The sequence below is a fragment of the Oncorhynchus kisutch genome, linkage group LG16, assembly GCF_002021735.2.
Source record: "Oncorhynchus kisutch isolate 150728-3 linkage group LG16, Okis_V2, whole genome shotgun sequence".
Classification (NCBI taxonomy): domain Eukaryota; kingdom Metazoa; phylum Chordata; class Actinopteri; order Salmoniformes; family Salmonidae; genus Oncorhynchus; species Oncorhynchus kisutch.
This window is the reverse complement of record NC_034189.2, coordinates 47988600-48060688: the sequence shown is the minus strand read 5'-3', so window position 1 is coordinate 48060688 and position 72089 is coordinate 47988600. Positions and strand designations below refer to the sequence as shown.

Sequence of the window (72089 nt, the reverse complement as noted above, 5' to 3'; positions counted from 1 at the left end):
TTCAGAATCATTTACAGAGTGAACCCAAAAGCCTTTCAGAGGACGGAAGAACCATCACAGGTTGAGATGAATCTAACACACACACACACATTGCCCCCTGTCGTGATCTTGGAAAGACAGCTGACACTATGGTGTGTGATATGTTGTCTTACCAGATCCTGCCAATCAAAGCCATATTCATCCTGTTTCCTGATTTGAAGAAAACACACAAGGAAGCCTAATTTGCCAATACCCGATTTTAACACAAATTTGTCTTCCTCTACATCTGCACGTGCGACAACTTGCACACACACAAAAACAAATACTCACATACTGCACACTTCCATGCGCGCACACACACTCACAATACACCAGCAAGGAGACTGAGTGGTGACAAGTAGTGATTCCTATGAAGTAAAACACATGGCTACTTCCATATACTGTGTAGGATAGTACAGCAATGAATAAATACGAATTATAGCCCAGTAGGAAACGTTTGACGTATTATTGAGGGCACAACTGAAGCACTACCTATAAGCATTCAGATGAACTGTTTCATTATAAAGCTTCTCCCAGGCCACACACACACACACAATCTCTTCCTCATCCAACGTGAATCCAAATTCATCCACATTAAAAGAAAACCTTCCATGGGTGAAATACTATTAAAACAGGTCTTTTCAGATGTTTAATCCCTCCGTCAAACGCTGTGATCTTCTTCTGTCTGACAACTCTTCTCACAATCATCACCAAATCACCTCAACCACACACACACACACACACACACAGTTTTCAGCTAGCTGTTTCTAAAAGGAAAGGTGTATTTTCTCGACTCCCTGAGCTGGATGTATTAACGTATCTTGAAGCATGAGATTCTGGGGGAGACCAACTCCCTGCCCTGGTTAGACTGTATCACTTCTGGAACCCCAGACATACATTTGTCCATTGAGGACAGGTATATCGAGTTCATCAGTTAAATACAGAGTGAGTTTTCACATCCCAAACCCAATGTAGTAAAGTACTTTAGTAAAAATACTTTAAAGTACTACTTAAGTAGTTACTTTCTATTTCTATTTTGGACAACTTTTACTTCACTACATTCCTAAAGAAAATAATGTACTTTTTACTCCATACATCTTCCCTGACATTCAAAAGTACTCATTACATTTGGAATGCTTAGCAGGATGGGGAAATGGTCCAATTCACACACGTATCAAGAGATCATCCCTGGTCATCCATACTGCCTCTGATCTGGTGGACTCACTAAACACAAGTGCTTCATTTGTAAATTATTTCTGAATGTTGGATTGTGACCATGGCTATCTGTAAATACATTTTAAAAACAGGAAAATGGTGCCGTCTGGCTTGCTTAATATAAGCAATTTTAAAATATTTATACTTATAATACTTATGTTTATTTTTGCAATTACATTTACTTGTAATACTTTTACTAAAGTAGTATTTTACTGAGTGAATTTCACTTGAGTCATTTTCTATCAAGGTATCTCTACTTTTACACAAGTATGAATATTGGGCACTTTTTCCACCACTGCCCAAACCACAACTCTCTCCCCCAAAGCCCCAGGCGTGGTCCATTCACTAATGACTAGCCACAAGGTGATAGGAGTCACTCGATGGAGAGGTAGACTAGCACTTGTGTCTAACAGCTGCAATTATCAAACCCACACTAACTACTATTGATCCCCTCTCAGGTCAGGTGATAACAGGGCATTTCCCACTTACTAGAGAGCTGTTCACAGTGAGTGCTTATCCATCTGTGGAGGGGACCAGAAGGACTTGCTCAAATACCTGATGAGCGCTACGCAAATATTGGTACAGAGTTAGAGTTAGAGTGAGAGTGTATGAGGTTGCTGTGGATGACTTTTTCTGCCTGGCATGGCGATCGAGTGGGAGTGTGTGTGTGTGTGTGTGTGTGTGTGTGTGTGTGTGTGTGTGTGTGTGTAGGTCTACACTCTTAGAGAAAAAAGATACTATCTAGAACCAAAAAGGGTTATTTGGCGGTCCCCATAGGAGAACCCTTTGAATAAACCTTTTTTGGTTCCAGGTAGAACCATTAAGAGTACTTTGACTGTCCCCATAGAATAACCCTTTGAATAAACCCTTGAACCAAAAAGGCTTCTACCTGGAACCAAAAATGGTTCTGCTATGGGGACCGCCAAAGAACCCTTTTGGAACCCTTTTTTCTAAGAGTGTACAGTTTAAGTCAGAGGTTTACATACACCTTAGCCAAATACATTTAAACTCAGTGTTTCAGAATTCCTGACATTTAATCCTTGTAAAAATCCCCTGTCTTAGGTCAGTTAGGATCACCACTTTATTTTAAGAATGTGAAATGTCAGAATAATAGTAGAGAGAATGATTTATTTCAGCTTTGATTTCTTTCATCACATTCCCAGTGGGTCAGAAGTTTACATACACTCAACTAGTATTTGGTAGCATTGCCTTTAAATTGTTTAACTTGGGTCAAACGTGTCGGGTAGCCTTCCACAAGCTTCCCACAATAAATTGGGTGAATTTTGGCCCATTCCTCCTGACAGAGCTGGTGTAACTGAATCAGGTTTGTTGGCCTCCTTGCTCACACACGGTTTTTCTGTTCTGCCCACAAATGTTCTATAGGATTGAGGTCAGGGCTTTGTGATGGCCACTCCAATACCTTGACTTTGTTGTTCTTAAGCCATTTTGCCACAACGTTGGAAGTATGCTTGGGGTCATTGTCCATTTGGAAGACCCATTTGCGACCAAGCTTTAACTTCCTGATTGATGTCTTGAGATGTTGCTCCAATATATCCACATAATTTTCCTCCCTCATGATGTCATCTATTTCGTGAAGTGCACCAGTCCCTCCTGCAGCAAAGCACCCCCACAACGTGATGCTGCCACCCCCGTGCTTCACGGTTGGGATGGTGCTCTTTGGCTTGCAAGCCTCCCCCTTTTTCCTCCAAACATAACGATGGTCATTATGGCCAAACAGTTCTATTTTTGTTTCATCAGACCAGAGGACATTTCTCCAAAAAGTATGTTTGCAGTTGCAAACCGTAGTCTGGCTTTTGTATGGAGGTTTTGGAGCAGTAGCTTCTTCCTTGCTGAGCGGCCTTTCAGGTTATGTCGATATAGGACTCGTTTTACTGTGGACTTTCCCTAAATTCCCAGGATTCCAAGAGATCCCGTTTGGAACATTCCCAGAATCAGAAGGGAATAATCAGGATGTCCGGAATCCTCCAACCAGATTTCTGGAAAAACTGGGAACGTTATCAGAATTGTGTAACCCTAGAAAAGACAGTCCAATTCAACGCAATATGCTACTATTAAAGGGTCTGGCCATCTGCTAACATTGTTCATAGCAATAAGACTGGCGGAAGACAAGCAAAACAAAAGAGAGCCATTCTCAATTATTTTTTTCCCCAATTGGCATTTTGCAGAATGAGACTCCAGTGACAAATTCAATCGTTCCTCCACATTGAGTTACATTGTGAAAAATCACATGGATATTCTATCTATTGTCCTCTCTAGCCGTTATATTTCTATGGGCCCCACCCCATCAATGGATATTTTAGGGCTTTGAGCTAATCACCAGAGTGCAGATAACAAAGGCAAGGTTAATGGTTGCTGACAGCATAACCTACATGAAGGATCTTGATAAGACCAGAGCCTTATGTTATCGCCACGGCGATTGCTTTGCCTATTTCCTGGTTAAGAGCCAGGGCAGCGAGGAAGGCGACGATCAATGCCCAGGGGCCAATGACCATGCATCTCACATTGTAACAAATATATGGCCCATTCAGATAGCCCCTATTCAAAGGCAACAGGATATACGAGGAGAGCAGTGGCTGAGACACACAGACAAAGACAGGCTTTTGTTTTGTCCCTTCACCTTCTCAGGATTTATGACGTCCAATTACAAAGGTGTACAGCGAACACTATTCCCCATTAGCCTATCAAATGCCTTAGTGGTTGTTGTGAACTGGTTATCAGGCCTTTCTGTGGACACAAAGAATTTATAGCGCCCTGAATTCCACAAAGAAGTGTTGGCTTTCTTTCTTGTTGTGCGGCACCAAGTTAAAAGACAGGTCATTTAGAGCGGAGGACTTTGTGTTTAATTTGTTAGATGATTATGTTCATTAAACCTGCATCTCAATGCTGCACTTTCCCCATCTCCAACATCTCAAATTTGGAGGAAGAAGTCATTGGAGAATTGTACTGCTTCAAAACCAAGCACACAATGGCTGGTTTTATTTTGGTTTCTTTCTGCTAGGAGTCATTTAAGATATTACATTAGGTGGGAAACCTAAAGGACTCAATTTAACACCAGAAGGGACAGATTCACTAACCATGCCATCCATACAAGTGTTCATTTGATTCAAAGACAAAAGATTAAACACAGGCCTACTCATAATAATCATTTCTCTTAATAATAATTCATTTAGTTGTCTCATCCTATATGTGACTCCCGTACCATGTTTCATTGGCTCTGGACAATATAAGCTAAACGTTGCATGGGTATAAACACTTTCAATCTGTCCCCAAGTCACTGCCAAACATACATAATACATCATATATAAAACGAAATATGAATACCTAAAAAGACAAACACATGATAAAATACTGTGGTATTATACAGTAACATTTCAGATGGTTTTTGGTTGTGTCTCCGTGAGTGGATGTCGATAGAATATCACTTGATTGTGGATTGTAGAACCCAGGCTTCTCCCGGCTCCCTCTCAGACAACCCAGTGCTGGAGGACAATCTTACTCTGTCACATTTGTTGGCAAGTTGCCATCAGGGCATGACAGGGAAATAACACTCTTCAAGGATAATGATAGAGCCGTACGCCATCGGCTGCTCCAGACAGGCTTTAGCGGGTGTATAGTGAAAGCCCTACCATCAATGGCAAACAAAAGGGTTTACTTTATACCATTTACATGCATCTTTTAGAATATATATGGCGCAGAACTTAGATGTTGAAAATGCTTTTACATCCCAATTAATGGATTAACAAATTCCCTGTCACAATGTCTAATCATAGTGAGGAGAGAAATGGTAAGAAAGAGCTCTGTTGACATGTTGATAATAATAACTACAGTAGGGCCAGTAAACAGTCAATTCCTTTTTCATTTCCGGTTTTTTTTCTCCAGCCTTTGCTGTGTGTGTGTGTGTGTGTGTGTGTGTGTGTGTGTGTGTGTGAGAGAGAGAGACCACAGCGTGGGGTAGATTGTCAAAATTGAACTTGGTGAATAGCAAAATTGTTAGTTGTGTATATGACATTTAGGCAACAAAGTTAATAATAAATTGTTTTTAAAAAACATTCAAATGTTCATATTGCTAGGTCCAGAAGTAATCATGTAAAAGTTAAAAATAGCAGCATATTAAGTCAAGTGGTTTCCCATAAACAACCCCAACAGCTAAACTTTGCTCCAAACCAGCCCCAATCTGACTTTATTCATATTAAGTGCAAGACAGACAAGCATATGGATTCATGTCAGTGGTAATCGGTGCTACTATTCCCATACGTCATTTACATTCTGCCCATTACCTACACGGCTCAATTCTCAACGTCAAATAGATTGTGGCGACTAGGAAATGGCACTCAATTTTCCTTCGCTAATGCAAACAATATACGTTTCCTCCAAATCAATATAATAGGGCTGACCATTACCCTGATTAAATATCTACTGTAATGCACTTACATCCCAAGACCTAACTACTTAAGCTCCTCTGTATGAGGAAACTAAGACTAAATATCTACTGTAATGCACTTACATCCCAAGACCTAACTACTTAAGCTCCTCTGTATGAGGAAACGAAGTAAGACTAAATATCTACTGTAATGCACTTACATCCCAAGACCTAACTACTTAAGCTCCTCTGTATGAGGAAACTAAGACTAAATATCTACTGTAATGCACTTACATCCCAAGACCTAACTACTTAAGCTCCTCTGTATGAGGAAACTAAGACTAAATATCTACTGTAATGCACTTACATCCCAAGACCTAACTACTTAAGCTCCTCTGTATGAGGAAACTAAGACTAAATATCTACTGTAATGCACTTACATCCCAAGACCTAACTACTTAAGCTCCTCTGTATGAGGAAACTAAGACTAAATATCTACTGTAATGCACTTACATCCCAAGACCTAACTACTTAAGCTCCTCTGTATGAGGAAACTAAGTAAGACTAAATATCTACTGTAATGCACTTACATCCCAAGACCTAACTACTTAAGCTCCTCTGTATGAGGAAACTAAGTAAGACTAAATATCTACTGTAATGCACTTACATCCCAAGACCTAACTACTTAAGCTCCTCTGTATGAGGAAACTAAGACTAAATATCTACTGTAATGCACTTACATCCCAAGACCTAACTACTTAAGCTCCTCTGTATGAGGAAACTAAGTAAGACTAAATATCTACTGTAATGCACTTACATCCCAAGACCTAACTACTTAAGCTCCTCTGTATGAGGAAACTAAGTAAGACTAAATATCCAAATTAATGTTGATGGTTTGGAAATACAGTCAATCTTCGTGATGGATATTCTCACTATACTCCACCTGTATAAAAGTAGAAGGATTATCAGATTTTTTTTAAGAGCATAGAATGACAGAAATTTAAATCTGTAGTTTAAAATCACTTTAAAAAGTGTACACAAGACTGTGTACAAGATTACGCAATGTCTTCCCAAAATACAAACAATCCAATACTCCCTGTTTTGCCAGTCTTCTAGAGTGAGTAAGTAAGTCATTGACATTGGGCACCTGCCTGCCCCTCAGTTCATTAATGACCATGGCTGCCATGGCAACAGGCGTTGGGCTCTAACCCTGCTGAGTCGCCGTCAGTCTCCCTGAGTGACAGGAAGTCAGAGCTGCCCAACGGTTGGACACAACTTTTTGACTTCCACATCTTTCTCTGTTTCTCCCCTTCTCTTTGTAGCTGCCAGGTTTAGCCAGGGCACTCAACAACCAGGCCAAGACAGAAAGCCTAGGGGGGGGGGGGGCATCGGGTCAGAAAACTCCCAAGTGGCAGAGGAACCGCACTCCAGCTTCAAGACAGTACATCATTGTTTTGGTGACTTTTTGACAGACCTAGAGGAAGTAGGGGTCAACATTAGGGACTGTACATAACAATCCCAGGCTGCCTGCAGGCCCCAGGACCAGCTGATTGTGTGAGGAGGAGTGGAGGAGAGGAGTGGAGGAGAGGAGTGGCGAACACACCTGCGTGGCCCCGGAGGAGAGGAGAGGAGTAGGAGGTAAATCCACAGGGAAAATTGCACTAAAAGAAATGCACTATTTATTCCCGCTGGGGTCCACCATTAGAGAGCCAGTGGTTTGGTGAATGCGTCACAGAATGGCTGTTCAAAAATACAACGGTGGACTCTGGGCACCCCGCGTTTCTTGGGGTCCGGGTTAAATGGAAGTGGAGAAAAATGCTGGATCTTTGTGTACAGCTTGTGGCTGCAAAAAGCACCCAAAACCTGCTGTGAACCTTGTTGCCTGTAATCACCCAGCCCGGTCATACAATTATGCACAATGAATGAATGTCGAACTCGATGGCCACAAACATCGCTAACCTGCATTGACAGCACGCAATTCTGGGTGAATTCTGAGAAGAGATTTTTGTTCACACTGTTAGCATGAGAAGCACTTTGATACTAAAGGCACCATATTGCTTGTGTTTTTTAAGCTGCTGCTGATATTGAAGGACTTGTCACATTGGAAAATCAGTGTATTTAATTCTGAAGAAAAACCCAAACCTACTCTGAGCTTAATACTCAGGCCATTGAAGTGAATTTAATGATAGAATGTAAAACATTGTAGGATGCTGTATGGCTGAGACGTTGACCCTGCCATATCTGACAAGGAAACATTGTTTCTCTGTATTTAGAACAAGCGCTGAAGCTCTTTAATGGTCCAATCAGTTAAATCATTAGAGACAGAGAGGGAAGGGTAATCATTTAATAGCCATCTTATTCATTCCAGAGAGAGAAGTAAAAGTATTTCTGAAGATATTGGCAAGGCTAAAAAGGAAGTAGCCCTAAGAATTTAAAACACATAGTTCCTTTTTTACAAAGGTATTTTTTCCTATTTTGCTAATATACCGACACCCCTTGTATATACCTTCGTAATTGTTATTTGTGTTACTTTTTTACTTTAGTTTATTTAGTAAATATTTTCTTAACCAACAATGCAGTTCAACAAAGAGTTAAGGGTTTCTAAGTACGCATTTCACAGTAAGGTCTACCTACACCTGTTGAATTCAGTGCATGTGACAAATAGAATTTGATTTAAGGCTTGTTTCATAGTTGGGGTCAATTCCATTTAAATTCCAGTCAATTCAGAAAGTCCAATTCCAATTCTCTTCAATGCTATTCAATGATGAACATTTGGAATTGGAATTTGGTTTACTTTCTGAATTGGCTGGAATTGAATTGGAATTGAACCTAACTCTGGCCTGTTTGCTACATTTCAAATAGATCATTTGTGTACAAATCCTTTGTTATAACAGATATTCAAATAGTTCATTATGGGGTAGCCAGAATTTTACGATTTTCCATCAAATTATACCTCTTTTAAAAAACACTGAACTACTGTCTAGGCTACTAACAGTGTATTATCGTCAACATTGGGTCTTCATCTGTGAACAACGGTGAAGCCCATGCTGCCCACCAATGGAAGGATGATGTGTGCTGTTTTCTCATAGAGCTCAGGTGACATCTAGAGGCCACTAGTCACAGGTGCACCTTTTCATTCGACAATCCTGGAATCTTTGGATTTAAAACTGCTGGATGTGTAGCATTCAGCAGGATGCAAAGGAAGCTGCAATTCGTTAGGCAACACTGCCATCTACTGACGAGAAGCTGTGTGACATCATTATCAACTCAGATTTCAACTCGAAAAAATACCAAGTGGGACAAATCAAAGAGCCTAGATGATTAGGGAGATGTAGGCTGATGGATCAGGATGTTAAAACAATATGGTGGACATCAACTGGGAATTTCTGAAGCCATTGCATGAGTTGACAGTAGGCTTCCCAGTACTGACAGGCAGGCAGTACTCTGTCTCGCCAGCTGATGGCAACCAAGAGCTTATGGTCGCCTAGTGGTTAGAGTGTTGGACTAGTAACCGGAAGGTTGCAAGTTCAAACCGCTGAGCTGACAAGGTACAAATCTGTCGTTCTGCCCCTGAACAGGCAGTTATCCTAGGCCGTCATTGAAAATAAGAATTTGTTCTTAACTGACTTGCCTGGTTAAATAAAGGTAAAATAAAAAAATAAAAATGGTCGCAAGAACTCCATGATTCACTTTGAGACAAAGTCCTGCAGGATATCAGAAACGCTTTAGTAAAGGGAAAACAACTGGGCACAGGTTAGTAGACTTTTATGGAAGGGAACACACAAACTGTCAATTCACGTGCAAGTCTGTTAGCGTATATCTGTGAAAATATAGTTGTGTTTCTAATTAGCTACTAACTGTAGCTTCTGCAGTACTGATGTGTCTGTTTTTATTTATTGTGCTGTTTGACAACTTAGCAGCAGCAGCAAGAGATTTCCGAACTGCTCAACTTAGTTTAGTCACACACGGACACCCTAGAGTGATTTAAAGACACCTCGTAGAGTTACACAGCCAAGACAAGGTATAATTTGCCATTAACAACACACTGAGGTTTAGGAAAATGTCATTGATGTTGATGTAAAACACTTCCTGGTTGCCAGTCCTTTATGATATTGTAAACAATAGTATAATATACTGAACTAAAGTACTGTATGATCACCTGTTCATATCAATAGTATAATATACAGGACTAAAGTACTGTATGATCACCTGTTCATATCAATAGTATAATATACAGGACTAAAGTACTGTATCATAGTGCTTCACATCAACTTCCTGAAAGGCTGTTTGGTTGTCAAGACAACAATCATTAAAAGTGTCTGATTTGATCAGAAGCAATCTCCAAATGAACAGATTGTCCCTGTCCTCCTCTGCTATTTGATCCTATACTGTCATCACTATTCATCACCACTACCGTCTATATGTCCTCTAGATCGGTGGTTCTCAACTGGTTTTGCCTCTGGACCCAAGTTGGACCAGGTTGTCTCATTCGCGAGCCAATATTGAAACTGCGAAAAAACTATCTTCAAAATACCATCCGGAAAGCTATTTTTAATGCTATGTTAATGAAGAATGTTAGTAAGCACACTGGTTTGAGACCACAGAATCAACCCAATCTGCTAAATAGTGCTGCTAATAGCTCTATATTCAAAATACTAATTTAATATTTCTTTTTTTCCGACACTAAATTATAAAAAAACATAGGTTCATTATTATTTCTACACACTTTCTACCGGTCTGAAACTAGTAGTTTAGGTTCAGACTGGAGTATGTTTTCAATGGAATCGTTCCGCGACCCAAATTTGACCCCCCAGTTGAGAATCACTGCTCTAGATCATAAGACTCAAGTCCACGTAGAAAGCGTAAGCCATTTAGAAACACAAGCTTTCAAATCATTGTGTAGCTTCATCCATCCTGAAGTGATTATATTCAATGCATCACAAATTATAAATCCAAAAAGGTGCGGAATTTTGAACACACCTGAACTCAACAGCATCCCTCAACACTCCACACACACATTCATCTTGGAATCTGGAAAATTAGGTTACAAATCGCCCTAACCCTCGTAGGACCACCACAAGAAAACTTTCGGATAACAAATATGTCAAACCAGCAACACGATGAAGCAAAGGTTAAAATGACCACTCACATCCTGTCAGTCCTATCTCCTTTCTCCCGGGAAGGTGTGTTTAAATCCACTAGTCCCTCCACCACGTCTTCTAGACTCCTCCTGGTCCTGATGCTGTGACAGCATGTCCCTTCCAACCCAGACCATCTTGTCTTTACTCTGGTAGCCACAGACCTGTCAGCAGTGAATGTGTGTGTCCACACGTGTGTACGCAGCAAATGTCCACAATTCCAAGAATTGTCAGCAGGTGCTTCTCAGTCTTCCAGTAACATATACCTGCAGCTTCCAGGAACACACACACTCTGGTGGGGCCCCTCCCACCATCCACACAAGTGTTCCACGTCTGTTCGGTCGCTCCACAGGTAATTCAGACACACCTGTTGTTATCTATACCTACCCCCCCCCCCCACACCTCTCTCTGAACAGGTCCAAGTTCTGTTGGAGTAAATATCTTCTTCTGCTGCAGCTGGTGAAGAAGGAACAAGATAGACAAGTGCCAGGGGAGAGAAAAGGACACAGAAAGAGACAGACAGGAGAGTGAATAAGAGATACAAACAGGAGAGTGAATAAGAGATACAAACAGGAGAGTGGACAAAGAAAGAGAAAGACAGGAGAGTGGAGAGAGAGACACATGAGAGTGAATAAGAGAGACAGACAGGAAAGTGGAGAGAGAGACAGACAAGAGATTGGAGAGAGAGAGACAGACAGGAGAATGGAGAGAGAGACAGGAGAGTGGAGAGAGAGACAGACAGGAAAGTGGAGAGAGAGACAGACAAGCGAGTGGAGAGAGAGACAGGAGAGTTTTGAGAGAGACAGACAGGAGAGTGGAGAGAGACAGATAGAGTGGAGAGAGAGAGAGAGACAGATAGAGTGGAGAGAGAGAGAGAGAGACAGATAAGAGAGTGGAGAGAGAGAGAGAGACAGATAAGAGAGTGGAGAGAGAGAGAGAGACAGACAAGAGAGTGGAGAGAGAGAGAGAGACAGATAAGAGATTGGAGAGAGTGAGACAGACAGGAGAGTGGAGAGAGAGATACAGACAAGAGATTGGAGAGAGTGAGACAGACAGGAGAGTGGAGAGAGAGACAGACAAGAGAGTGGAGAGAGAGACAGACAAGAGAGTGGAGAGAGAGACAGACAAGAGAGTGGAGAGGGAGAGACAGACAGGAGAGTGGAGAGGGAGAGACAGGGTGGAGAGAGAGACAGACAAGAGAGTGGAGAGAGAGACAAACAAGAGAGTGGAGAGAGAGGCAGACAAGAGTGGAGAGAGAGACAGACGAGAGTGGAGAGAGAGACAGACAAGAGAGTGAAGAGAGAGGCAGACAAGAGTGGAGAGAGAGGCAGACAAGAGTGGAGAGAGACAGACAAGAGTGGAGAGAGAGACAGACAAGAGAGTGGGGGGAGAGACAGACAGGGGAGAGGAGAGACAGACAAGAGAGTGGAGAGAGAGAACCAGAGTGGAGAGAGAGACAGACAAGAGAGTGGAGAAAGAGAGACTTGAGAGTGGAGAGAGGAGAGAGAGACAGGAGAGTGGAGAGAGAGAGACAGGAGAGTGGAGAGAGAGACAGGAGAGTGGCGAGAGAGAGAGACAGGAGAGTGGCGAGAGAGAGAGACAGGAGAGTGAATAGAAGCGACAGGCAGGAGAGTGAATAGAAGCGACAGACAGGAGAGTGAATAGAAGCGACAGACAGGAGAGTGGAGAGAGAGAGACAGGAGAGTGGCGAGAGAGAGACAGACAGGAGAGTGGAGAGAGAGCAGAAAAGAGAGATGGTGAGTGAGGGGAGGTAGAGAGAAAGAGAGAGCAGATCAGAGATCACAGAGATCGAGAGTGAGAGAGCGAGCCCAGTAGCAGCAGCAGCAGCAACAACCATCTCTGAGAGTTGTGGCAGCAGAACTGGTGTGTCTCCTCAAGCCTCTGTTGCCTTTTATATCCTGTTCCTCATACAGTCTAGTCCTGACGCTCTGGCTTTTACCCTTCCCCGGGAGCACCAGCATGAATATATTATTATCAACACAAAGGCCTGCTTATTGTTTATGAATTACCAGCCTTCCTGGCAACAAAGGCTATTTTCATAAGAAAACTCCATTTCATTTCAGCTCCAATTTGATTACCAGTGAAAGAAAAGGAGCCCTTTGGTCGAACCCCCAAAGGATTGTTCTTTTTTATTCATGCCCATTGAATTGGGCTTTATTGCTTTTCTTTACAGAGCTGACGTGGAAAGCTTTTAGAGTAAACCATTGACTAAAAATTATTGCTCTGCTATTTTGTACAATAACAGAGTCTAAGAGAAGAGCATCCAGTCTTCGCCTGGCCTTTGTCGTTTTTCCTCCTTTTCTCTCTTTTTTGTTGAAAATTGCAAAGGCTGAACATTAATGACAGGGCTGTAGAGAGAGAGAGAGAGAGAGAGAGAGAGAGAGAGAGACAGAGAGAGAAGAGAGAGAGAGACAGAGAGAGAGACAGAGAGAGAGAAAGAGAGAGAGAGAGAAAGAGAGAGAGAAGAGAGAGAGAGAGAGAGAGAGAGAAAGAGAGAGACAGAGAGAGAGAGAGAAAGAGAGAGACAGAGAGAGAGAGAGAGACAGAGACAGAGACAGAGAGAGAGAGACAGAGAGAGAGAGAAGAGAGAGACAGAGAGAGAGAGAGACAGAGAGAGAAGAGAGAGAGAGAGACAGAGAGAGAGAAAGAGAGACAGAGAGAGAGAGAGAGAGAGAGAAGAGAGAGAGAGAAAGAGAGACAGAGAGAGAGAGAGACAGAGAGAGAGAGAAGAGAGAGAGAGAGACAGAGAGAGAGAGAGAGAGAGAGAGACAGAGAGAGAGACAGAGAGAGAGAGAAGAGAGAGAGAGAGAGAGACAGAGAGAGAGAGAAGAGAGAGAGAGAGACAGAGAGAAGAGAGAGAGAGAGAGAGAGAGAGACAGAGAGAGAGAGGAGGGGGGGACTAGCTCTGGCTTCTACAATACATGTCAAATCTAAATGATCACTAGTCATTGAACAGAGCCAGTGTAAAGAAGCCAGGAGTGTGTGTGTGTGTGTGTATGCACATGGAGGGTGTACCCAGCTGATTGATTCAGGCCTCTAAAAATAAAGACACTTTGATGGTTTCAGAGCTGCCCAATTGGCTGAGGCCCATTGTAAGATGGCTGCAGTGACTTGCTGTCACTTTCATTCTGTACAGAACTATTGATGGCAGACAATCTGCTGCTCTCAACCTAGACAATATCCCCTATTGCCTTAGGACTATAGGGCTGTGTAGGTGGATGGAGGGAGCTGGCAAGACTACCATTACACTATGGGCATACTGTAAGACTTGAACACTTGACCCAAAGGCCTAAGCTATCATGAGGATGATATAACAGATGTGTAGAACATGTAACTACCTCACCTAGCAGTTTCCATAATGCCTGTATAATAACAGTTAATTGACTCTCTTTATTTTTCACACATGTTGGACATTACATCAGCTCTGTGGTGGGCAGAACTCAGACAGGGCTGAAAGGGACGGATCGCAGCAGGAACAATTACTGATCTTTGCCATATGAGTGATACACTTTCCATTTTTTCCAGCTACCTCACCTGCTTCACCCCCTGCCGTTCAGTCGAGTGTAGGAGTGTGTCCCAAATCCAATAGTCTATAAAAGCTCCCTAATGCCTCATCCTCTCCATCTGCACTGAAACAAACTGGATGACAGGTGAAAGCTACTTCCTGGTAATCTTCCAGGATAGTGCTTTCAGCTATTCTTTGTTTTCACATAAAATATGAAAGGAGACAAGGAGAGGCAGCCACTTTAGGCTATTGGACACCTTAGGTCAGAGATCTTGGCTCTCTGTGATCTTTGTCATAATCTTCGCCCAAGGCTTAAACAAAAACAGGCTTCAGCCTACTTAAGATCATCCAGTTGTTTCCTAACTCTAAAAGGTACCAGGTACAGTAGGCTGGTCTACACTCAATCCCCTTGTTCCCATACTCATTATGAACCCCTCCTGGCACATCCAAGCGATCACCACGTTTGATCTGCACTCTAAAAAGATACATTAGATGCTCTTTTCCATTTTTCTGCAGCGCTTTTGTGTTTGTGTAAGAATATTTAACGGTAGACAAAAGGTGACTTATCAATTATTCATTCACCATCAAGGCCCAGGCTGGCATTCTGAAAGGAGCTGACATTTCAGACTTTCCACCAACATCTGCAAAATTATATCCTTTCCATTGTAAGTCAATGAAGTAGAGTCATCGCCCCCATAAAAGGCAGTAAATTGCCTTGTCACTTTAATAAGGGCATTTTTATACAACCTTCACTCTCTCCACTGCCTGATGCTATGAAGGGACTGAATGTGCAGCACTATCACTTTTCAGTTCACTGCTTTTGTCTTTCTATGGCTGGCATATGCATGTCCTTTAGAATGATAGAAATAAGGACTAGACAGAGGAACCAGGAAGCCAACATTGGGAGTTTCATTCGGCTACTTCCTGAAGAACTGAAACTTAGTCTAATTCCCAGACAACTCTGCTATCACTCCTTGCGGAGGGGAAAACATGTCTGGAAATCAGCATAATCTGTCAGTTCTAGACGTGGGGTATTATTCACCTCCCATGCATTGAAAACAGAGCCTGTCTGGATTGAGCACCAGCCAGGAGAACAGCAGTGAGAAACTGTCATGCAGAAACAATCACCACAGTCTCTGCTTTAGTGAAACCGTAGAGACAGACTACTAGTTAAGATCCTCATCAGTTCTTTATGCAGAACAGAACAGAGATCCAGTGCTATTCTAATCAGGGGCAGACAGGTAACATTTAGCCTCTGCTGTCTCTGTCTAGTGGGCAGGCCACCACCACTGGCTGCTCCCGAGCTTTGTCCTCATGTAAATGTCTACGAGATGTCATTCTCTCTCCAAATGTCATCCCTCGCTTCTGCACAAACAAAAGGAAGGAAGGAGGAAGTGTTCAGCCCCATCCGTCCGACTACGTATCCCCGCGCTCTGCACTAACTGGGTGTCCGCCCGGCGATTAAATCTCCCACAATTCCGTTGTCTCTGTGGACCTGTGAGGCTTTATGATTCAGACCGCTTTGTTTGTTATAATGGTGTTGGGAGTGGAGGCTGCGGTGGTGGTGTGTTGTTGGGGAAACAGTAGAACTAGCCTCTGTGAGCTGAATAGATTCATTGTTACACCCGAATTGTATCCGTTTTACTGTTTTCACTGCTCTTAAAATGGCATCTTCTCTTTATGATAGAGATGATGGAATAGATTTCACTTCCAGGGACAGGCAACTCCAGTCTTGGATGGACGTAGTGTGTGCAGGTTTTTATTCCAGCCCAGCTCTAATGCACCTGACCAAACCTGGTCTAAACTGGCAACCATGAGGAGCTGATCGATTTGAAATCAAGTGTGCCAGTCAGTGCAGGGTTGGAACAAAACTATCCCAACTGAGAATCAAACCATCAAAGGGTTAAATGACGCTCCCATTCGTCATCGACACATACTGTACTCCTCCATGATGGCTTCAATCACAGCCAAAACCTATTCTCTCTTCACTCTCTCCCTTCAGCCCAAACCTGGATTACTGTGAAACAATGAGGCTGTGGGCAGGAGGACAGTCACAATGGTGGAATTAACGTGGGGGGACTTACTGCCGGCTTATGCCAAGACAAAAGGTGGGCACAACCGTCAAAGGTTTCCAGCCGTTTGAATACCCCCCCATCCCATCCCTCTCTCCACATAAAGGAAGCTTTGTCACATGGACCCTCCTCAATAGAACGGGCTTCGCTCAGGCCAGATACGCCACATTGCCAACAGAAGTCATGCAACACTGGGACGCAACCTCACCTGATGGTACAGTGCTGAAACCTGTGGAACAACAGGGCCAGTTGTACCTACAGTTGGTAGCTGTGTTGAGAGGTGCAATGACTGAGGGGTTATACTGTAGGCAATGTTCCTTCAAAGACATTTCGGCACTAAGCAAATTTAAGGTCTGCTGAGCGCAAACTTGAACGTTGTGAAAATTCTGTGCAACTTCCGGCGCATTTACTGTGAACACTGAAGCAATACTACACGCTTTAAGTTACACTTTTAACAGTGGTCACTGGGACTATTTGATCATAATGTACAGTCATGGCCAAAAGTTAAGAATGACAAATATTGCTTCAGTGTCTTTATATATTTTTGTCAGATGTTACTATGGAATACTGAAGTATAATTACAAGCATTTCATAAGTGTCAAAGGCTTTTATTGACAATTACATGATGTTGATGCAAAGAGTCAATATTTGCAGTGTTGACCCTTCTTTTTCAAGACCTCTGCAATCCGCCCTGGCATGCTGTCAATTAACTTCTGGGCCACACTGATGGCAGCCCATTCTTGCATAATCAATGCTTGGAGTCTGTCAGAATTTGTGGGTTTTTGTTTGTCCACCAGCCTCTTGAGGATTGACCACAAATTCTCAATGAGATTAAGGTCTGGGGAGTTTCCTGGCCATGGACCCAAAATATCTATGTTTTGTTCCCCGAGCTACTTAGTTATCACTTTGCCTGATGGCACGGTGCTCCATCATGCTGGAAAAGGCATTGTTTGTCACCAAACTGTTCCTGGATGGTTGGGAGAAGTTGCTCTCTGAGGATGTGTTGGTATCATTCTTTATTCATGGCTGTGTTCTTAGGCAATTGTGAGTGAGTCCACTCCCTTGGCTGAGAAGCAACCCCACACATGGTCTCAGGATGTGTTACTGTCGGCATGACACAGGACTGATGATAGCGCTCACCTCGTCTTCTCCAGACAAGCTTTTTTTCGGATGCCCCAAACAATCGGAAAGGGGGTTCATCAGAGAAAATTACTTTACCCCAGTCCTCAGCAGTCCAATCCCTGTACCTTTTGCAGAATATCAGTCTGTCCCTGATGTTTTTCGTGGAGAGAATTGGCTTCTTTGCTGCCCTTCTTGACACCAGGCCATCCTCCAAAAGTCTTCGCCTCACTGTGTGTGCAGATGTACTCACACCTGCCTGCTGCCATTCCTGAGCAAGCTCTGTACTGGTGGTGCCCCGATCCCGCAGCTGAATCAACTTTAGGAGACGGTCCTGGCGTTTGCTGGACTTTCTTGGGCTCCCTGAAGCCTTCTTCACAGCAATTGAACCGCTCTCCTTGAAGTTCTTGATGATCCGATAAATGGTTGATTTAGGTGCAATCTTACTGGCACCAATATCCTTGCCTCTGAAGCCCTTTTTGTGCAAAGCACAAAAGGAAGAACAATGATTCCAAGCACCACCCTTCTTTTGAAGCTTCCAGTCTGTTATTCAAACTCAATCAGCATGACAGACTGATCTCCAGCCTTGTCCCCGTTAACACTCACACCTGTGTTAACAAGAGAATATGAACTGACATGATGTCAGCTGGTCCTTTTGTGGCAGGGCTGAAATGCAGTAGAAATGTTTTGGGGGGATTCAGTTCATTTGCATGGCAAAGAGGGACTTCGCAATTAATTGCAATTCATCTGATCACTCTTCATAACATTCTGGAGTATATACAAATTGCCATCATACAAACTGAGGCAGCAGACTTTGTGAAAATTAATATTTGTGTTATTCTCAACTTTTGGCCACGACTATAGGCCTACCAGTGGCCTACCATCAAAAACAAAAAGAGAAATGCATCCAATAACATTTTAACATGGAAATAGCCATTATATTATTCAACCTACAGTAAGCAGCCAATGTGTGGTGTTCAATGTAGACCTACACATTCCATGAGACTTAAAAAAAAACAGACAACATGAGACATAAAAAAAACAAATCAGACAAGGTAACTGAAAATGTGTTGATGTGCACAGGTGGATACATGCAGCTCTCGCTTTGATCTAAAAAAAAAAAATGCATCTACTCGTGACTGCTCATGATGTAAACACAGTCCAGTTCAAAGTGAATGGCACAGATCCAAATAATGGCAATGGTTATTTTCATATACAGTGCATTTCGATAGTACTCAGACCTCTTGACTTTTTCCACATGTTACATTACAGCTTTATTCTATTTTTTTTTTCAATCTACACACACACACACACAATAAACTTAAAGTATTCAGACTCTTTTGTGAGTACTTTGTCAAAGCACCTTTGGCAGCAATTACAGCCTCGAGTCTTCTTGGGTATGACTCTACAAGCTTGGCAGCATCTTGCTGTGGGGATGTTTTTCAGCGGCAGGATCAAGGCAAAGAAGAACGGAGCAAAGTACAGAGATCATTGTCAAAAACCTGCTCCAGAGCTTTCAGGACCTCAGACGGGGGCGAAGGTTCACCTTCCAGCAGGACAACGGCCCTAAGCACACAGCCAAGACAACGTAGGAGTGGCTTGGCTTGAGTGGCCCAGCCAGAGCCCGGACTTGAACCCGATCAAACATCTTTGGAGAGACGTGAAAATAGATGTGCAGCATTGCTCCCCAACCTACCTGACACAGCTTGAGAGGATCTACAGAGAATAATGGGAGAAACTGCCCAAATACAGGTGTGCAAAGCTTGTAGAATCATACCCAAGAAGACCTGAGGCTTGTATCACTGCCAACGGTGCTTCAACAAAGTACTGAGTAAAGGGTCTGAATACTAAATGTGATCGTTTTTTAAAATGTTCAATATATTAGTAACAATAACAACAACAAACTGTTTTTGGCTTGTCATTATGGGGTATTGTGTGTGTAGATTGATGAGGGGAATAAAAACAATTGAATACTTTTATAATAAGGCTAATGTAACAAAAAGGGGTCTGAATACTTTCCAAAGGCACAGCTCCTCTTCTGTCTTAACTTGTTGCCCCAGAAGACTAAATAAAGTAGTGCTCACCAGAATAATGTCTTAGAATGAATGCATTAGTAATCTAGTTAACATCGGTAAAGTTGTCTGATCTGTTTAGGGATCGGGAGAAAAATGCACAAGAACTCCAAAATAACAGAAGGTTTGTTCCCGTACGAAATGTCCAAATGTCATCAGTTTTAAGAAAATGAAAAGCTGAGAAAACAATGAAACACATTTCTGTTAAGACTTCAGTTGATCTTGGGTGCATATTTTGTGGTTGAAATACTGCCTGCTGGCATAACAGTGTCAAAGATAACATGTTACACTCACATTCACATTTTCTCAAGAGATACCGAAAGAAAGAATTCATATTTCTCCACTTCTGTTCCTGACACAAAACTGTTGTATTTCAATGCAAGAAATGTATAATATTACTGTACCGGTCAGAGGGCCTACAGTCAGTGTCCAGAGTCCAGTTACTATTCCATTTTACCCATATAACTTACATTTTAACTATTCTGTTTATTCATGGATACAGGGATACTCGTGAGCAAAATACCAAAAGGTGCACGTAAACAGCTCATCCCAAATAATACCTTAAGTGGGATATGAGCTACTGTCCGGAATACTGTGCGCATGGAAACGTGGTCACCGTCACCATTTCTGGATTGTTTATAGTATATTTCCACCTGAATCTACCACTGACAGGTATCCAATGATAACTGTCTGATACATTTGAAGTGAAAAGTGACAGCACTTTGCAGGACAAAGGCTACATCACATTTAGGTCATTTAGCAGACGCTGTTATTCAGAGGCAACGTACAGCCAGTGCTTTCAACTAAGACGGGTAAAACAACACGTCAGTCATCGCAAGTATTCAGATACACATGAGATTCAGTTTACTGGTTTAATTCAGAGACAAGTTGAGAAGAGTGAGAGAGACGAAGAGGTAATAAATATAGGATATGGGAGGGAGGTGTTCACTGAACAATAGACTTGGGGAGGGAGGTGTTCACTGAACAATAGACTTGGGAAGGGAGGAGTTCACTGAACAATAGACTTGAGGAGGGAGGTGTTCACTGAACAATAGACTTGAGGAGGGAGGTGTTCACTGAACAATAGACTTGAGGAGGGAGGTGTTCACTGAACAATAGACTTGAGGAGGGAGGTTTTCACTGAACAATAGACTTGAGGAGGGAGGTTTTCACTGAACAATAGACTTGAGGAGGGAGGTTTTCACTGAACAATAGAATTGAGGAGGGAGGTTTTCACTGATCAATAGACTTGAGGAGTGCATAATACATTTCTCAGTCAATTTCATTTAAATACATAAATTACAGACATAATATAGAATCTGAAATAGTTAGATAAGTAGTTTACATTAGTGTTCATCATTGGAATCAATATTGCATTGGAATATTTGACTTATTCTAAACTGAAGAGCCTGCCAGAAATGTAAGCTAATATCATGGAATAGTTTCCCCAAGGCACATTTCATGATATTAATTTGAGACGCTACAGTTAGTTTCTGTACAAATCATAGGTGACAAAGTAGAAAATCAAAAGTAGAAAGTGTTTTCAGGAAAGCATTAAAATAGAAAGTCCATTATCCGCTAAAATAACAGAAACAAACAAGAAATAGGTCATCCAGAATACTTCAAATCATCATCATTAGAAAGCTACAAAAATCACCTGAAAACGTTCCAGTATTGGATTGCTAAGGTTTCCATGGAAACATGCAGAATGAGCTAGAGGTTATGCTGTTCTGTGTTTTGGCCATAGGTTCCTACAAGGCTCAGAGGAATGGGCAGGGAGATGCTCCAGAGTGGGGTAAGAGGGTGGGGGTGTTGAGGAGCTTGGCAGCAGGTTAAATGCAGGCAGTGACAAAATCATCATCTGTCATAAGTGTCTGGGTTGCATCTCAATAGTCTAACGTTGTTACCTTTCCTCGTCTTTCATCTGCATAAAACTGGACAGGTGGAAGGAAATCCCTTTGTAGGCACTAGGGACCTACTGCACATATCAGCAAAGATGAGAAGAGCAAACCACTATTGAGATGCAGCCACTGTCTCTAGAAATTATTCCCTGAGACTATTCCTCTACATGCAGGGGATGGATCTCAATAGTCTGAACTTACTTCCTTTCCTCATCACGAATGTTAAAGTACTGTACAAGTGACAGAAAATTCCCATGTTGTTTTCACCTGCTTTCAGATCAGTGCAGAAGGGGAGAGGTAGAGAGGAATCACCCTTTGAGAAGCACTCGGAAGGAGACAGAGTCAGTGACGTCAGATGTATCTCCACTGGTGTGATTGTTCCAGCCTCTTTCCAATCCCAGATCAACACAGAGGTCGGAGGTCCATGCCGCAGTCAATAGTCTTCCAGAGTTATTCAGGGACGCTATTTGGCTGTTTTGACTTTGGACCACAACTAGTCTCTTACAACAGTGACAGATCAGTGTTCCACAGTGTTACGTCAGATGGCTTTGTGGTTAACCATTTGTGTCCAGTCACGGTGGAACCCGAACTCAACCATGTTGATGCGATGTCACCTGAGCACTCACAGGTTGGTCTCGTCCCAGGTGGGGTCGTTCATGTTCTTCAGGACTCTCCTCAGGATCTTCTCTAGCTCCTTCCTGGCTTTCTGCTCTTCATCCAGGGTTCTCCTCATCTTCTTGTTGTCCTGTTGGGGGGGGAGGGGACAAAGACGGCCGCTGGATCTTAGAAAAGGCTCTAAATCGCACATGCCTGGAATGAACAGTGCTCTGGTTCTAGGATGTATATGCTTAGAGGTTTGTCATAGAGAGCCTCTAATTGATTCATTATGATGCTGAACGACTGACATGCTATTTGATGTGACGGTTTGGCGAACTCTCCTGAACGCTCACCTGTTTCAGCTCCTGCACTTCATCCTTCAGCCCATACACCGTGTCTACTAGAGTCCTAAGGCAGACAGACATGTTAGTTAACCAACCCAACCACAGCTCACCATTATCAATAAACCCCATTAGGGAACATTTAAACTTCTGAACGTGTGAAGTGAAGAGTTCTCCCAATCTAACGCACTGGTAGTTCAGGGAGGAATGTAGTGCTTACTTCTCCTCGATGACAGTCTGTCCGTTGCTCTTGGTCTCCTCCACGATGATCTTCTCCTCCTCAGGGAAGAGCATGTGCACACCTGACTTCTCCCTGGATCCTGATTGGTAAAACAAGACCGTCAGCAGAGCACATTGGTCGATGGACGAGATGACTCATTGACAGACTGAGGGGAGGGTGACCTTAGTTTGACACACTAAGGCTGTAGCTCAATAGTTCAAACTAGCCTCTTCTCCTTGTGTCCTGTCCCCCCTGATCACAGTCCTTTATAGGAGCCCTTTCATTTATCAGCGGCAATGAAGGAAAGAAGACAAGGAGGCCATTTTAGAGTATGAGGATACATCCCAAACCAGATTCAGATAAGTGGCCTGTCAAAGGGGGCCTGTGGAAGGATCAGGACAGGTGTGGGTAGAGGAGGAGAACTTGACCTGGCAAATCAAGTCTCCCTCATCTACCATTTATCCTTTAGCCATATAGGAGATTCAATATCTCTGTTCTCCAAGGGAGATCTAAGCTATGACAGCAGCATATTAACTCATCATTTTAATGATTGTAACATGACACCAGGTCCTTTGAAGCTGTTAATAGTTGAGAACAGAAGGGAGGCTGAGGAGCAGTTATTCCCTTTGTCCACCGAGGTCTTTTGAGGGGAGAAGGGTGTGTGTGTGTGTGTGTGTGTGTGTGTATACTACTGTTAAAAAGTTTGGGGTCACTTAGAAATGTCCTTGTTTTTAAAAGAAAAGCTAATTTTGCCAATTAAAATAACATCAAATTGATTAGAAATACAGTGTAGACATTGTTAATGTTGTAAATGACTATTGTAGCAGGAAACGGCTGATTTTTTATGGAATATCTATAGAGGCCCATTATCAGCAACCATCACTCCTGTGTTCCAATGGCACGTTGTGTTAGCTAATCCAAGTGTATCATTTTAAAAAGGCTAACTGATCATTAGAAAACCCTTTTGCAATTATGTTAGCACAGCTGAAAACTGTTGTTCTGATTAAGCAATAAAACTGGCCTTCTTTAGGCTAGTTGAGTATCTGGAGCATCAGCATTTGGGTTTGATTACAGGCTCAAATAGCCAGAAACAAATTACTTTCAGTCTATTCTTGTTCTGAGAAATGAAGGCTATTCCATGTGAGAAATTGCCAAGAAACTGAAGATCTCGTACAGCGCTGTGTACTACTCCCTTCACAGAACAGTGCAACCTGGCTCTAACCAGTAGTGCATGCATGAATACACACAGTGCCTTGCGAAAGTATTTTGTTGCCTTACAACCTGGAATTAAACAGATTTTTATTTCCCAGTCCCTGCCGATGAAAAACATCCCCACAGCATGATGCTGCCGCCACCATGCTTCACTGAGGGGAAGGTGTTCAAGGTGATGAGAAGTGTTGGGTTTGCGCCAGACATCGTATTCCTTGATAGCCAAAAAGCTCCATTTTAGTGTCAACTGACCAGAATACCTTCTTCCATATGTTTGGAGAGTCTCCCACATGCCTTTTGGTGAACATATTATATTTTTCTTTAAGCAATGGCTTTTTTCTGGCCACTCTTCCGTAAAGCCCAACTCTGTGGCGTGTACAGCTTAAAGTGGTCCAATGGACAGATACTCCAATCTCCACTGTGGAGCTTTGCAGCTCCTTCAGGGTTATCTTTGTTGCCCCTCTGATTAATGCCCTCCTTGCCTGGTCTGTGAGTTTTGGTGGGCGGCCCTCTCTTGGCAGGTTGGTTGTGGTGCCATATTCTTTCCATTTTTTAATAATGGATTTAATGGTGCTCCGTGGGATGTTCAAAACCCATCCCTGATCTGTACTTCTTCCCAACTTTGTCCCTGACCTGTTTGGAGAGCTCATTGGTCTTCATAGTTCCACTTGTTTGGTGGTGCCCCTTCTTAGTGGTGTTGCAGACTCTGGGACCTTTCAGAACAGGTGTATATATACGGAGCTCATGTGGCAGACAGAGATGGCCGCCTCGCTTCGCGTTCCTAGGAAACTATGCAGTTTTGTTTTTTTTCATGTTATTTCTTACACTAGTACCCCAGGTCATCTTAGGTTTCATCACATACAGCCGAGAAGAACTACTGAATATAAGATCAGCGTCAACTCACCATCAGTACGACCAAGAATATGTTTTTCGCGATGCGGATCCTGTGTTCTGCCTTACAACCAGTGCCACGGGATGGTTCCCATGCAGCGACCCAAAAAAACGACTCAGAAAAAGAGGGAAACGAAGCGGTCTTCTGGTCAGACTCCGGAGACGGGCACATCGTGCACCACTCCCTAGCATTCTTCTTGCCAATGTCCAGTCTCTTGACAACAAGGTTGATGAAATCCGAGCAAGGGTAGCATTCCAGAGGGACATCAGAGACTAACGTTCTCTGCTTCACGGAAACATGGCTAACTGGAGAGACGCAATCCGAAGCGGTGTAGCCAGCGGGTTTCTCCACGCATCGCGCCGACAGAAACGAACATCTTTCTGGTAAGAAGAGGGGCGGGGGCGTATGCCTTATGGCCAACGTGACATGGTGTGATGAAAGAAACATACAGGAACTCAAATCCTTCTGTTCACCTGATTTAGAATTCCTCACAATCAAATGTAGACCGCATTATCTACCAAGAGAATTCTCTTCGATTATAATCACAGCCGTATATATCCCCCCCCAAGCAGACACATCGATGGCTCTGAACGAACTTTATTTAACTCTCTGCAAACTGGAAACGATTTATCCGGAGGCTGCATTCATTGTAGCTGGGGATTTTAACAAGGCTAATCTGAAAACAAGACTCCCTAAATTTTATCAGCATATCGATTGCGCAACCAGGGGTGGAAAGACCCTGGATCATTGTTACTCTAACTTCCGCGACGCATATAAGGCCCTGCCCCGCCCCCCTTTCGGAAAAGCTGACCACGACTCCATTTTGTTGATCCCTGCCTACAGACAGAAACTAAAACAAGAAGCTCCCACGCTGAGGTCTGTCCAACGCTGGTCCGACCAAGCTGACTCCACACTCCAAGACTGCTTCCATCACGCGGACTGGGAGATGTTTCGTATTGCGTCAGCCAACAACATTGACGAATACGCTGATTCGGTGTGCGAGTTCATTAGAACGTGCGTTGAAGATGTCGTTCCCATAGCAATGATTAAAACATTCCCCAACCAGAAACCGTGGATTGATGGCAGCATTCGTGTGGAACTGAAGGCGCGAACCACTGCTTTTAATCAGGGCAAGGTGTCTGGTAACATGACTGAATACAAACAGTGCAGCTATTCCCTCCGCAAGGCTATCAAACAAGCTAAGCGCCAGTACAGAGACAAAGTAGAATCTCAATTCAACGGCTCAGACACAAGAGGCATGTGGCAGGGTCTACAGTCAATCACGGACTACAGGAAGAAACCCAGCCCAGTCACGGACCAGGATGTCTTGCTCCCAGGCAGACTAAACAACTTTTTTGCCCGCTTTGAGGACAATACAGTGCCACTGACACGGCCTGCAACGAAAACATGCGGTCTCTCCTTCACTGCAGCCGAAGTGAGTAAGACATTTAAACGTGTTAACCCTCGCAAGGCTGCAGGCCCAGATGGCATCCCCAGCCACGCCCTCAGAGCATGCGCAGACCAGCTGGCCGGTGTGTTTACGGACATATTCAACCAATCCCTATACCAGTCTGCTGTTCCCACATGCTTCAAGAGGGCCACCATTGTTCCTGTTCCCAAGAAAGCTAAGGTAACTGAGCTAAACGACTACCGCCCCGTAGCACTCACATCCGTCATCATGAAGTGCTTTGAGAGACTAGTCAAGGACCATATCACCTCCACCCTACCTGACACCCTTGACCCACTCCAATTTGCTTACCGCCCAAATAGGTCCACAGACGATGCAATCTCAACCACACTGCACACTGCCCTAACCCATCTGGACAAGAGGAATACCTATGTGAGAATGCTGTTCATCGACTACAGCTCGGCATTCAACACCATAGTACCCTCCAAGCTCATCATCAAGCTCGAGACCCTGGGTCTCGACCCCGCCCTGTGCAACTGGGTACTGGACTTCCTGACGGGCCGCCCCCAGGTGGTGAGGGTAGGCAACAACATCTCCTCCCCGCTGATCCTCAACACTGGGGCCCCACAAGGGTGCGTTCTGAGCCCTCTCCTGTACTCCCTGTTCACCCACGACTGCGTGGCCACGCACGCCTCCAACTCAATCATCAAGTTTGCGGACGACACAACAGTGGTAGGCTTGATTACCAACAACGACGAGACGGCCTACAGGGAGGAGGTGAGGGCCCTCGGAGTGTGGTGTCAGGAAAATAACCTCACACTCAACGTCAACAAAACTAAGGAGATGATTGTGGACTTCAGGAAACAGCAGAGGGAACACCCCCCCATCCACATCGATGGAACAGTAGTGGAGAGGGTAGCAAGTTTTAAGTTCCTCGGCATACACATCACAGACAAACTGAATTGGTCCACTCACACAGACAGCATCGTGAGGAAGGCGCAGCAGCGCCTCTTCAACCTCAGGAGGCTGAAGAAATTCGGCTTGTCACCAAAAGCACTCACAAACTTCTACAGATGCACAATCGAGAGCATCCTGGCGGGCTGTATCACCGCCTGGTATGGCAACTGCACCGCCCTCAACCGTAAGGCTCTCCAGAGGGTAGTGAGGTCTGCACAACGCATCACCGGGGGCAAACTACCTGCCCTCCAGGATACCTACACCATCTGATGCTACAGGAAGGCCATAAAGATCAAGGACATCAACCACCCGAGCCACTGCCTGTTCACCCCGCTGTCATCCAGAAGGCGAGGTCAGTACAGGTGCATCAAAGCTGGGACCGAGAGACTGAAAAACAGCTTCTATCTCAAGGCCATCAGACTGTTAAACAGCCACCACTAACATTGAGTGGCTACTGCCAACACACTGTAAATGACACTGACTCTACTCCAGCCACTTTAATCATGGGAATTGATGGGAAATGATGTAAATATATCACTAGCCACTTTAAACAATGCTACCTTATATAATGTTACTTACCCTACATTATTCATCTCATATGCATACGTAGATACTGTACTCTATATCATCGACTGCATCCTTATGTAATACATGTATCACTAGCCACTTTAACTATGCCACTTGGTTTACATACTCATCTCATATGTATATACTGTACTCGATATCATCTACTGTATCTTGCCTATGCCGCTCTGTACCATCACTCATTCATATATCCTTATGTACATATTCTTTATCCCCTTACACTGTGTATAAGACAGTAGTTTTTTTTTAAATTGTTAGTTAGATTACTTGTTCGTTATTACTGCATTGTCGGAACTAGAAGCACAAGCATTTCGCTACACTCGCATTAACATCTGCTAACCATGTGTATGTGACAAATAAATGTGATTTGATTTGATTTGAGATCATGTGACCCTTAGATTGCATACAGGTGGACTTTATTGAACTAATTATGTGACTTCTGAAGGTAATTGGTGGCACCAGATGTTATTTAGTGGCTTCATAGCAAAAAGGGGGTGTATAACACACCACTTAGTTTTTTTTTACATGTATTTTTTAAACAAGATATTTTTTTCATTTCACTTCACTAATTTGGACTATTTTGTGTATGTCCATCACACGAAATCCAAATAAAAATCCATTTAAATTACAGTTTGTAATGAAACAAAATAGGAAAAACGCCAAGGGGGATGAATACTTTTGCAAGGCACTGTGCATACATACATAAGGGAGAGAGGTCACGTTAGGTTCCTCACCATCTTCAGTTTCTGAGAGGTTGGCATGACAGACATTTCACAGAAACACCAGACACAGCTACTGTAAACCACACACAACCAACCATGACTAAGGGAGGGGGAGAAACTACAAACGGTGGCAGCAGGACACAACGTTGGCCGACATTCAGATAGAAATGTATTATGTTAAACAAACATGTAGAATAAGGAATTATGTCAGCTCTATTCACTGCATTTCTATCTGCAACATTTGCGTACTGAATGTGGCCTAGCCAGAAATGGGATTCCAAAACTACGATGAAAGAAAATCATATCTCTTTCAAAATAAAATAGTTTATTAAAAAAGGTGTGAGGGAGCGGGATATATGGGAGGAGCGACTGTAGCTCTTACGAGAAACGGAGGAGGTCCTGTAACTACTGGCGGTCCAAATACTGTCATAATCCGAGTCCTCTGATAGGTCAGACCAGGGCTCGGTCCCTCTGGACAGGCTGCTACGGCAACCTATAGTGTCCACACTGGACCGGTCAACTGCCTCGGCCAGCACATGGTTATGCATCAAATCAGTACCCTGCCATGCTGGGGGAGTGGATCAAACCATACGGAACGAGGGGGAGTGGATCAAACCATAATAAAAGCAGTGTGGGGGGGCAAATAATTGTTGAGGTAGGTTGTGGAGGGGTCCATAATAATAGGATAAATAATATACAGGTATATTTAAAACAAGGAGGGATGGTGGGGTTATGAATGAGGACAAAAATAATATATATATATATTTAAAGGCAGAGGACACAAAATAGACAAACCAAAAGGAGGAGGAACAGAGCAGAGAATAACAGAATGCAAAGGGGATGAGGGGAGAGAAAAGAAACAGGAGAGAACATAGTTAGAGAGGAAACAACACTGAACTATGAGTAGCAATAGACTAGACACTGACAGTTGAATCTAAACAGCTATACTCTAAAGAGCATTTATCCAGAACCTGTGAAGTCTTAGAACTAATCTGGACATGGTTCATGTTAGTACAGAAATAAATGACACCAAAGACTAGTTGGTATTGGTTGAAGTATTGGGTCTCTGACAGGTTGTGTGTTTGCGGCGTAGTCTTACTTGAGTTGAGTGTCTGTCGTGTTTTGGCGCTGGTGCAGTAGGCCTCGATCACTTTCAGGATCTGGGCATCCTCCTCCAGAGCTGCAGTACTCTTCCTGGTAGCAAAGTCCTCATCTGAAGCTTTCCTCTCAGGCTTACGTTTAGGCAGCAGCTTCTTCATACTCTTAGGACTTTTACTCAGATCCTAGAGAGGGAGATAAAAAGAGAGAGGCTCTCTTAGAACCCTAGAGGTGGGCTATTTTATTGATAAAGGCATCATCTCTAGAAACTGTGCTGACTATTACTGTTTGGAACCTATTCCCTCTTACACGAAAGGCCCAGGACCATACCTCTTTATAGCAGAGTGCTGCCGAGGGCCTGAGTGGGGGCGCGGGGCGGAGGCAGCTGAGGCTCCAGGGTTTGGGGGTGCTGGGGGGCTCCAGGGGACCCCACATGGGGGGGGTTTGAGGGGCCCCGTGGGAGGAGGGGTGAGGTAGGGTGTGGTAGGCAGGGCCTCCAGATACACCCCTACTCTCTGAGTGTCTGGTGGGGGTCAGGGGATGGGACGGTAGCTGGGGGAGAGAGAACAGAGGGGAGAAGTTTAAGACTGGTACAAAAAAAAAAGAGAGTATATCATATATACAGTAGCATCTCTTGGAATTAATGGTGCTTGCTGAGTTCATAACCAAATGGAAAGGTGGTAATAACTACTAACTAGTGGGAAGGAGGTCGACCGATTAAATCGTAATGGCAGATTAATTAGGGCCAATTTCAAGTTATCGGCCTTTTTGGACGCCGATTCCATTGCAAACCACGAGGAAACTGCGTGGCAGCCTGACCACCTGTCACACAAGTGCAGCGTCAAAAGGAGCCAAGGTAAGTTGCTAGCTAGCATTAAACTTAACTCACAAAAAAACAATCTTCACATAATCACTAGTTAACTACATATGGTTGATGATATTACTAGGTTAACTAGCTTGTCCTGCGTTGCATATAATCAATGCGGTGCCTGTTAATTCATCATCGAATCACAGCCTACTTCAACGTCGCCAAACAGGTGATGATTTAACAAAGCGCATTTGCACAAATGTACCCAACCATAAACATCAATGCCTTTCTTAAAATCAATACACAGAAGTAGAGATTTTTTTGAAACCTGCATATTTAGTTAAAATAAATGCATGTTAGCAGGCAATATTAACTAGGGAAATTGTGTCGTCACTTCATTTGCGTTCAGTGCAAGCAGAGTCAGGGTCATAGGGAACTGTGTTTCTTCCTAATAAAGACCATAATTAATTTGCCCGATTTTTACATAATTATAACATAACATTGAGGTTTGTGCAATGTAACAGCAATATTTAGACTTAGGGATAAGGAATGGTTCCGTATTTCACTGCAAGAATAAACGTTTTGTTTTCGAAATGATAGTTTCCGGATTTGACCATTATTAATGTCTAAGGCTCGTATTTCTATGTGTTTATTATAATTAAGTCTATGATTTGATAGAGCAGTCTGACTGAGCGGTGGTAGGCAGCAGCAGGCTCGTAAGCATTCATTCAAACAGCACTTTCCTGCGTTTGCGAGCAGCTCATCACAATGCTTGAAGCACAGCGCTGTTCATGAATTCAAGCCTATCAACTCCCAAGATTAAGCTGGCAATACTAAAGTACCTACTAGAACATCCAATAGTCAGAGGTATATGAAATACAAATGGTAGAGAGAGAAATAGTCGACGCGCCATAATTACGATAACTACAACCTAAAACTTGTTAACTGGGAATATTGAAGAACTGGGAATATTAAAGAACTGGGAATATTAAAGCACCAGCTTTCATATGTTCTCATGTTCTGAGCAAGGAACTTTAAAAAAAAGTTAGCTTTTTTACATGGCACATATTGCACTTTTACTTTCTTCTCCAACACTGTGTTTCTGCATTATTTAAACCAAATTGAACATGTTTCATTATTTGAGACTAAATCGATTTTATTTATGTATTATATTAAGTTACAATAAGTGTTCAGTATTGTTGTAATTGTCGTTATATATATTTATTTTATTTTAAATATCGGCTTTTTTGGTCCTCCAATAACCGGTTTCGGCGTTGAAAAACCATAATCGGTCGAGCTCTAGTAATAACCATTTGTAAATACGAGTTGGATGCATTCAAGTGCTTTGAACTCGCTGAGAATCGATGCTTGGCTAACGAGCAAACAATCTGCTTCAACCATAAATTAAAAGAACAGCCAGCTAGCTTGTAAACAAATTATCGTGTTCAAAAACTATATTAATAGATTGCTTTTTATAAATAATGTTTAATTGTTGCATTTAACTGCCGAAAATGCTGTTATAGAGGTATTTCCTCAGTATGTGACAACTAAGTTCAACATGTGGGAGAAGTCTGATGGTAGACGAGTTCCCCACTAGTAATACCAGTTGGAGGGGCATTCAAATGGATCTTTCCCAGTGGCATGGTCATATTTACGAATTTACAAGATGTTATGAATGCAGCATGATCTTTTCCATTCATTTGGGATTTAAACCTGCAAATATCCTAATCCATGTACCTGGATCTACACAAGACAAATGTCAGACAAACATCTATACCCTTCCCTTTAACTGACAGTCAAACTGGAGAGGTTGGGGGTGTTACCGTGTGGCAGGGGACAGACTGGGGCTTGGCGGTGGGTGTGGTCATGATCACGGAGGGGGCGTTTCTGATCTGAGTGTGTCTCGACAGATGCTCCACCCACTCCTGCAAATCCTGCTGGTTGTTACACACCACCTGCATCCGCTCACACGTACTGCCTGTAACACACACACAAAGTCTTGTTTAACTAACCTCGTGGGGACACAATTTATTCCCATTCAAAATCGTATTTTACCTAACCCCTAACATCAACCTTAACCTCCTAGCATTTTTCCTTCGGGTCCCCACAAGTATAGTTAACATGTTCATACACGCACACATGTAATTACCCTTATTTTGAGCTGTTTAAACTCCACTAGTAAAAAACTGTAAACATACCTGATATTTCAAAAGCGTTTTTGACCATCTCACAATCTTCTATTCTTGAGATAAGCATTCCTGTCAATGGCAGCTTACCCTTTAAAGCAAATCAACGACAGAGTTACACAAACCTTTAGTGTTTACACACTTAAGGGCACTATAAAATCCGTTAGATTTTTGCCGGATTCCATTTCTTCACTTTTTCCCAATGTGTTGAAAAAAACAAAAATTTGATGTTCTCAGTCCATAATAATGTTTAAACCACATCAGGAGACCACTTGAGGTTTGGGGGGGAAAAAAATCTAAGAAATGTAGATTTTTGGGTGTAATTACCCTTTAACTGCTCACTAGCCAGAGACAGTTGTTTGGTTAGGATGCTTCTGTAGCACTCATGTGATTGCAAAGTTTGCTAAACAAAATAGTTACTGGATTGATGCAAATATTCATGAGATCATTCTGCCAGTATGCTACTTTGTAGTTAAATGGTACAATAGGCAAAAAAAAAAAATTCTGGTTGCTAAAATTCCAATAGTTTGCTTAATTTCAGTTTGTGTGACAAAACAAGCAATGTGTAGAGAATCATTGTACCATCTAAACCGCTGTGAAATATATTTTCAATAACCCAAAATATCGTATTTTCAGCTGTTTGAAGCTGGTGCACAAAACTGAAAGTAAAAGAAAAAACTAAACTTAACTGGAAGAATAGAAATAGCGCACATAGAACAGATACACTGCTTCTTAGACAACCTTTCAATGAGATGGACAGATCTATAACTCACATTTCTATGTGAATTTGGTTGGGTCACGCAAAAAGTCACATATTGCAGCTTTAACATTTAATTGAGAAGGTTTTTGGGAAAGCTTTACCATCTACCAGAAGACAGTTGGCAACACATTAGCATAATCTCTAACAACTACAAGAAGTGGTAGACAAACGCGCGCACACAGACAGGCATTCCTGTGCCGTTGCCTCTTCAGAAAGTTGAAGGAAAATATGAATCACTGATGCATTTTATTTATGTCATGATAATAACCATTTAGTTGATTTCTCATAAGTTCAATACATTTTAGATTATTGTTGAATTACGTTTTAATGTCGCGATTCCAGGATTCCATCATGTTCTCCACAAAGTGGATTCTATAGGGCCCTAAATACTAACAAAGGACAGAGCGAGATCCTGACCTGGTAGATGAATCCACTCATTCTGGAGCTGGCAGACAGCAGTAGGAGAACATTTGGGAACAGCAGGAGGTAGCGTTCATTCTTCTCCTAAAGAAGACAAGCATACACTGTTAAGACGTTCCTGGGTGTAGATTTTAGATGCGCGTCTTACCTCTGATCCGTGTGTGTGGCAGAGTGTGTGTGACATGTACAGGACAGGGCCCAGGGTTCTGATGTCATCTCCCTCCCAGCGTCTGATCGTCTCAGTTAGAATCTGCAGCTCCAGCTCCTTACGTTTCCTGACCTCCTGACACTGGGCCTGAAGCCATGGAGACACAAACACACACAAATAAAAAAGGAAGCTGTTTTAAAGTATTGAATCCCAGTCAATGTGAGAGACAGCGAGACAGAGAGAAAAACAGACAAATGTATGCATGTGCGCACACACACACACACACACACACACACACGAAAGATCCAGGCTGCATAGAAGCCCAAGTCAGGGCACCAAGCCACAGAACAGCAGAGCCAAACTGTGGAGCCCAGAGGCAGGCTAAAGCTTTTCCCCCAGCCCATGATTAGCAACAGTAAACACAACAAGACAGAGACTATTTAACATGTCAATTTAACCCTGAATAATACTGGATTCCATATACACTTAGAAATGTCCTTGTTTTTGAAAGAAAAGCACTTTTTGTCCACGAAAATAACAAAATTGATCATAAATAGTGTAGACATTGTTAATGTTGTAAATGACTATTGTAGCTGGAAACAGCTGATTTTAGGCGTACAGAGGCCCATTATCAGCAACCATCACTCCTGTGTTCCAATGGCACATTGTGTTAGCTAATCCAAGTTTATCATTTTAAAAAGGCTAATTGATCATTAGAAAACCCTTTTGCAATTATGATAGCACAGCTGAGAACTGTTTTGATTAAAGAAGCAATAAAACTGGCATTCTTTAGACTAGTCGAGTATCTGAAGCATCAGCATTTGTGGGTTCGATTACAGGCTCAAAATGGCCAGAAACAAATAATTTTCTTCTGAAACTTGTCAGTCTATTCTGGCAGCTTCATTAAATAGTACCCGCAAAAAACTAGTCTCAGCGTCAACAGTGAAGAAGCGACTCCGGGATGTTGGTCTTCTAGGCAGTTGCAAAGAAAAATCCATATCTCAGACTAGCTAATAAAAACAAAAGATTAAGATGGGCAAAATGTATGTATCGATTAAATTTTTTTTTAAAGATTCCAGCTACAATAGTCATTTACAACATTAACAATGTCTACACTGCATTTCTGATCAATTTGATGTCATTTTAAAATTGAAAAAATAAGTGACCCCAAACTTTTGAACGGTAGTGTACATCATCAACAAGAGACATGTAAATGTAACCCTTCAACACGGCATAAGTCATTAAACGGAGACTTACAGAAGACAGGAGACAGGGACGGTGTATGTCCGACTTACAGAGAGGCCTTTGAAGGAGGTCAAACACTTCTGGATGTCTGGTCGATCAGCATGATGCTCCTGATGAAGAAGATGGGGATGTTTGATTCATCAGAAGATCACAGGTCTAACACAGTTGATATAGTCAACAACTACACAACAAAAAGCAACCATTCACAGGCAAATGACCGTTATCTATAGTACATAGACAAAAACACAGATCGATGGGACTAAAAACAAACAAAACAATAACTAAAGATACACTGTTCGTGAAATGTTTGTAGAATGTATAAGTTGGAAGTAGACGCCTAAGTGTTGTTGTTCATTAGTTTACTACAATTGGTAGAGGGGTGGTAGGGTTAGAGGAAAATAATAAAGGAATATATATATTTTTTTTAAAGACATCAAAAGTATGAAATAACACATGGAATCCTGTAGTAACCAAAAAAAGTGTTAAATGTAAATATATTTTATATTTGAGATTCTTCAAAGTAGCCACCCAGTGCCTTGATGACAGCTTTGCGCTCTTGGTATTCTCAACCAGCTTCATGAGGTAGTCACCTGGAATGCATTTCAATTAACAGGTGTGCCTTGTTAAAGGTTAATTTGTGGAATTTCTTTCCTTCTTAATGCGTTTGAGCCAATCAGTTGTGTTGTGACAAGGTAGGGGTGGTATACAGAACATAACCCTATTTGGTAAAAGACCAAGCCCATATTATGGCAAGAACAGTTCAAATAAGCAAAGAGAAATGACAGTCCATCATTACTTTAAGACATGAAGGTCAGTCAATCCGGAACATTTCAAGAACATTGAAAGTTTCTTCAAGTGCAGTCACGAAAATCATCAAGCGCTATGATGAAACTGGCTCTCATGAGGACCGCCACAGGAATGGAAGACCCTGAGTTACCTCTGCTGCAGAGGATAAGTTCATTAGTTACCAGCCTTAGAAATTGCAGCCCAAATAAATGCTTCAGAGTTCAAGTAACAGACACATCAACAGTTACGAGGACACTGAGTTAATCAGGCCATCATGGTCAAATTGCTGCAAAGAATCCACTACTAAAGGACACCGATAAAAGGGAGACTTGCTTGGGACAAGAAACACGAGCAATGGACATTAGACCAGTGGAAATCTGTGCTTTGGTCTGATGAGTCCAAATTCTGGTTGCAACCACCGTGTCTTTGTGAGATGCAGAGTAGGTTGAGCGGATGATCTCTGCACGTGTGGTTCCCACCGTGAAGCATGGAGGTGGTGGTGTGATGGTGCTATGCTGGTGACACGGTCTGTGATTTATTTAGAATTCAAGGCACACTTAACCAGCATGGCTACCACAGGATTCTGCAGCGATACTCAATCCCATCTGGTCTTTCGCTTAGTGGGACTCTCATTTGTGTTTCAACAATAACCCAAAACACCTCCACGCTGTGTAAGGGCTATTTGACCAAGAAGGAGAGTGATGTAGTGCTGCATCAGATTACCTGGCCTCCAGTCACCTGACCTCAACACAATTGGGACGAGTTGGACCGCTGAGTGAAGGAAAAGCAGCCAACAAACGCTCAGCATATGTGGCAAACTTTTTCAAGTCTGTGGGAAAAGCATTCCAGGTGACTTTCATGAAGCTGGTTGAGAGAATGCCAACAGTGTTCAAAGCAGTCATTATGGCAAAGGGTGGCTACTTTGAAGAATCTCAAATATAAAATATATTTACATTTGTTTAACACTTTTTTTTTTGGTTACGACATGATTGCATATGGGTTATTTAATAGTTGATGTCCTCACTATTATTCTACATTGTAGAAAATAGTAAAAAATAAAAACCCTGGAATGAGTGTTTCCAAACTTTTGACTGTATATTTACAAAACAATATATATGGGAGATTGGAAATGACACAGACAATTCCATTGACGGAAGCTACAATCTGTCTGTAATATTAGGGCTGCTCTACCCCTTAAAAAAATAAATACAAAATAACAAGACTGTCTCCCTCTCACCTCCATGTGTCTCTCCAGTTCCTTCAACAGTGTAGGGTATTTGTCCAGCCTCATGAAGGGTTTACTGAGACCAGTGGTGAGGGTCAGGATACCTGGACTACTGGCTCCCTTCCCCTCCATAAACTCCCCCAGTCCCTCACTGAAACACACAGCGACATACTAAACGCCCCCAGTCCCTCACTGTAACACACAGCGACATACTAAACTCCCCCAGTCCCTCACTGAAACACACAGCGACATACTAAACTCCCCCAGTCCCTCACTGAAACACACAGCGACATACTAAACTCCCAGTCCCTCACTGAAACACACAGCGACATATTAAACTCCCCCAGTCCCTCACTGAAACACACAGCGACATACTAAACTCCCCCAGTCCCTCACTGAAACACACAGCGACATACTAAACTCCCCCAGTCCCTCACTGAAACACACAGCGACATACTAAACTCCCCCAGTCCCTCACTGAAACACACAGCGACATACTAAACTCCCCCAGTCCCTCACTGAAACACACAGCGACATACTAAACTCCCCCAGTCCCTCACTGAAACACACAGCGACATACTAAACTCCCAGTCCCTCACTGAAACACACAGCGACATACTGAACTCCCCCAGTCCCTCACTGAAACACAGGGCGACATATTAAACTCCCCCAGTCCCTCACTGAAACACAGGGCGACATATTAAACTCCCCCAGCCCTTCACTGAAACACACAGCGACATACTAAACTCCCCCAGCCCTTCACTGAAACACACAGCGACATACTAAACTCCCCCAGTCCCTCACTGAAACACACAGCGACATACTAAACTCCCAGTCCCTCACTGAAACACACAGCGACATATTCAACTCCCCCAGTACCTCACTGAAACACACAGCGACATATTCAACTCCCCCAGTACCTCACTGAAACACACAGCGACATACTAAACTCCCAGTCCCTCACTGAAACACACAGCGACATATTAAACTCCCAGTCCCTCACTGAAACACACAGCGACATATTCAACTCCCCCAGTCCCTCACTGAAACACTCAAAATACTTTGCAGATATTGTAACTGAAAATAGTCCGCTATGACAGTCAACCCGGTGACATAAAAATCACACGATGGATTTGGTTACACACACACACACACACACACTTACCTGTGTTCTGTGAGGACGTTGACAGCCGAGGGGTGGTTGGAGCAGTAGGCCATGTAGAGAGCCTTCATCTCGGGCAGCAGGTTGAGGAAGAAGCCCCCTACTCTCTGCTGGCTCTCTGGAAGCCTACACACACACACACACACAATGTGCTCATCACCACAGCACTACCAGAGTCTACCAGTAGGTGTCAGTGTGACCTGTATAAACAGCATGTTTATATATAACAGCATGTACTATTATATATGAGGAATAGTGCTCCCTCCCACACGGCGGGTTTTAAGGTGTGGCTTTAGATCCTATTGGCAGACAGGACGTGGTCTATTTCAGAGTTGATTCATATTTTAAGTTTGCGGGCACCCATTTGGTACATCCATGTATTGATGAGATACATTTGGTCAATTCTGGACTGATCATATGGTGTGTGTGTGTGTGTTCGGGGACTCACCTGGTACATTCCTCGTAGGACTGAACCAACATCAGCTGGAAGGTAGAGATGTCCTCCAGATTCCCCAGGATGTGACTGACGTCTGCACTGCTCAACCTGGAGACAGAGGGAGACGGTGTGGGGAAAGCTGGAGCGATATGGTTGGGGTACAGTAAGGTTCATAGTATGCTCAAATCAGACCCACACACACACACACACACACACACACACACACGTGAACACAAACACACTCACTTGTCTGTGGGTTGCAGTGAGTGCAGGTATGAGGTCAGTAGGCTTTGGAGCTCCTTGGAATACTCGGTCTCGGTCTCTAGAATGTTCTGGAGCACCTGGATGGAGAGAGAGAACAGGGGGGTTAGGAGAGGATGTTGACGGATAGACAGGCAGGCGGACAGACAGACACTGAACTCAGACAACCCCACTGAGGAGACCCACCCTCTCTCCTCCTAACCTCCCCCTCGTTGACAGAATGGGGCCAGAATGGGGCCAGGGAGACCGTCCATTCTGCTTCCTGAAGCCTGTCCTCTTCACTTCATTTTTGAAGTATTTTCTTTTCTTTTGTCTTTATGTTTCATATGAGGAACCCATTAGACAGAAATAAACTATCCTTTTCTCATCAAATACTGACCTCTTCAGTCCATGTCATTACTGGCTAGGTTCAGAGCAGGCTTTATGAAGGATGCAGAGATGGATGGATGAAGGTGGAGGGTTTAAGTTGGCTTTAACCCATCTAACATCCACTAATGGCGGACAGCCAGGTAACTTAACTCCTGATGTTGTGGGGCTCATATTTCAACTCTCAAACTCATTTGGATCTTGTAACACAAGATAACTTAACACTGTGATGAGGTTACCTTCAAGTCTTCATAAAGACTAGTACTGAACTATTCACTTCTTTCCCCATATCATAATGTATTGATTTCTATCAGATTGCTCTGTGTGGATCTTAACGTATTATTGTCCACTGGGACAACAGATACTCTCCTCAGATCTCCCGCCATTTCCTCAGATATACTCTCCTCTCCTGAAATGGTCTTGTCCTGAATAGTTGATATCTCCCGCCCTCAGCTTCTCTTCTCTCAGCACCAGAATAAACAGAGGGCCTCCCAGGATGCTTTGCAATGTGCTCCATCACCGTCACGGCTGCAGGACAGTCCCTGTGAACTATTACTGACCCAGACACCAAAACACACACACCATAGTGACAGTGTGCTACCACTAGATAGGAACGGAGCAGCCAGTCACAGGGCCTTGAGGCACAGCTGGCCCAGCAGCCAGTCAGACGGAAGAAACAACCTACATTACTGCACACGAACACACGGCAGGCAAAAGCCTCAATTCTAAAACCCTCGTGGTATTTCAGATCTCAGTGCAGTAGGTCGTGTAGGTTCTCACCAGGTTATAGTAGGTCTTGCTGACAGCTGGTGTGTCAAAGCCTTTCACAGGGTTTTTGAGGGTGCCAGACTTAGGAGACACTGGTTTGTCTGTGTGGTAGAGAGAGAGGAGAAGAAAGTGTAGAGTAGAAGTAGGACAGAAACATGAAGTCGTTCATTTTATAATAGAGTTTAAAGCAATGTTATCCGGCAGGGAAAGATGCTGGCTTCATTTAGCTAACGACCAGACCAGAGGCTTTCTATGCACCACAGAGAAATGGGGACACATTCATGTTGCTGTGTTTTAGTTAGCTAACCCTTGGGGCAGAGATAGCATACAGAATGGAGAGGGAACAACATGACACACAGCAAAGGAACAAAAACTGTGGCTCGCTCTCTGCAGCCAGAGACAGAGGGCATGTTCACGTGTGACTGATTGGATACAGAAAGGGAGTGGGTTACCACCGTGAGCTTATAGAGAAATGCCAATTAGTTTGATACATAGTTCATCATGTGTAGGTAGGTAGTAGGCCAACAGAGGGAAGCACTGGGAGCTGTTTGGTGTGTTTGGGGAAGTCCCACCCACAGGCTCAGATAAGGAATGTCCTGTCTTTGTTTAACCATGCAGTTTCCTTCCTCTCCCTTATAATGCACAATAGCTACATTAATAGTGCAATCACTGTGCACAACAGCTGTGCACAAAGAGTTTATACATCTACTATACATTTCTGTATATGATCTGATAGAACACTTAGTGTTGCAGATAGAAATATAGTGTATAGAACAAACTCAGAGCTCTACTCTGCATTACATTTCGATCTGTAATGCTTTGCACATGGCAGTCCATTGAATAAGCTGGAGTAGAGCCATGTCTTAGTGAGCTTAGTATTGGCAACACGTTCCTTCACTCTGTAATTCCTCTTTTAAAAGACGCACTACGCAGAAATTGCTCCGCTATTTCCTGGTTTCTCAAATTCTAGTAGTTCTCCTAATTTCAGTTTATGCGACAAAACAAGCACGCATAGTGTAGAGAATCAATATTGTATTTTCGGCTCTTTGAAGCTGGTGTACAAAAACAAAAGTAGAAGACGGAAAAACTAAACTTAAGAACAAGAAGCATAGAAATAGCGCACATAGAACATATCTACCACTTCAGTGCGAATGACTGATCTATGGACACCCAAAAAGTTACATATTGCCGTTTTAAATGATTCTCTTCATGATCATTCTCTTTGGCCAGCAGCATACCACCCTATATTGCTGTGAATGCGTAGGTGTTCTCAGTCAGCTTACCTGGTCAAATAAATAAATCATGTTATTACAGCTCTAGCAGCCGGGGGAAATGCTGACTGCATGAAATGGGTATTTGATGTATCGCCATTAAAAACAGCAGAGGATATTCCCTAGAGACACACATTAAATACGGTGCGTAAATCACACCAGCTATCAACAGCCTGGTTTAGCTGCGTGATTCAGAGGTACAGTCAGCTATAGGGGGGACCACTATCAAATATCATCAATACAGGAGATATTTCTCTGAGAGTTATACAGTTGTAATAGAGCTGCTATAGATGATTATAAAGTTGTTATAGAGATGCATAAGCCTAATGTTTAAACTCGCCAATACAAACTATGATCCCTACTTAATATTCAATCCAAGCCGCCCAATCACTGACACCCACCGCTGCCTTTGACCTCCTTGACATAGTTGCTAGGGAACCAGCCCTTGTTGCCGTTGAACGAGCCCTCCCACCAGCCGCCGTCTTCCTGGCGCGACACACTGATCATGTCACCCTTGTTGAAGGACAGCTCGTCTTCATTGGTCTGCTGGAAGGTGAACTTGGCCCTCACCAGTACCCGCTGCCCACCGCTCTCTGACATGTCCTAGTGGGGAGGAAAGAGGGAGCGACGGAGGAAGGGAACAGAGGAGCAGGAGAGAAGGGGAGAAATTAAGAGGGAGAGAAAAAAAGAAGAGATTGAGAAAGTAAGGATGGAGCAAAAACAAATGGAGACCGAGAACAACCCCAAGCTGCAGGTGAGAACCACCTCAAATGGTTCCGTCTAGTTCTGTTGGTTGCTGTGGTTCTGTTGGGTTCTAATGTGGTTGTGTGACTCACCAGGCTGCGGTACTGGTTGTGGAGGAGCTTGGAGGAGCGTCCGCGGGGAGACTGAGTGTTCAGAGAGTCAAACGACTTGATCCGTAATGAGGACGAGTGATGCGCACACACAGAGTCACTGCCCACTCCTATGTCTGTGGAGGAGAGAGAGAGGGATGAGGACACACACACACACAGAGTCACTGCCCACTCCTATGTCTGTGGAGGAGAGAGAGAGGGATGAGGACACACACAGAGTCACTGCCCACTCCTATGTCTGTGGAGGAGAGAGAGAGGGATGAGGACACACACAGAGTCACTGCCCACTCCTATGTCTGTGGAGGAGAGAGAGAGGGATGAGGACACACACAGAGTCACTGCCCACTCCTGTCTGTGGAGGAGAGAGAGAGGGATGAGGACACACACAGAGTCACTGCCCACTCCTATGTCTGTGGAGGAGAGAGAGAGGGATGAGGACACACACAGAGTCACTGCCCACTCCTATGTCTGTGGAGGAGAGAGAGAGGGATGAGCACACACACACACACAGAGTCACTGCCCACTCCTATGTCTGTGGAGGAGAGAGAGAGGGATGAGGACACACACAGAGTCACTGCCCACTCCTATGTCTGTGGAGGAGAGAGAGAGGGATGAGCACACACACACACAGAGTCACTGCCCACTCCTATGCCTGTGGAGGAGAGAGAGAGGGATGAGGACACACACACAGAGTCACTGCCCACTCCTATGCCTGTGGAGGAGAGAGAGAGGGATGAGCACACACACACAGAGTCACTGCCCACTCCTATGCCTGTGGAGGAGAGAGTGAGGGATGAGGACACACACATTAGCCTCGGCGGGGCCGTCAACAACCAGATGATCCGGTTTTCAGGGGAAATGGAAGAGAGCCTGTGACGCAACTTCCGCTTTTGGACGTTAACAAGGCGTCACTCCATCTTAACTCCTCCCCCACATTTACTGGATTGGTTGAAGAGAGCGGAAGAGAACCCCCCCGCCCCTGACAGAATGTGGGGGGTCTAGTTTCAGGAGTTTATTTTACACCTGCTACTTTAGGTTCAACACACATTAATGTGAGTGAAGAACACAACATCCTGCAACGTGCACCCATCATTCTACACACACACACACACACAGGCCTAATAACACACAACGCCCAGTCTGATAGAGACTAGAGGTTACATCTGGGACTTCACAGGTATGGATTTGCATAGAAAACAGGAAACCTTCCATGAATCACCCCAGACACACTTCTGTCTTCGTCCACTTACCCTCGGTGGCTTTGGCCAGTGCCACCAGAGAGTTGAGCACCTTGGTGAAGTTCAGTCCCTGGAGAAGGTCATTGACCTCAAATGGCTGAGAAGAGGAGGGAGAGATATCCTTTAGCTTTTCAATACTTGTTTAAAATAAAATATCTATATAACTGACTGAAAACAAACAACTGTTTCATTACATTGCAACAGCTTAAAGGTCTTGTCATATTTCCTCTGGTTCTGGTGATGATAACCTGACACTGGAACTTCCAGACATTCCCATAGTACAGTGATTTGTGTAATGTCGGTAAAGATATTTCTCACAGTAAGGAGGGCTAGGTTTGAGGCCTGGAGAATATCACAGAGTTAAAACAACTACTGATTGACACAGGCAGCAGAACTCAGCCATAATCTACCCAAGCATTACCGAGACTGTGTACAGACGCTGGGATATAGACAGCGCAGTGCATCGTACCACAGACAACCACAGGAAGGAAGCCCCAGGGCTAAGGACATCCTGCTCTCCCTCTCTTTGTTCTCAGTCCAGACAGGTCAGGAATGTGAGTGTCACGTTGAGATCCACCCTCTGTCTAACTGGGGATCAACCACTAATACACTCAGGACACTTCATGTTGTATTATTCTCAAAATAATTGCTACCTGCAATGTTGGGCGTTTCATATTTGAACTTTGACCTTTAGGACAGGAGTGTCATTTGGCATGGGTGTCTCTTTCAAATATATGTTGTCAGATTTCATTAAATGACTGTTAGATAGATATAGCCCACATGAAACGCCATGAGTGCCCTGGCCTGGCAGGATATGGTGTGACCGTATTTATCAGATTACTACCTAATTCTGTAGTACAGGATTTCATCAGGCTTCCTAAGGTGACTAAGTGTACCAGGTGACTGGGCCACAGCAGGAGATGTACTAACTCTGTTGCACAACCAGGCCAACACCCCAGTTTACTTACTGCTATTCTATTGTGTTCAGCACCATTTGGCATGGCAGTAAGTGTAGTAGCTCTACGAGGTCTACTTCCCTGTCAGAGTATTAGGTCATTTTCATAGCCGAGTGGTAATTCAGCAGTGTCATTGGTTTCCTCAGCCTTACATGCTGCTTCTGCTCTGAGGGCAGTTTTCACCCAGTCTGGTCCAGCACTCACTGTGGCACACTTATGGCTAAGCACCCACACAGTCCCACCCTCTACCCACCCCTGCCCCCCTAGTCTGGACACACACACACCCTCACTCCTACCCTTTAACCATCCAGGGCCAATCTGGGGGATTAGCAGCAGTCTGAGCCGTCTCTCTAATCTCTGCCTCATCATGTTGTCCTACCAACACACACACACACCTAACCCCATCCTAACCACCCCTTACTCCCTAATCCTATACACACACTTCTGAATGACCTCTTCTTGATCTGACAGAGAACTACATGGATGTATTAAGCAATATGGTGTATGGACTCAATGTGGTCTCTAGAGTGAAGAGATCTATTAGGAATGAATGTCTATAAGGTAGGGGTTGTTTTGGGACAATAATCTACCATGGCCATCATGACAGCTTATTGCTCCTTCACACTACAGTGTATGTCCATGTCTGGTCATTTTGGAATTTAGCCTTGCGACCTAATCGACCTCATTGGAAAATCCATTGGTTGGGTTGACATTCTCATGACCCCCCCCCCCCACCTCATGCATAAACTGTATTTATTCTGTTAGGCATGACTGACAACAGGACAGGACCAGACAGACAGACAGGACCAGACAGACCTGAGTCGGGTGCTAAAGGCCATGCTAGTTACTATTGCTGCAGCCCAGCCTCAACACTGCAGTGAGCAGCCATGAGATATAACTGTCCAGCAGCTCTCACTCTCAGTCACAGGCCAATATCCACACTAGCATAGCACTTGGATGCATGCCAATACACTGCTTCATTCTCAGTGGTATCGTGTGAACACTGGAACAGAGCGGTCACAGTCTTTCCATAAGGCCTGGTCTTGAAGCAGTCAGTAACAGGGTCGAGATGAGACAAGGCATTCACAAGAACTAGGCCACGGTAAGGCAAGTAGTTTACTACAAGGTGTACAAATGTATATTTTTCGGGAGAAGTGGACTGTCTACGTTCCCAGACGGATTTTAAAATCAGGAGGCTGTTCAGATCACACCTTTGTTTACATGTTTACCTGACACCTGCCATATCACACAATCTCTCAGAAGTTTGAGGCAAATCTTGTTTCCATGACAAATAGAAAATTGTGTGATAGCTGCACAGTATTCCAAGAGATGCCATTTGTGCTTTAAAACAGAACTCCAACAACTCAGGTTTCACACAGTAGAATTTGAAAGTGTTTTGTAATGTTGAAATAGGGTTCATGGTATTGACAGACTGAAATATGGGTCTTGGCCTTGGCTACTCATTACAGTAGATGTGCCCACAGTTAAATTCCCTTGTTCTGCATATTGACCAGGACAGCTCAATATGCAGAATAACAATTTGTTGTTGAATTAAAGGACAAGATCACTAATTTACAACTTGATGTTAGATGGTTCCTCACCCTGAAAATAGTCTATAGGCCAGGAGAAACCAGAATCCATGGTTCAGTTCTTTACACGGCCATTACAAACTTCAGCTAATTTGTGAGCATGTTTTTATTAGATTGTTATGGCCAAATCACCTTTAAGTAACATTAAACGAAATATGGAGTTGGTTTGGCCCCATCGCTTCCATTGCTTTTTAGCTAACGGTGGCTAATGTCAGCTGAAGTTTGTAATGGCTGTGTAAAGAACTGAAGCATGGATTGCAGTTTCTCCGGGCCCATAGATTATTTTCAGGATGAGGAACCATCTAACATCAAGTTGTAAAATGGTGAACTTCTCAGTTAAACGGCCAAATCATGGGGACCAAATCATTCTACCCTAACCCTACACATTGAGTAGGGTAGTATTCGTTTGGAATGTTGTTACACTACGTTAGAAATACAAATGAAAACCCAGACTTAGTATCCAAAGGGCGACGGGCTGCAACTGTAGTATTTCTGCTTGTAGGCTTGTACAACTGGGCTGTGCTAACGTCCCATGGGGCAGGCTCACGTGTTGATCAAATTAAATGTTGATAGTGTTTTCAGTCATGTTTAGAGCGCGTTGTATTGTCGATATTTACAACAAAGTTACAGAGCAGCGGGCAGGTTAAATTACTCACCTCCACTCGGAAGGACCCGCAGCCTTTCAGAAACTCCTTTATATTGCTCTGGAACTCACTATCATTCCTTGGTTCTTGGAAGATCTGTGTGAAAGGGAGTTAAACGTTTTTTGAAGTAAATCCCCGAGCCGTACGTGCACGCATACGGCCGTCCGTAGGTAACCTGTTTCGTTCTCGGTTTTTCAAAAGACGGTACAGATCCACGATTTCAGTGTGAAACTAAGATCTCCAATCGGTGTTTCTAAAAGACCCCTCAATTTCCCATCGGGAAATTGGATTAGTAGGAGAGGAAATGACGTGGTGTGTATATTCCACGGTGAAAACCAGAACCCTGCGGCTACACCTTTTGGTGCCTACCTGTGCAAACAGAACCCTCCGCGACTATATCAGTAGTGGCAATCACATGCTTCATAACCTTTAATAACCTAACCATTGCTCTCCTTATTATGCCTATCGTCAATTGGCTGTTATTTAGAAGTCCCTGACCTGTTGATGTTGTAGTTATGCTGTTAACTTTTCCCAATTGTGGATAAATTGCAAGTGACAAGGGCAGGTACATTCTTGCTCTGTCGGTGTGTGACAGAAATTACGTTTTTTCCCCCTCAGTTAAAATGTCAAGGCAGCAAATAAACACGATTTCTTCTTCTCGTGACAAAAGAAAGCTATCAAAACGTTTGTTTGTAATTAATTAGTCTTTATACAGTGGTGTAAAGTACTTAAGTAAAAAATACTTTAATGTACTATTTAGTAATTTTGGGGGGTATCTGTACTTTACTATTTATATTTTGGACAACTTTTACCACTCTATATTCCTAAAGAAAATAATGTACTTTTTACTCCATACATGTTCCCTTAACACCCAAAAGTACTCGTTACATTTGAAATGCTTAGCAGGACAGGAAACTGGTTCAATTCACACACTCATCAAGAGAAAATCCCTGGTCATCCCTACTGCATCGGAACACAAATGCTTCGTTTGTAAATTATGTATGAGTGTTGGAGTGTGCCCCTGGCTATCTGTAAAAATATCGTGCTGTCGTTTGCTTAATGTAAGGAATTTGAAATAATTTTTAATGTTACTTTTGATACTTATGTATATTTTAGCAATCACATTTACTTTTGATAATTAAGTATATTTAAAACCAAAGACTTAAAAAAAACTTTTACTCAAGTTTTGACTTTTGAGTCATTTTCTATTAACGTAACTTTACTTTTACTCAAGTATGAAAATGGGGTACATTTCCCACCACTGTCTTTATACAATGTATTGTCTGTATCCCCCTGAATGTTGTTTGTAATGTTTGTATACTCCGTTATATACTCTGTTTTTCTATATTGTATATTTTGAATTGCTTTACAACAAAAATACAAAAAAGTCCAAGCCCATAGCGTCTCCCGAGTGGCGCAGCGGTCTAAAGCACTGTATCTCAATGCTAGAGGCGTCACTCCAGACCCTGGCTGTATCACATCCGGTCGTGATTAGGAGTCCCATAAGGCGGCGCACAATTGGCCCAGCGTCGTCCGGGTTACGGTTTGGCCGGGCTAGGCAGTCATTGTACATAAGAATTTTTTTAGCTGACTTGCCTAAAAAAAAAAAAAGTATTAAAAGGATCCCTAATACAATGGTGTTTCCATAGCCCTTAAATGAGAGAGTTTCACTGAATAATTGGGAGAGTCCCATCACTAGGCTAATGCGTTTCCCAATGTTACAATGTAAGCCTATGTGAGTGGTCTACTCTGATGGATAAATATGTTTAAACACACTGTTCCTTTAAAAGAGAGGGTGAGGTGGGAGGTCTTCCTCTGAGTGAAATTGAAATTGCAGTCAATGGCGGCCCACTCATGTTAATCTATTTGTAGTGTACCCCATTATAGCAGTTGATCCGAACCAAAAACACCCGTTTATTATAGCAACATTTTTGGGTGGAACAAAAATACAAATGTGCATACGTTATCCGAAAATCAAACATGTTATTTTTTTTTTTTTAAAGCGTCTGTTTTCAATCTAGAAAAAAAATAATGTGACTTCAATGCCATGTGTAGCCTATGTGAATACAATTACGTTATTACTCACTTAAGAATAGGTTATATTGGGAATAGGTATCTATCTCATTGTCAATGCAAACTAGTGCTGAAGTGAGACACACGGACATCTGTCCGGGAATTCCACTCTACTCCGGACAATAACCCCTCTGTTAATGATCTAAAATAGGATCAGTTTGAGATCTACAACAACAAAGACATACTAATACAATGTTTAATTATTCAAGTTCCACATAATAGTTGTCTAAGGCAGAGGTGGGACATCCAGGCAATAAGATATGACCTTACTTTCTCAACAGAACCAGGGCGCAATCGCTCCACCAGCTTGCACAGGACAACCCCATCTTTGAGAGAAGACTGCAGGAATCCTTCAGGGTCAGAAATTGTCTTTTTCGGTGACTCCAAGACCCCCAACGTTATCAGCCACGTTACCGTCTGTTCCGCCGAATTCATGGCTATTATTACAATAACATCCTCTCTATCCTATCCTGGGATGTTTTGGGAGAAGAGAACGGTGTGATTGGAGAATAATAGCCTATTCAGAATAAAAACATATCCTAATGGATAAAGATAACATGACTGCGTTTTGGAGAGGTTGACGGACAGCTGCTTTCTTCCTATAAGTTGTAGCTAGTCTATCGGCTTCGTTTCCCTGTCTTTTACGCCTGGTAAACTGTCAACTGCCCCCCTCTCTCGTTATTCCCCCAACCTGTGTCGCCTGCTGCTGCCGCGAAATGCTCCAACAGAGAATGACATCACAAAGATGTAAAACTATAACTGCTTTTAGAGACTGTCCCCCTGTTGACGGTTTAATATTTTACTCGTAATTATTTGCATAAGTTTGCATGAGGTAGCTGGGTCTACATCAACTATTAAAGGTTGCTGTAATAATAGCTCCTTATAATACAATCCATGATATTAGATTTCAGAGTGGGCTACTGCATTTTAACCCTCAAATGATTGTATTTACTTATTCAATCGGTATTAAACTGTGTTAATGTGTAGAAATATAAAGCTTTGCATAATACACCGTTTATTACAAGGACTACAATATTTAATTTATAGGACTCCCGAATCCCACGTTAGAATGAACTGTAGCGCCTCCTGCCTGCAGAAATGTAACATCTCCACTACCTTGAGGGTGATAAAAAAATATATATATATATTCAAATAGCTATTTGTACAACACAACCTACATTTTCTGTGCACTATAACTGTATAGATTTGCATGAAAGAAAAACTACTTAACAGGGTAACAAAAAACAGCCATCCACCCATTCTGCAGAAATTCACGATTTAACAGATATTGAAAAAAGAAATCTGGGAACAGGGGAACTCGACCTCACTAATAACAGCATATGAAACCAGGGGAACTCGACCTCACTAATAACAGCATATGAAACCAGGGGAACTCGACCTCACTAATAACAGCATATGAAACCAGGGGAACTCGACCTCACTAATAACAGCATATGAAACCAGGGGAACTCGACCTCACTAATAACAGCATATGAAACCAGGGGAACTCGACCTCACTAATAACAGCATATGAAACCAGGGGAACTCGACCTCACTAATAACAGCATATGAAACCAGGGAAAGTAGCACTTCATATTTATTTTTTATAGAATTGAATTCAATGCATATTCCATTCATACCATTATCCAAAATATACAACAAGGCAGAGGGGGCAGAGTTTGCAACTTCTATAAATATGTCTTTATTGATGTAGATTTTTTATTATCTTTTACATTTTGAACTCAAGTAGAGAGAAGAGGGACCACCTATTTTGTCACCTAGTTCATTCATGGTAAAAAAAAAGGTCCGTAGGCACCAGTCGAACTGCGCTGACAGGGGGGGCTGGTGGTGGGTGGTGGTGATGTCAGAGAGGGAGGAGCTTTTTAAAAGGACCATAAAATAACTGCATTCAAGAAAAGAGAAAACACTGACACGGTCGTATTATTCAGACGTCTAAAACTTCTGGTAAGAATGCCTCCCCTCTCCCCTCTTCTAATTCAGGCCTTTGGCGCACAGCTCCCCTTGATCCGTGATAGATATAAAGAGTTCAGCAAACTAGCCTCCATGTTGGCAACCAACGTGTCATAACAATAAGGTTCTCATTTGCATTCTCGGTGGAATGTCATTCTCCTTGTGACTTCCGGTGCCAACATGGCACCCACGCAAACTTGTCAAACCCAGTTTGCTGAATTCTGTAGATCTGTGGTTCCGGTGACGCCTGACCCAGCTTTCTCCACTCCCCACTCGCCCCCTCTCCAGTCTCACCCCAGCCTGAACACCAGAGTGATTACAGAGGGCAGGACTCCAGCAGCAGACGGATGTGGAGGGTGAGAGAGAGAGTGGCAAAATGAAAAACAAAACTCAAGATGATTCCAAACAACAGGCACGTTGGAATAGTGTGTGTCGATGCTGTCTAAACTGTCACTGTTAACAACAGCAGGAAATAGTTTTTAGTTTCTCACAGAAAAACACTGTTTCCCCTCTAAAAATACACTCCCCCACCCACCGGGGGGGAGGGGATGGGGGAGAGGGGGAAAAGTGGGACACTGCACTGCTCCCACCATTTATGGGTGTATGCATACGTGGGTGTGATGAACAAGTGTGTGTGTGTGTGTGTCTTTGATCAGGTGTCACATGATCAGTGGTGTGTGTGTTTGTGTGTAGGTGTGCTGCGGCCGCCTGAAGACATGAAGATGTGTGCCCGTTCTTCCGTTCAGATGATTTCAAAAGTCTTCTTGAGCTCCATGATGAGCTGCCAGTCAGATTTGCCCATCTCGTCTCTGAACCAGTTCTTCAGGGCATCGATGGACGCTCTGGTGATCTGGAGAACAAACAAAAGACCACATTCAGAACTCCGAAGTCTCCCCATTCTCATGATGGTCCACTACTTCTAATACAGAACCCAGTGTTGTTAGAGTTTGGGTACCTGCTGTAGGTACAATGTAACAGTGAGTACTTACTATATCTGATACACTATATTGACCTGAAAACCCACCACACGGTAATTTGAACATTGAAAAGAAAAGTGTTGTCTTTCTCCTCTCTGTGAATGTACCTTGCTGACGAGGATGTCGGTGGCCTCAAAGTGTCGGCCGAACATCTTGGGTGCCTCTCCGGGGATCGGTTCGATCTTTATACAGATCTCCTGGCCCTTCTTGGCACTGTCCACCATCTTGTGGTTGATCTCAATGCTGGTCACGATGCCAATGTCCACAAACTGACAGGGAGGAAGTCAGTCAGATAATATTATTACACCTGTTCCTACGTCCTACAAAGATAGAAACAGGTCCCACAAACACACACTGCACTCTACATATACACACACACACTCACCCCCTTGCTGGGCACACAGAGTGGGGTTCCCTGTCTGAGGACCCCAGCCTCCACGTTGACTCCCATGACTATGGGGTCTCTAGAGTTGAAGATGAACTGAGGCAGGATCTTCAGCTTAGTGGGGAACACAGCAATGTGTCTGTGGAAAATGACAGAGAAAATGACTGTTAGTACACCACAAACCTACTGTCCTATCTAGAAACCTAGCCCAGGCATAACCCACACCTACTGTCCTGCCTGGAAACCTAGCCCAGGCATAACCCAAACCTACTGTCCTATCTAGAAACCTAGCCCAGGCATAACCCACACCTACTGTCCTGTCTGGAAACCTAGCCCAGGCATACCCCACACCTACTGTCCTGCCTGGAAACCTAGCCCAGGCATAACCCACACCTACTGTCCTGTCTGGAAACCTAGCCCAGGCATAACCCACACCTACTGTCCTGCCTGGAAACCTAGCCCAGGCATAACCCACACCTACTGTTCTGCCTGGAAACCTAGCCCAGGCATAACCCACACCTACTGTTCTGCCTGGAAACCTAGCCCAGGCATACCCCACACCTACCGCCCTGTCTTGAAACCTAGCCCAGGCATACCCCACACCTACTGTCCTGCCTGGAAACCTAGCCCAGGCATACCCCATGCCTACTGTCCTTTCTGGAAACCTAGCCCAGGCATAACCCACACCTACTGTCCTATCTAGAAACCTAGCCCAGGCATACCCCACACCTACCGCCCTGTCTGGAAACCTAGCCCAGGTATGCCTACTGTCCTGTCTGGAAACCTAGCCTAGGCATACCCCATGCCTACTGTCCTGTCTGGAAACCTAGCCCAGGCATACCCCATGCCTACTGTCCTGTCTGGAAACCTAGCCCAGGCATACCCCATGCCTACTGTCCTGTCTGGAAACCTAGCCCAGGTATGCCTACTGTCCTGTCTGGAAACCTAGCCTAGGCAGGACAGGTGTAGCCTTCCAATGGGCTGAGTGTGGATCACTTATGCTAAGGCCTATGACAGCAAAACAAAGTTATGGTTGGTATCACATATCGTGTGTGTGTGTGTTCACATACTTGAACTCGTCCTGCTTGGCCTTCTTGTAGTCCTCTCTGTACTTGGTGAAGGCATCAAACAGGTGGTAGATGATCTCAGCGCTGAACACCCTGACCCCCAGACTATCAGCCATCTCCTGAGAGTCCCTCTCCACCTTCACATCAAACGCCAGGATCGTTGCATACCTAGAACAGGACAGCATGGACTTTTATTGTCCAGTTTACACAGATTGGTTACTGTCTCAGCGTAATTAACCTATCAAACAAATGTATGACAGGGTATAGAAAGGAGAGAAGACAGAAGAGGTCACACACTGTGGGTCATGCTCCAGCATAGTGGAAGCTTTCATCACGTCTTTCTTGTGGACTGGACCGATGTTGATGCCAGCGTACTGTTGGAGGAGACGGAAAAACATCAACATTACAGCACAGTTTCTCAATACTATATTGTAGTTTGATACGGTGTGTGTGTGTGTGTACATGGGTGATACTCACAGGCACTTTGGACACTCGTAGGAACTCGAGCAAGGCTTCCAGGGATCCGAGAGTGGAGGCCTGGACGTACACACCCTTCTCCTCCAGCTTGATGGAGTTCAGAGTCTGTTTCAGCTCCCGCACCAGCTCATCCTGCAGGGGATATCATAATGCAGAAGATCTCAATACACTGTGTGTGTGTGTGTGTGTGTGTGTGTACTAGTAACTAACTCAAGAGATGGAAAAAAAAGACAAGGAGAGGAAGCAGGGAGCCATTCATAACTATTGACATGTAGCCGTAGGTGGCAGAGGGATCCAGTCTAACACTATTGAGACACAGCCCTGTTTTCATACACAGAAGGGTTTCTTCAACTATGGGTCGGGTTCCAAGTGGGTTGCGAATAATGAGAATACATCTATAATCCCACACTATTTCTTCTTAATTTGGGTGGTTGGAGGATGATTTGGGTCACAGGGTCAATTTTTCATTTGGGTCTCGAGCTGAACATTTTTAAGAACCTCTGATACACAGTACATAAACTGGGTGGTTCGAGCCCTGAACACTGATTGTCCGAAAACTGTGATATATCAGACCATATACCCAGGGTATGACAAAACATTTATTTTTACTGTTCTAATTACGTTGGTAACCAGTTTATAATAGCAATAAGCAATATACCACAGCTAAGGGCTATATCCAGGCACTCTGCGTTGCGTCATGCTTAAGAACAGCCCTTAGCCGTGGTACATTTGTCATATACCACACCCCCCCGGGCCTTATTGCTTAAATGTGCCAGTCTCACCCTGAGCACGGCCACCTCGTCCTCCTTGTGGGCCACCAGCAGGGGGAGCCCTGCCAGGGTCTTTTCCAGGTCTTTCCCCAGGATCTTCACTCCCTGGGCCGTACACACCTCCTTATGCTTCTCATACTGGTTCTAAAGAGGACAGGGGTCAGATCATTCATTAATACTACCTACTGGTTCTAAAGAGGACAGGGGGACAAATCATTCATTAATACTACCTACTGGTTCTAAAGAGGACAGGGGGTCAGATCATTCTTTAATACTACCTACTGGTTCTAAAGAGGACAGGGGGTCAGACATTCATTAATACTACCTACTGGTTCTAAAGAGGACAGGGGGTCAGATCATTCATTAATACTACCTACTGGTTCTAAAGAGGACAGGGGGTCAGATCATTCATTAATACTACCTACTGGTTCTAAAGAGGACAGGGGTCAGATCATTCATTAATAATACCTACTGGTTCTAAAGAGGACAGGGGGTCAGATCATTCATTAATACTACCTACTGGTTCTAAAGAGGACAGGGGTCAGATCATTCATTAATAATACCTACTGGTTCTAAAGAGGACAGGGGGTCAGATCATTCTTTAATACTACCTACTGGTTCTAAAGAGGACAGGGGTCAGATCATTCATTAATAATACCTACTGGTTCTAAAGAGGACAGGGGGTCAGATCATTCTTTAATACTACCTACTGGTTCTAAAGAGGACAGGGGTCAGATCATTCATTAATAATACCTACTGGTTCTAAAGAGGACAGGGGGTCAGATCATTCATTAATACTACCTACTGGTTCTAAAGAGGACAGGGGTCAGATCATTCATTATACCTACTGGTTCTAAAGAGGATAGGGGGTCAGATCATTCATTAATACTACCTACTGGTTCTAAAGAGGACAGGGGTCAGATCATTCATTATACCTACTGGTTCTAAAGAGGACAGGGGGTCAGATCATTCATTAATACTACACACAGATCATCATTATGGGGCCTAGGTGCAGTGAAATGTGTTGTTTTACAGGATCAGCCATAGTAGTAATGGGCCTCTTGCTCAAAGGCACAGACAGATTTTACACGTTGTCGGTTCGGGTATTTGAACCAGCGACTTTTCAGTTACTGGCCCAATGCTCTAACCGCTAGACTACCTGCTGCTAATTCTAACTTCCACCGTCAAATTATCGCTTAGTCTGCCATTGACATCAGTGAATTATTTAGTGAAAATGAGACGTGGAAGTTAGGATGAACCCCTAGCCAAGTCATGGACAGCATGACATTCCTGTTGAAATCAGGTCAGAACTGTCTGCTGCTCCTACAAGTGCTCTTTAATAAAGAAAGGCCCAACATATCATTTCCTCCATACCTTGACCCTGAGCTCCTTCATGGGTGGAGGCAGCAGCAGCCCCCTGATCTGGGTGACGATGGGTCCCTCCACCCCCGGGACGATGACAGTCATGCCCTCCCGGAGAACCCCGTTGATCAGGATCACGTCTATAGTGGTGCCCATACCAGGCAGGGCTTTCACCTGACGATGGACAGGGACACATGTTGAGTTTAATACAACATTAAGTGTTAGATGACGCAACGGTAATGACACTGACGTAACGGTAATGACACCAATGTAACGGTAATGACGCAACAGTAATGACACTGACGTAACGGTAGTGCGACTGGTGTAACGGAAACGACCCTAAAATAACAGCAATCTAACCGTGACAACAACAGGGAGGATCATTCTTCCTCGTCCCCATAAACTGTGACAGTAATGTAGTAATTGTCCCTCACCTCCATGACCTGAGCCCTGAGCTCGTCGCAGTGTGCCAGGCGTCGTGCCAGCATGGTCTGGGTGAGCTCCACCAGCAGAGCGATCAGGTTGCCCATGCCGTCCCCGGAGTGGGCCGAGGTGGGCACCAGAGACACAAAGGTCCTCGGGTCCTTGTTCTCATGGAAGAGGGCTGCGTTCAGACCCTGTACGAATACACAATCAAATCAAAGTTAATTGGTCGCATACGCAGATCTGTAGATGTTAAGATGCAGTGAAATGCTTATCGTTCTAGCTCTACCAGTGAAGTCCTGTCTAACACAATAACAACATACGAATGAAATGAAGAAATATCAGAACGAGCAATGTCAGAGACCAGAATATAAATATATACAGTGGGCAAAAAAGTATTTAGTCAGCCACCAATTGTGCAAGTTCTCCCACTTAAAAAGATGAGAGAGGCCTGTAATTTTCATCATAGGTATACTTCAACTATGACAGACAAAATGAGAAAAAAAAATCCAGAAAATCACATTGTAGGATTTTTAATACATTTATTTGCAAATTATGGTGGAAAATAAGTATTTGGTCAATAACCAAAGTTTATCTCAATACTTTCTTATATACCCTTTGTTGGCAATGACAGAGGTCAAATGTTTTCTGTAAGTCTTCACACACTGTTGCTGGTATTTTGGCCCATTCCTCCATGCAGATCTCCTCTAGAGCAGTGATGTTTTGGGGCTGTTGCTGGGCAACACGGACTTTCAACTCCCTCCAAAGATTTTCTATGGGGTTGAGATCTGGAGACTGGCTAGGCCACTCCAGGACCTTGAAATGCTTCTTACGAAGCCACTCCTTCATGGCCCGGGCGGTGTGTTTGGGATCACTGTCATGCTGAAAGACCCAGCCACGTTTTATCTTCAATGCCCTTGCTGATGGAAGGAGGTTTTCACTCGAAATCTCACAATACATGGCCCCATTCATTCTTTCCTTTACACGGATCAGTCGTCCTGATCCCTTTGCAGAAAAACAGCCCCAAAGCATGATGTTTCCACCCCCATGCTTCACAGTAGGTATGGTGTTCTTTGGATGCAACTCAGCATTCTTTGTCCTCCAAACACAACGAGTTGAGTTTTTACCAAAAAGTTATATTTTGGTTTCATCTGACATTCTCCCAATCTTCTTCTGGATCATCCAAATGCTCTCTAGCAAACTTCAGACGGGCCTGGACATGTCTGGCACTGCAGGATTTGAGTCCCTGGCGGCGTAGTGTGTTACTGATGGTAGGCTTTGTTACTTTGGTCCCAGCTCTCTGCAGGTCATTCACTAGGTCCCCCCGTGTGGTTCTGGGATTTTTGCTCACCGTTCTTGTGATCATTTTGACCCCACGGGGTGAGATCTTGCGTGGAGCCCCAGATCGAGGGAGATTATCAGTGGTCTTGTATGTCTTCCATTTCCTAATAATTGCTCCCACAGTTGATTTCTTCAAACCAAGCTGCTTACCTATTGCAGATTTAGTCTTTCCAGCCTGGTGCAGGTCTACAATTTTGTTTCTGGTGTCCTTTGACAGCTCTTTGGTCTTGGCCATAGTGGAGTTTGGAATGTGACTGTTTGAGGTTGTGGACAGGTGTCTTTTATACTGATAACAAGTTCAAACAGGTGCCATCAATACAGGTAACGAGTGGAGGACAGAGGAGCCTCTTAAAGAAGAAGTTACAGGTCTGTGAGAGCCAGAAATCTTGCTTGTTTGTAGGTGACCAAATACTTATTTTCCACCATAATTTGCAAATAAATTCATAAAAAATCCTACAATGTGATTTTCTGGAATTTTTTTCTCATTTTGTCTGTCATAGTTGTGAAAAGTGCTGTCAACGCCAAAACTCTTTCCCCCTCCGTTGTTCATATAGTTAGTGACCTGCTGGGCGAACTCCACGATGACAGCTTTGGCCCTCTCGTCAAACTCATCCTTGGTGTTCTTCTTCTGCTTCTTCAGTGTGGCCACCACGTCTGTGTCTGGACTCTTCTTCCAGTCGTACAGACGGTCAATCTGGAGTAGACATAGAAATGGAACGAATAGAAGGGACAAAAATACACGTCACATGGATGGGCAACCAATTAACTATTTGTGAAAAAAAAAGGACTTCCGCAAGCTATTGTATCCTGGTAGCTTTATTCCCAGTGAATTGTGGGCTATTGAGTGCCTTTAATACATGCAAGTCCTCTACTAGACATCTATCCATCCATCCATCCCAGAGGTAAGCTATGAGCATGTCTGAACAGACAGACTGACCTTGTTAAGTGCTACAATGAAGGGACACTTCTTCTCCTTGAGCAGGTTGATGGACTCCAGGGTCTGAGGCTCCAGGCCGTGCATGATGTCCACCACCAGGATAGCTATGTCACACAGAGAGCTGCCCCGGTTCCTCAGGTTACTGGACACACAGACAGACGGAGCGAGACGCAGTCAGGACAAACACATTTAGGGCAGTGGACACACATTTTTCTGTATGAGGGTTTACCTGAAAGACTCGTGGCCTGGGGTGTCGATGATCAGCATTCCTGGGATTTTAATGGCCTCGTTGTTGAACTGAAGAGGAAACAATGAAATGATTAAAGAGCCATTAAACACCAACTATCTATTCAAATCCAATGCCATACATACACTGAGTGTACAAAACATTCGGAACACCTGCTCTTTCCATGACAGACAGACCAGATGAATCCAGGTGACAGCTATGATCCCTTATTGATGTCACTTGTTAAATCCAATTCAATCAGTGTAGATGAAAGAAGGATTTTTAAGCCTTGGGACATGGATTGTGTATGTGTGCCATTCAGAGGGTGGATGGGCGAGACAAAACACTGAAGTGCCTTTGAACGGGGTAAGGTAGTAGGTGCCAGGCGCACCAGTTTGAGTGTGTCAAGAACTGCAACGCTGCTGTGTTTTTCACATTCAACAGTTTCCCGTGTGTATCAAGAATGGTCCACCACCCAAAGGACATCCAGCCAACTTGACAACTGTGAAGCATAGGAGTCAACACCTCTACACCTTGTAGAGTCCATGCCCCGTCGAACTGAGACTGTTCTGAGGGCAAAACAGAAGGTGTTTCTAATGTTTTGTACACTCAGTGTACGGTCACTGCTCAGTGTACGGTCACTGCTCAGTGTACGGTCACTGTTCAGTGTACGGTCACTGTTCAGTGTACGGTCACTGCTCAGTGTACGGTCACTGCTCAGTGTACGGTCACTGTTCAGTGTACGGTCACTGCTCAGTGTACGGTCACTGCTCAGTGTACGGTCACTGCTCAGTGTACGGTCACTGCTCAGTGTACGGTCACTGTTCATTGTACGGTCACTGCTCAGTGTATGGTCACTGCTCAGTGTACGGTCACTGCTCAGTGTACGGTCACTGCTCAGTGTATGACTGGGTCTGAGCTGAAGGGAGAGGAGCAGCAGTACTCACGTTCTTCACCATCTTGGTCTGCTCTACGATGGCCTCCAGCGGTACGTTAGTGGCTCCGATCTGTTGGGTGATCCCTCCTGCCTCTCCGTCCTGTACGTGTGTATGCCTCAGCTTGTCCAGGATCTTGGTCTTGCCTGTGTCTACGTGGCCCAGTACACAGACGACGGGGGAGCGGAGCTTGTCCAGGTTTATGTTCTTTATGTTCTCTGCTCGCCGTTTCTACAGAGGAGGAGCACAGAGACAACAACATTACACTTCCCTACCGTTTAACAATGTTGATAGGATGTGTGTTTGTGAAAGACTACCTCAATACGCTTCTTGGCCTTGTCGTAGATCCGCTCCTCTTTAGTGCGATCGTCATCTGAGTCGCTGTCACTACTGGACTCTGAGCTCTCCTTCCCTCCCTTCCTCTTAGTGGCTGGGGCCTGCTGCGTTGTGTGAGGCTGACTCTCCTTCTCCTCCTCCTCACTCTCCTCCTCTTCATCATCCTCTTCCTCCTCGTCCTCCTCCTCTTCCTCCGGCTGTGACAAGGGTTTCTGTTGGGGCTGTTTTGGCGTCTCTGGCTTCACCTCAATGTGGACCGTCTTCAGCTCTGTAGAGGGAGAAGAGACGTTATGTGAGGTGTAAGCCACCAAGCCTTTGGGAGATATTGCCATATTGCTAAAAACCTAAAGTCTGTCCTGTCTTACCTTTGTCCTGATCGATAGTCTCAGCAATAGCCTCCCAGTCATCAACTGCAGACTCAGCTTTCTGCTCTACCTCTGGGGGAGGGACAGGAAGACACGACACAAAATGTGACTGAGGCAATGAAAGTTGTCTGGCGTTACACCCAGATCTGGACAACAAGCGGAGGACATTAAGGAAGGCTCCGTCTCCAAGATCTATGGTCCATTTTACCTGCTGGTACTTCGGGGGTTTCCACGGCCATCGGTGAGATGACTGGCTCTGCCATCTCCGACGTGGGTGACATGACCTCTGAGATCTCTGACCGGGGAAGAGGAGGAATGAGGGACGAGGCACAAACAAATAGATAGATGACTTTGCAGTTGGACATGTATTTGATGTGGATTGGAAGAGGCTGTTACCTTCAGGGGTCTGTGCTTGTTGGGGCTTCTTTTTCCTCTTGTCTCCGTACACTGGCTTCTTCTTTGGCACTGAGTCGTCTTTGGATGGCACTTCAATACCCTGGGCCTTCAGGAGTTCAAGTGTGGCCTCAGCCCTGGCCCGGGCCTCTTTCTGGGCTTTGGTCAGCAGTTTGCCCTCCTTCTTCAGCCTCTCCTTCCTCTCTTTCTCCTTCTGTTTCTTCTTCTCCTTGCGCTCCTGTTCCAGACGCTCCTGTAGGTGTTACATTGAAGAGGTCAGTTGGTAAGAGGTCAGTGTGTGTGTGTGTATACAGTGTGTGTGTGTGTGTGTGTTTAACCTGCTCCAGTCTCTGAGCCTCCTGCTCTTCCAGGCGACGCAGGTTCTCCTCTTCCTCCTTCTTGGCACGCTCCTCTTCCTCCTTCATGTGAGCCAGAGCCTCCTGCATGGCTTTCACTGTGGCCTTGCTGGGTCCCTTCTTCTTCTCCTCTTTCTCCTTCTCCTTGTCCCCCTTCTTCTTCTTCTTGTCTTTCTTGCCCTTCTTGTCTCCCCCTTCCTCTTCTGAAGTAGCACAAATCCCCCGACAGAAATCAGTCACAGCACAGTAACTATGTAAGCCATTTCTACATTTTGGACTAATTGCATGTAACTACACAGTTTTAACTACTTTGAAAACATCACCATTGGGTTCATTCATTGTTTCCACCACCAAATCGGCAGCTAATGGGTACAGAATTAAGATCAGTAGACTTCTACTATTGCAACTGCATGCAACTACACATTAACACGTGTATTTGTATGTATTATGCTGCTCATCCTGGGGTCCAGCAAAATTAAGGCATCTAACAAGCTACCTTGAAGCAGAAATCTGTTTGTTTCCTTCTCTTACCATTAATTGCTTCAAGCACCTCATCGGCAGCTAATGGGTACAGATAAGCATTTACACATTCTTAAAACGACAGTAGTTCCTACATGGCATATGGGCAACTCATTGTAAAGTGTTGCCGTTTAGGCTGTGGAATGGATACAATATAAACCCATTGTAAATCTCACCTTCTCCTTGAGGATCAGCCCCTTCCTGATCTTCAATCTCTGCTGCTGCCTCCATCTCTGCTGCTGGGGTGTGGGCTGCTGCTGGGGTTGGGGCTGCTGCTGGGGCCACCGCTGGCTCACTCTTCTTCACTACCTCTTTCTTAGGCACTGCTGCAACCTCAATACTCCCCTCTTTCTCCTCCTCCTTCTCCTTCTGCTTCTTCAGCTTAGCCCTGTCCTCCTCTTTCTTCTTGCGGTCTCTCTCCTTCTTCTCTGCCTTCTTCTGAGCTGCCGTCTTCATCTTGAAGGTTCCCTCCTCCTCTTCCTCTTCTTCACTGTCTGCCTTGGCTTTGCCCTTCTTCTTCTTGCCTTTCTTTCCAGCCTGCGATGCGTCCACCGAGTCGTCATCATCTGAATCATCCTCCCCTCCCCCCTCTCCTTTCCTCGCACCGCCATCGTCATCCTCCTCTTCCTCGTCCGAGGCCTCCTTGCGGCCTCCTTTCTTCCCTGCCTTGGGTTTCCTCCGGGTCCGTGAGGCGTCGTCCTCCGAGTCTGAGCCAGCAGCAGCAGCAACAGCGGGGGCAGCAGACGTCTTCTTGTCCTTCTGCTTGTCTTCGTCTTCCACGTCACCCATACCCGAAACCTCTTCGTCGTCCCCGTCGTCATCCTCCAGGCTGGCTCGCTTGCCCTTCCGCGTCTTCTTCTTCTCTGCTTTGGTGGGCGGCGGGGGCTCGGCGGCACTCTCCGGCTCGTCTGTGGCGTCTGGTTTCTGTGGATTGCGGAAGTGATGAGTGCTCCATAGAAGCATGTGCTTTGCCAGACAGGGTCATTACATATGCAGATTAGCATTGGGCTATTAGCCCAGGGTTTCCGGTTAGAAACTGTGGCGCCAGACATGACTGGACCCATAGGACTATGCATTGGGTGCATACCCTGACTAGGCTTCCACCCACTTGCCCAGAATAACAGTCATCACATTTAGATTATGGTAATTCATTTGAACAGAACATGCAAGTCAAGGATGTAGTGACCTGTGTCCTTCTTACCGCGCACTTTGAAGATGTTAGAATATCTGTCCACATGAACTTTTCCTCAGCCAACAAGACGAGTGACGAACAGCAAAAATAGGCAGCGAGTTTCAAGTTTGGGGAAGCTATTTTTCCCAGGAAAAATGCCCCTTTATAATAAAGCATTCCATGAATCATCGCATTAGCAGACTTATGTAAGATAACCTACTATTCTTAAGGAGTAAATCGGACAGTCAACATTTTGATTAATAATATAACTCAATCACTGTTCGCAAAAAAGTCTGTTCAATGCGTGGCGGAGCTCGAGGCCTCGGCTATATCAGATACATTTTTTCTCGAGGCCTCGGCTATATCAGATACGGTTTTTCTCGAGGCCTCGTCTATATCAGATACATTTTTTCTCGAGGCCTCGTCTATATCAGATACAGTTTTTCTCGAGGCCTCGTCTATATCAGATACATTTTTTCTCGAGGCCTCGTCTATATCAGATAAATTTTTTCTCGAGGCCTCGTCTATATCAGATACATTTTTTCTCGAGGCCTCGTCTATATCAGATACATTTTTTCTCGAGGCCTCGTCTATATCAGATACAGTTTTTCTCGAGGCCTCGTCTATATCAGATACAGTTTTTCTCGAGGCCTCGTCTATATCAGATACAGTTTTTCTCGAGGCCTCGTCTATATCAGATACATTTTTTCTCAAGGCCTCGGCTATATCAGATACAGTTTTTCTCGAGGCCTCGGCTATATCAGATACATTTTTTCTCGAGGCCTCGTCTATATCAGATACAGTTTTTCTCGAGGCCTCGTCTATATCAGATACATTTTTTCTCGAGGCCTCGGCTATATCAGATACAGTTTTTCTCGAGGCCTCGGCTATATCAGATACATTTTTTCTCGAGGCCTCGGCTATATCAGATACATTTTTTCTTTCTGTGCACATAAAACAAATATGGCCTTTTATAAAAACACATTTCATGCAATTCTACTACACTTTATATGACTGCAGACATTAGCAGAATCTTGTTTTAAATGACAAATTACAGGGTAGCCTACTCTGCTGACACTCACAATATAATAGGTCTACCGGAAAGGGTGACAGAATATGACGTCCATCTAAACTGGAGGAGGACAATTATAGTCCAAAAACAAACTTTTTAGTGACACAGACACGACAATGATAAAGAGTGAATTTGAGCAAAGCGCACTTAACGGGGATATTACCGATGTCTCTGCTGGTGCCAATAAGATAGGCTATAGGCCTACTGTTGTACGCTCAATTGAGTTGAGAATTTACAGATTGTAAATTCAATTTGAATTTACAGAGTGTTTTCATTGTCTTCTCTTTACAGCAATAGCCATGCTTCTTTCCAAACTGTGTTTTCCCATGATTGAATTTTGAAATATTCCAATATGTCTGGCTGGGCCTCTTTTCATTGACAGTCATAACTTAACAATAATCTATTTGGAATTTTCCACGTGTGCTGCCCAAATTCCGCGTGCTGCCTTTCCTTCCAACTATAGGCAATGGGATTTAAAACAATCCACAACTTATTAAACATGTTTAAGGCTGGAGGAGGCTAATGATCCTCTGTGGCCAAATCATGCTTAACAGCCTGTTTTAAATGATTGTATTTATTTCTGTATAGACAGGAGTAGGCTAATCAGGCTATATCATTTTGGCAATTTAATAACATTTACTTAGGGAAACCTTAGCATTCCCTAGCCTTTTATCACTGTGCATGTGCCTGTCAATCTACTATCCCCCATAGTAGAAAAGTTGACCTATTCTATTGGTCCGTTTGTTGAGATGGAAAGAGCCCAAACAGACTCTGGGACAGTTGTCGGACGATAGATCCCAAATTCATACAACCAGTAGGCCTCGGATACATAAAACATACTTTAAAAAGCAACGAGTCGGACGCAACAGATCAGAACATTTCGCTTAAATGTTTAAAAAATATTATTTTTTAAGATGATTAATTCAGCAATGTGCACAAGGCAGTAGGCTAGGCGGGAATGTGCATTTGGCTACCGGACAATGAAAGAAAGTTGATAACCAATAGAAAAGAAGAGAAATAGTCTATAGTCTGTATAAAATATTTTCCTCCACGGATATGGTGGGATTCTGCCTAGTCTACTTTGAAGCAAAAGGTAAAACACGCCTCATAATATGTCGTAAAACGTTGAGGTTTCAAACAATTAAGTAGCTATACATTTTCAAGAGGCTTACTGCCTCCAGCTCATTGCAAAGTGGTGTGTGAAGCCTGACGAAGCCTGCCTTCCGTTGCCTGTGTATTTGAATGACGAATGGGAAGCACGCTTCAATTACCAGTAGAGAAATAACAAATAATAACAAAACAAAAATGTTTTCAACCCACGATTGCATTTATAATTGTTGTGCAATGATTGGGCTTATAAAAGCTCTGTCTGACAGATTTTCCTGGTTTAAGGCTCAGTATCTGTATGCTGTGCACATGTGATTAAGAAGATACATAACGAATATACACAAGCGGCAATTTAATGACACTAAATTATGCTAATTAACCTATAGAAAGAATAAGCATGAACGGTCAAATGTATTTACATTAATTGGTATTTCCGTCAATAGGCTAAAACGCATTATCAGCTTTTCTCATTTATTTTTTTAAGCCGGCTATTACTGGCTAACGGAAACCCTGTTATAGCCTACTATAGGGTCATTACATATGCAGATTAGCATTGGGCTATAGCCTGGTATAGGGTCATTACATTTGAAGATTAGCATATGGCTACACTTCACCTTGCTGCCTTTAGCTCCTGTGGTTTCAAGTGACAGTTCCTCCAGCTCCTTCAGGATGTCGTCTTCACTGTTAAAGATCAAATCATTATGATCAATACACAGTAGGCTGCAAAGTCCAAGGCAAGTGTAGAAATATTTCCCTCCAACAGTTGGTTCTTACTTCCTTAGTTATTTTAAAATGGAGCGTTCATTACAGTCGAAGAGAGAGAAATAAAGACTTACTCAAAATCGTCTTTCTTTTTGTCTTTCTTCTTCTTGGCCTTTCCTTTACCTTGCTCCTTGGAGGCTCCCGCTCCTTCGATTTCTGCTGCTAGGGCGTCAAGGTCGATGCCACCGTCTTTGGCACTGAAACAAAGTTATGCAAATCACATATGATGCACATTACACATGGTAAAAGACAGCATTATCAAGCATAGCTGGGAACCACATGCTTCTTTCTCCATGCAGATTTCTGCCATATGCTATGTTACAAAAAATGCAGGCTTACAGGCTGACTACACCGCTTGCGTCGCGTGAGCGAGCATGCAAAATAAATGTAGAAATCTATGTTATTCAATTATTGCACCAACACTGCTCACACGGCGCCAACAAGCATCTGCGATGTCAAGGGATAAAATAGAAGTTAGTTCTATTTGTGACGCAGATCGCGCTGCAACTCCTGCCTCTCCCATCTCCTCATTGGTTTACAGAAGCAGATACCCACGTGCCATCTCCTCATTGGTTATACCTACATGGGTGACTGAAAGACGAACGAGGTCAGTGGCGGTAATACACCTAATTTATGAAAGTTGCCAATCGCAATATAAAGTCAAGAGAAGAAAAAGCCTGGAAGGAGGAGAAATGACTAGAAACGATTCGGTTGACCGTTTTATGTGTGGATTAATTGGCGGAGTAGAGGACCTTGTGCATTTCAGGTAAAATAACAACTCAAATGTTTTCATCCCAGGAAAAATTAGCTAGCAACAGCAAGCTAGATAAAAAGGAGAAATTAGATAGCAAGTGCAAGCTAGCTAGCTAAATTGCCATAAATGTTTAACGCTTTGGATCTGTCCCCAAATTAATATAATTGGTTGAGAGTTTGTTTTGATATTTTAACCTTTGTGTCGTGATCGCATTTGGTGTGGGGGGACAAAATACATATATAAAATGCCAGACGGCACACGCGCGTAGCCGGTTTGGGTTCCGTGTTAGCAGCAAAATGATACAAACTAGCAACAGATGTGTGGGATTTCAAATATTTGCAGCCTTGATCAAATTAGCACATTTCACGCAAATATGACTTTCATATCCAGTCCGACAAAAAGACAGACCCAGTCAGTCAGTCCGACAAAAGACAGACCCAGTCAGTCAGTCAGTCAGTCCGACAAAAGACAGACCCAGTCAGTCAGTCAGTCAGTCAGTCCGACAAAAGACAGACCCAGTCAGTCAGTCAGTCCGACAAAAGACAGACCCAGTCAGTCAGTCCGACAAAAGACAGACCCAGTCATTCAGTCCGACAAAGACAGACCCAGTCAGTCCGACAAAAGACAGACCCAGTCAGTCAGTCCAACAAAGACAGACCCAGTCAGTCAGTCAGACCCAGTCAGTCACAGGACACTAAAAAGTCTTGTCAACAGAAAATGTTGACAGATTTGAAGGCTTTACTGCGGTCCTAAAATGACTTGCTGGTGGCCACAAATCAACCCTGACAGTGGGAAGTGTGCATCCAACAAGAACAACACCACCACCTGAATGGCAGCTGCACACTTGACACTGTTACGCCTTCAGTCCAAAAAAATGCAATAACTAATTCTAATTCTTATGTCAGACGGGTGAAGATGAAAACCAAACATGAAAGACAAACAACTTCAGTCCCTAACCTGTAATGACCATTATGATCATCTCAACTACTAACCATCCACAATCCAACCACAATAACCTTACCTGAAGCAGCACATGGATCTTTGAGACTAAAAGCCCTACGTCTGCTCAGCCTCAGACTTTATACAGAGGGTGAGGCTAGCTTCCTTGCATGCCTGTTGCATCAGCAGTGGAAAGCACCTCTATGTTAGAAGGAACAGGGCCCAACCCCGGGTGAAACACACAGGGTGCACAGTGCAGACACTCTTGCCTCTGGGTAATAAAATCATGAAGAAGCAGCAGATAGACAGGATGTTGATGGAATTATCCTGCTCTATCAATGTTATTCCTTTCACTAATTTACCTGTAATAACTACTAGGAATATTGCTTAAATACAAGTGCCTTTAGGGTTAGGGGCTAGTGGTTGTTTCTGGACCAGACCTATAATAGTTGTTGGTTATGGGGAACAGAGAGGACCATAGTTAATCAAGCTTTAATATCTTCCGCCATTGCTGTTCAGCGCCATCTTTAGCCCTGGCCTGGTATCATCTTGACCTCACAGCAGAGTTGACTGGAACAGGAGCAGGCTGCAGATCAGCAGTATACAGTACAAGGGGTGAGAGCTCACCATCACGGCAGGTCAGTCAATATATATCCCTCAATTATCAACTTAAATGGCAGCCGCCACCGCCACCAAGCCAGCACCACTTAGCCTACTGTCGCTCTGTCTATTATCTGTCAAGGCTCATTCCCACAGTCAAAAGCAGACACCTGGTCATGACTTACAAAGGGTGGATAAGAGTGCCTACTACAAGGAGCTAGTGTAGATTTGTGCACTTGGCAGACAAGCAGCCATTGTAGGGCTATGTCGTAATGAGACGTGAGTCAGTGTCAATTGACATCTCTATTCAGGAATGTATCAATTTATGAACAACAACATTGGTTAAGACTTTTGGTCGTAAAGCATCATACTTGGCAATGGAAATAGTATATATATATTCTAACCATTGAGATCCGTATACTGCTTTATTCTGAAGCCCCACCAAACTGAGGACAACAACAAATCTCTGGGGTATCAATCGCAAATGACCATGTTTACTCACACGGGGTCACAGCCATTGAATGGATACTCAAGCCAATAGAGGCGACAGTTGGGACAATGAATGAGGGCCCTTTCTGACAGCACAATGAAAAGGGATGATGTTGCAGGCATGGGGCATAGCCAGGCTGGAGGTCCTCACTTGTGTTGTCAGTGACTCAAAGATTCAGCAATAGTTCGCTGACAATGTCCTCCTAGAATTGCAACATAGTTATCTGCGTTTCCCTATTAGTGGGCGAGCAAGGTAGCTAAGTTAGATAGCTCACGAGCTAATGGAAATTAACTTAATTATGTGACTGCATGGAGCCTGGCTAGCTATGCCAATGTAGCTGCATAACATGTGCTAGCTAATAGCGAGAATAATAGGTTTCGTGTCTCTGTTGTTCAGCATCAAGTATGTTTATACGAGATATAAATTGGTTAATTCATTGTCAATATGAAAGGTAGAAAACAAGTGCGCGAGGATAACGTTAGCTTATGAATAAGCCGAGACGGGAGGCCTAGCCAAGGCAATCTGCCGCCACATGAAACTCATGGCTTCAGTATCATGCTAATGCTAGCCAGCTCAGCCTGTACGACTAGCGTTAGCTAGCCAACAGTTATAGTCATAGAAGTATGTTGCATACATCACAACTTTCTCAAATCGTATGACACACTGGCCACACTATCGTGTACCTGTCATCGCCTGACTTTTTCTGTTTCTTCCCCATTCTCCTTGTTTTTAATTTTGTCCACAATGTTCAGCCTCGTTGTTCGCCGATACAGCACATATGGTTGGTCCAATGGGGGTTGGTCACACATCCTGCGCAGTTGCAGAGCGTTTTCTATTGCCTGTACTGAAGTGAAGGGCATCTTCACTGCGCAAATTGCGCAGGTATAATGGAGTAACGCATTATTGATAGTATTGTTATTGTCACAGGTGCAAAGAAATGTGTTGTTTTACAGGGTCAGCCAGTAGTACGGCATCCCAGGGGCAAATTAGGGTTAAGTACCTTGCTCAAGGGTACATCAACAGATTTTTCACCTTATCGGCTCAGGTATTCAAACTAATAACCTTTCAGTTACTGGTTCAACACTAACCGCTAGGCCAAAGAGTTTTATAATCAACCCAAGATAAACAGCAGCATGTCATTTTCAATGAGAGCAAATTAATCATAGTGGGCACTGTGTTCGAGCTAGCGAGATCCTATTGGCACCTTCTAGCATGTATTTCCATATTTCAGTTAGGGAACGCCAGTCTGTGAAGTGTGCGTGTGAAATAAGTCAATTGGCATTTCACCCTTACACTCCTAAACAAAGCTATTTTTTACAACTTTGACAAAGGGTAAAATATATAGAACCTAGTCCACTCTGTTCATAACATATTTTAGTTTTGGGAACAGAAAACTGTATTGGGATCTAATGTTTCATCATGACAAACATTTGCAGAATGTCAGCCAAAATCCATATCGCTCCATCTTCCCCCACTGCCCGCCACTGGGCTTCTTCTCATCACTTGTTTTTCAAAGCAGAGGATAGTTGAAGGATGTGGGGGAAGCTAAGTTGTTAGCAGCACACTGACCCCCATTACAGAGGCAGCATTTATTGCACTCTGTAAAAGGATGTAACCTATTTTCTAAATGGTATATTTAAGAAATATGGCCAGAGGGGGTATGGTATATGGCCAATATACCACAGCTAAGGGCTGTTCTTATGCACAAGGCAATGCTGAGTGCCTAGATACAGTCCTTAGTCATGGTATATTGGCCATATATATATATTTTTTTTCACCTTTATTTAACCAGGTAGGCAAGTTGAGAACAAGTTCTCATTTACAATTGCGACCTGGCCAAGATAAAGCAAAGCAGTTCGACACATACAACGACACAGAGTTACACATGGAGTAAAACAAACGTACAGTCAATAATACAGTATAAACAAGTCTATATACAATGTGAGCAAATGAGGTGAGAAGGGAGGTAAAGGCAAAAAAAGGCCATGGTGGCAAAGTAAATACAATATAGCAAGTAAAACACTGGAATGGTAGATTTGCAATGGAAGAATGTGCAAAGTAGAAATACAAATAATGGGGTGCAAAGGAGCAAAATAAATAAATAAATAAAATACAGTAGGGAAAGAGGTAGTTGTTTGGGCTAAATTATAGGTGGGCTATGTACAGGTGCAGTAATCTGTGAGCTGCTCTGACAGTTGGTGCTTAAAGCTAGTGAGGGAGATAAGTGTATCACAAACCCCCGAGGTGCCTTATTGCTATTATAAACTGGTTACCAGCGTAATTAGATGTTTATGCAGAATTTGTGCTATAGAAATACTTTGTGTGCATATAAAGCCAGGGTCTACAGATAACTTTCTAGAACGGCTATACAGAGAGCACCCCTTCCCTTGGTCCAGAGAAACTGGTGATTAAACCATCCCAATAACAAAACCCTGGACAACTCAGTATGTCATGCAGCAGTGCTTTATTCACATCATGAAGACAACTCTTCGGCACAGATTATACATCTTTCTTTCAAGTTCTTTATTTTGTGGGATTGTCCTCAGAAATTCTGCTGCGATTACTGATGTCTCATAGGTGGGAAATTATGTCCCTATCAGGTGTAAGGAGAACTCTCGAGACAACTCCACAGGTAGCCAGTCCGAGGGAACCTCAATGTCACAAGTTTCTATAATGCCATTTTTGATGTCCATGTTTAGAGTTGCATTGCAGATAGATGTGTCATTTTTCAACTCAAAAGTCGTACAGATACTGAACTTAGGAGTCCTTCCAAAAGTCCACTCCCATGCCAACAGTTCACGGGCCATTCTTTGGATACCAGGCAAGGACAGCTCATCACTTGGGTCCACAAGTGTTACAGGGCTGCTGAAACCAAACTCTGTGTTGTACTGGGATGCCACTGAATCCACGATAGTGTCACAGTCCAACGTCGGGTCCTCATCCAGCAGGTTCTTCACAGGGGATGGCACGCTTTGCGTTGCATTGCTCTTGATACCCTGGCAGGTGGGTTTCAGCACCGCGGACAGCAGTTCCCTGTCAGCCGAACACAGCAGAGTGCAGCGATGGTAAGCTGCTGTCCTTCCCAATTTAGCAGCGGTTCCTGAAATCTTGTGTTGGCCATTCAGCAAGATGTCAAACCTCTCTGTTGCACGTACATCCATGTATGGCCTGAGTCCTTTCAGAGCACTTGTCACAACTTGGAGATTCCTGTGACGGTCATAGTTTTTCTTGGAGGTGAAGAAAGTCAAATTGACATTTCCTAAATCGTGGAATACAGTCCCGCCCCCACTGCGTCGCCTGGCGAGCGGTATCCCTTTCTGTCTCATGACCTGAAGGTTGCACTCTTGCCACGGGTTCTGATGTCTCCCTATCACCACCGCTGGGGCATTACTCCATAAGAAGAGCATATTCCGGTTTTGGAGGTCAACATGATCGTGTATCCAGTCCTCCAATGCTAAGTTTTCAAATATGTCTGTTGACAAAGATTTCATGATAAGTCCTGACTTACCAGTCTCGTCAATGACAGCTGACAATGTGCTCTTGGCTCGAGCCGATCGAAAACAGGCTTGGGATTGTGCGCACAAATTCGAGAATGTTCTTAAAATCATCGCACCTCCATCTGTCGTTTCTTCTGTGAATCTGAAAATAGGTTATCACTTTTGTGGAAAGAAACTTTTCAAAATACAT

General features: G+C 43.7%; 2 protein-coding genes and 1 pseudogene across 4 annotated transcripts; all 3 read right to left on the bottom strand.

Moving 5' to 3' along the window:
* Positions 1 to 20399: 20399 nt before the first annotated feature.
* Positions 20400 to 49402, bottom strand: LOC109882091 (rho guanine nucleotide exchange factor 7-like). Of its 2 annotated transcripts, XM_031792708.1 has the most exons (21): positions 48938 to 49402; positions 46607 to 46690; positions 43418 to 43502; positions 42150 to 42283; positions 41715 to 41916; positions 40055 to 40143; positions 38894 to 38988; positions 38660 to 38755; positions 38215 to 38337; positions 37062 to 37200; positions 35089 to 35148; positions 33794 to 33940; positions 33643 to 33729; positions 32478 to 32556; positions 32103 to 32257; positions 29802 to 30023; positions 29473 to 29656; positions 28756 to 28941; positions 22601 to 22700; positions 22393 to 22447; positions 20400 to 22187 (listed from the first exon to the last, which is right to left on the bottom strand). In XM_031792708.1, the coding sequence occupies exons 1-21, from the start codon at positions 49100 to 49102 to the stop codon at positions 22065 to 22067; spliced, it is 2610 nt and encodes an 869-aa protein (XP_031648568.1). In that variant the 5' UTR covers positions 49103 to 49402; the 3' UTR covers positions 20400 to 22064. The 2 variants fall into 2 exon arrangements, with proteins under 2 accessions (XP_031648568.1, XP_031648569.1); XM_031792709.1 differs by lacking the exon at positions 28756 to 28941 and having other exon boundaries at positions 48938 to 49394.
* An 844-nt stretch (positions 49403 to 50246) lies between these two features.
* Positions 50247 to 69221, bottom strand: LOC109882093 (eukaryotic translation initiation factor 5B). 2 transcript variants are annotated; one of them, XM_031792706.1, is made up of 23 exons: positions 69086 to 69221; positions 65694 to 65816; positions 65472 to 65538; positions 61684 to 62431; positions 61520 to 61549; positions 60971 to 61191; positions 60636 to 60885; positions 60448 to 60534; positions 60240 to 60311; positions 59856 to 60142; positions 59551 to 59769; positions 58607 to 58674; positions 58378 to 58519; positions 58003 to 58134; positions 56111 to 56293; positions 55689 to 55850; positions 54327 to 54458; positions 53545 to 53676; positions 53365 to 53441; positions 53071 to 53235; positions 52001 to 52139; positions 51723 to 51884; positions 50247 to 51488 (listed from the first exon to the last, which is right to left on the bottom strand). In XM_031792706.1, exons 1-23 carry the CDS (start codon positions 69118 to 69120, stop codon positions 51381 to 51383), a joined length of 3741 nt encoding a protein of 1246 aa, XP_031648566.1. In that variant the 5' UTR covers positions 69121 to 69221; the 3' UTR covers positions 50247 to 51380. The 2 variants fall into 2 exon arrangements, with proteins under 2 accessions (XP_031648566.1, XP_031648567.1); XM_031792707.1 differs by lacking the exon at positions 61520 to 61549.
* Positions 69222 to 70847: 1626 nt separating this feature from the next.
* On the bottom strand, positions 70848 to 71798 carry LOC109882094 (lipoyltransferase 1, mitochondrial-like; annotated as a pseudogene).
* Between the last annotated feature and the right edge of the window lie 291 nt (positions 71799 to 72089).

Bases quoted from the DNA above. Each gene is read 5' to 3' on its own strand.
- LOC109882091 (XM_031792708.1), bottom strand. From the start codon at position 49,102: ATGAATTCGGCGGAACAGACGGTAACGTGGCTGATAACGTTGGGGGTC. The intron at 33,941-35,088 runs GTAAGTCGGACA...CCATGGCTTCAG, and splicing joins CCTCCTTCAAAGGCCTCTCT to GCCCAGTGTCAGGAGGTCAG. The intron at 22,188-22,392 runs GTGAGCGTTCAG...CCCCCCCAACAG, and splicing joins AAGTGCAGGAGCTGAAACAG to GACAACAAGAAGATGAGGAG.
- LOC109882093 (XM_031792706.1), bottom strand. From the start codon at position 69,120: ATGGGGAAGAAACAGAAAAAGTCAGGCGATGACAG. The intron at 65,817-69,085 runs GTACACGATAGT...ACTTTGTTTCAG, and splicing joins AAAAAGTCAGGCGATGACAG to TGCCAAAGACGGTGGCATCG. The intron at 59,770-59,855 runs GTAGTCTTTCAC...CCTCCTCTGTAG, and splicing joins AGGCCAAGAAGCGTATTGAG to AAACGGCGAGCAGAGAACAT.